General features: G+C 37.6%; 1 protein-coding gene across 2 annotated transcripts; it reads left to right on the top strand.

Moving 5' to 3' along the window:
- The first annotated feature begins 3,656 nt into the window (after positions 1-3,656).
- Positions 3,657-35,707, top strand: kcnj3a (potassium inwardly rectifying channel subfamily J member 3a). 2 transcript variants are annotated; one of them, XM_083536745.1, is made up of 4 exons: positions 3,657-3,750; positions 3,966-4,644; positions 5,350-5,566; positions 33,005-35,707. In XM_083536745.1, the coding sequence occupies exons 2-4, from the start codon at positions 3,967-3,969 to the stop codon at positions 33,595-33,597; spliced, it is 1,488 nt and encodes a 495-aa protein (XP_083392871.1). In that variant the 5' UTR covers positions 3,657-3,750; position 3,966; the 3' UTR covers positions 33,598-35,707. The 2 variants fall into 2 exon arrangements, with proteins under 2 accessions (XP_083392871.1, XP_083392870.1); XM_083536744.1 differs by lacking the exon at positions 3,657-3,750 and having other exon boundaries at positions 3,874-4,644.
- The last annotated feature ends 25,241 nt before the right edge of the window (positions 35,708-60,948 follow it).

Below are 60,948 nucleotides of genomic sequence, written 5' to 3'. Positions count from 1 at the left end.
TGTTTTACAACATTCTTTTTTTCTGCTGCATTAACTGTAAATTAAATTCCATGAACCTCTTCTGCACATATTTTATTTTTATAAGAACTTTTAAACTATTTAAACTATTGTTTAAATAGGTACCATAATCTTTTGTTTGGTTATTAGTACCATAGTGTTCTGTTCCTAACCTTTCCTTTGACAGAACTTATTAGGTCCTGTACACCAGCTTATATTTGACTTTGCCAAAATGAAATACAAACTATAAGAAGTCAATGCTAAATGTGATAACTTTGATAATGGTGGAAACATGAAGATTTCCACTATATGTGAATTGAATAAATCACAGACCACTTTGGCTATGCTTCACTGAACCCTGCGAGTCCCTGGACCCCACTTTGAGAACCACTGCCTTAAGATATTTCACTGTCTCGTTATGAACCTAAGTTTATCTGAAGTCATTCGGCTGAGTCTGCAGCAAGCAGAATGTGTTCTTTACTGCCGGCCATTAGATAAGACGCCGAAGCAAACATCAGAGCTTTGTGTCTTCATTAATGAGCATGAGAGCACCAGTAAAAGTGACCCTGTCTCACCCGACACTCATTAATCCAACAATAAGGGTTTCTCAGGACCTGACCAGCCTTCCGGGAAAATAGTATGACTTTAAACAGGAGCGAAAAAGATTGGTGAATCTGTAAGCTCTTAATTGGATGCTTCTGCAAAGGCAGTCATTTACAGCATGACCCAGTGACATGTTTTAGAAACAAGAAGACACCATTACGACTGGTTGTCTGAATTTACATCACATGTAATACAGCTCTAAACATAACAAGAACGAGCTTGTATAAAACAGTAAACAATTAGAGACAAACTAACACTTATGAGAGAATGAAGCCAAACTGCTCCGAAACTGTCAGTATTTAACATAACATTGTGTTCAGAAACAAAACATAATGTTATCAGTTATGGTATATATACAATTTGCATGCTAATGTTCATACAGAACATGATACTGTTGCATATTTCTTGTCTGAATGTCAGTCTGTTAAATCAACATTATTTTCACTTCTTAGCCAAATGCTGTTTTGTAGGTTCAGTATTCTGGTGCACTGGTGCTGTCTTATTGCCAGGGTCTTAAACTTTATTCCTCTGCACTGATTTCACTGCGCAGTGGAGAGCAAGTCTGTAGAAAGGAGATGTAGCCTCATAATGACTGAAAAGGACCTCAGGTGGGCTGTGCTCACAGCAGCAGCTGAAATGGAGAGTGATGTAAAGCTGCCTGCTGCCTCTTATTGATCTGCCCAAGGCCACGCTATGTAAACATTTGCCAGATTGGGTGGAAAATATCTTTGCCAAGTCGTATTTTCTTCATGATTTTTGTACAGATTTTATATCAGGAAAATGAAATAATCTTGTTGAAAATGCCTCTGTGTTTTATTTTTTCACCTACTACAGTGTAAACAACGGGTGTCTTCATTAATTATGCCGACATGCTACATTTTGTTTATTCATTAAATCAGTGATAGCTTCAGCAGCACATAATTATGCATTATGAATGATTAAAAAAAAATCATGGCTCGTAATTTATTTAACATTTTCTGATTTGTTTAATGGGGTTTTAGCTAAAGGTTTTTTCAGTGGACACACAAAGCACTTCTGTACCTCATGATTGATAAGGCTGCCTGCAAATGCTGAAACAGTAAATGTGGAAGGGGTAGCTCAGTGGATAAGATGTTGGCATGCTGAACGGAAGGTCAGGTTTAAATCCCAGCACCACCAAACAACCAATGCTGGGCCCCTGAGCAAGGCCCTTAACCATCATCTGCTCAGTGTATAAATGACATAATTGTAGGTCGCTCTCGATAGGGGTGCCTGCAAAATGGCGTAAAATGTAGAGGCCATAAAATACAAGGGAATCCAATAGCGTCAATTTACCGGTCATTTGCAGTGAAATATAATATTTTTATGCATTTGCTATATAGACTGCTATAGATATAGAACTATATGTACTACAGTATTTTAAGCCTATGGAGTGCTGCATTTTTCCATGCACATTAGGGCCTCTAGACCATTTCTTTTACCTATGATAAAAATGTCCAAATATACACAGTTACCAAGCGAATCATAAGAGCACTTCTTTTTAACAATAAACACAAAAGCAGGCTCTTTGTAAAACAGTAGCCAGGGAATAAACAATAAAAAGGCAGAGATCACTCTTTCTTAGTTCTTAGGCACAAAGACCTCTCACTGATTAGCTGTTAAAAATCTGCACAAGGAGGCCCCTGTGTATCGTTCAATGCTTCGGTTCTTTGGTGTCATTTTTTAAAGCAGATTTCAGGACCAGGCTACAGCATTAATTTCCTTTAACATGTCTATACTCCATGTACTATTTTTACGATAATAACACTGTCTCTTACTAGATGAGTGGGATATAGACAACATGCACATGCATCGAATGTTATTTGTTTGACAGAAGGCGCAGCTACATTGTAAGTGGCTGCAGGTTGCATTTTTGCTTTGGAAGGTCAGTCACGGACATAAATATTCCAATTATAAAGTCCATCATTATATTTTATTGTCTATCTGTTCGGCTGAGATAAGAGCCAGCAGGCTTATCCGTTTACAGAAAGAGATTCTTCAAAGTGCACTTCTCCTTCCATAGGCCTTTTGCTAAATCAGACTGTCAACACAAATCAAATTAGGCAGGTAAGGCAGGTGGCCGGCCATTCTTCTCCTTTGATGAGAAAATTGCATTTGACGTTTCCAGCCGAGCTATAAATAGACCATATATGATGGAAAACTCCCTTACAGAGTGTCATGACATATTATGTTCTAAGCACTGTAGAAAGTATGTTATTTTAAAAAAAAAGGGGGGTGCTCTTAAATATTAGATTGAACAAAATAATGCCACCGTAAAATTGTCCCCTTGTGCAGACAAATAGAAAAGCCCATTTGGTACAGGGTTGCCAGATACGCTCCATTCTGGTCAGTGGTGATGATAATTTCGTTGCTGGAAATGAGCACTTGCATGTACCTCTTTTATGTGTATATGTACAGTTAAAATTCAGAATCGATTAACGCGCACATTTGAAGGACTTATACCACGTTATTGCAAATCGCAAAATCAATCTGGCAACCCTGCAGCAGCAGCAGCGTGCGCACTTGGAGCCGCTCAAACCGCGATGACACGAGCGCAGGGAAAGAAAGAGGCGGCACTAAGACCACGAGACTGAGCGTTGGGACTTGGGCGCAAGGTAAGAATGGGAGCTTCGGAAACTTATTATTATTGAGGAGGCAGCAGCTCGGGTTAAGGATGATGCGCTTCCATCCTCACCCGCAATGAGCAAAAAAAAAAAAAAAAAAAAGAACACGCATGAAGACACAATTGAGCCGAAATCCGAGTCCCCCATCGGCGACGCATTAAATCCGCAGGAACAATTCATCAGGAGTGGAAAGCTTGCTGACGGCGCATCTGTTGAGGGATCGCAACTCTAATCTCCAACTTTAAGCATCCAGGACAAGATTGAAGCTCCTGTGAGATGTGACTGAGCAAATGAGAGCCGCGGTGATAGAAAAGGGGCGAAACTCTGTGCAACGCTTGGAGGGGGACAGATGGTCATGTCTTTCTCTCTTCTGTCTTTGTTTATTTTCAGTAAAGAAATGATGCATCGTGATCAGGCAGATCTGAGTTTCTGTTCAGTTCTCTGTAAGACTGACATGCACTAAGGACACCTGCGGAGGAAGAGGATCATATGGTCAAATATACATAAGGTTTTATTTATTTCCCATCAACAGCATGCAGCAATCCCTATCTATATATATATTTAAAAAAAATAGTAGGAATGACAACTATTTGTTTACATGTTGCTCCTTAATTTTTAATTCCTAGTCCACATTAATGATAAATGAACTCCAACAGTCCTGTAAGTTCAGCAGGCTGATGAAGAAGTGTAACCCTGAGTTTTAATGTCTCTTGAACAGGCGAGCATGTCCGCTCTTCGGAAAAAATTTGGCGACGACTACCAGATAGTGACCACTTCATCCAGCGGCTCGGGCTTCAGCCAGGCCGCCCCGGAGCGGAAACGGAAACGGCAGCGCTTCGTGGACAAGAACGGCCGCTGTAACGTCCAGCACGGGAACCTGGGCGGTGAAACCAGTCGCTACCTGTCCGACTTGTTCACCACTCTGGTGGACTTGAAATGGCGCTGGAACCTGTTCATATTCATCCTGACCTACACGGTGGCGTGGCTCTTCATGGCCTTCATGTGGTGGTTGATCGCGTACGTGCGCGGGGACCTGAGCCGAGCGCACGACGACAAGTACACACCGTGCGTGGCCAACGTGTACAACTTCCCCTCCGCGTTCCTCTTCTTCATCGAGACCGAGGCCACGATCGGCTACGGCTACAGGTACATAACGGACAAGTGTCCCGAGGGCATCATCTTGTTCCTCTTTCAGTCCATCCTCGGCTCCATCGTCGACGCGTTTTTAATAGGCTGCATGTTCATTAAGATGTCCCAGCCCAAGAAAAGGGCCGAGACGCTGATGTTCAGCGAGCACGCAGTCATCTCCATGCGGGACGGAAAACTCACCCTCATGTTCAGGGTCGGAAACCTGCGCAACAGCCACATGGTCTCCGCGCAGATTCGCTGCAAACTGCTGAAAGTAAGTGCGAGATATGAAACGGAACTTCTGCACAATACAAACGAAATATTCCTTCAGTTTAGACGTTTTACACATTGACTTTCAGAAATCGGTTTCAGGAAAGCCGTCTGAAATTCATAAAGCCTCATGAGATCACACTACGGTCATTTATTATTTCTTTAGTTCTTCTTGTTTATTTCCTCTTTATTTAATCCCAACAAATAGAAATCCTTAGTCATTAAATTCATATTTAGTCATTGATGCAGAATAGTCTATTTAGCATACAGACTCACTATACTATACTAGAATAAAGTGTTCATTATATGTTCATTCTTTCATTCATTCATTCATTCATCTGAGTTAGTCCATTGCAGGCCACTATGCTCTCATACAGTCAAATCAAAAAAATTGTAATGTTGTCACTCCATTACTGGCATGTGTTCTTGGAGGCACAAAAACCCCCTGAAAAAAACAATGGAACATGTTCAGAAATATCAGACAGAGACTATGCTGATGCTATTTCCATTACTACTCTGCCATGCTAAATAATTATTAAATTAAATTTTTTAAATTAAATTAAAGTGTTTATGTATCTTACTTTCGCGCGCTCTCTCTCTCTCTCTCTCTCTCTCTCTCTCTCTCTCTCTCTCTCTCTCTCTCTCTCTCTCTCTCTCTCTCTCTCTCTCTCTCTCTCTCTCTCTCTCTCTCTCTCTCTCTCTCTCTCAGTCTCGGCAGACCCCTGAAGGTGAGTTCCTCCCTTTAGATCAGTTGGAGCTAGATGTCGGTTTCAGCACTGGAGCAGATCAGCTCTTTTTGGTGTCTCCCCTCACCATCTGTCATGTGATCGACAGCAAAAGCCCCTTTTATGAACTCTCGCAGCGCTCCATGCAGACCGAGCAGTTTGAAATTGTGGTGATACTGGAAGGAATTGTGGAAACCACAGGTAGGCAGTTTCAGTTCTCTGGGCGAGCACCTTCTTTTTCTTGATTTACACTGACTGAATATTCTCCTGGGTTTAGTAAAAGAGTGTGAAAAAAAGTGTGAGCCTAACTTTTTCCAGAGAAAATATAGCATTAGTATTTGGTCTGTCCTAAAGCCTTCCAAGTGTGATAAAAAAGCAAACATCAACACTTACCAGTTCAACACCCTGTGTAAACCACACCATAATTCCTTGCAATATTTGTTTACATTTGACATCTCAGTGAAAATGAGAAGTCAGTTGTGTCAGTAATCGATGAGTTATTTACAGCACAGTGTATCCACGTCCACCATCTTCTTAAAGTTGACAAACTTCGTCACTGCAGGAGTTAATGGACTGAGCAGTAATTACTATTCTCACCTAATGGTAAAAAGACTGTTGTTTAATGGGTATAGCATTTTTTAAACCACTTGTGCAGTTATTACTCTGGTCTACAACATTTTTACGTTTTGATTAGATGAATTACTAAACATGTAATAAAGTTGCTAATTGGCTAAAGTCTCCAGGATATTTCACAATAAAGATTTATAATTATTTATACACTGGTGGGTATATTTGCCTACAAGGAAGGGGGTGTCTGATGATCATGATGCCTTGTAACTTCTCGACAAAGGAGAACAATGAAAATGGTACAATATGAAAGTTTATAAATTTATCATCACATTTACAACTAAAGATTTTTACCTAACTGTAACTTATTGGTCTTTTATTGGAACCTTGTCGCAATATCTGATGTTAAAGCTTGTATGCTGTAATTATATGATATTTACATTATATTTTGTAAGATTATGTAGGCGGGGAAGCTAAACAGCAATTGGACCAACCCAGCCACAATTTGGACAGTTTTTCATGAGAAAAAAAAAAAAGTTACATGAAAAAAAGAATAGAATAGAATAGAATAGAATAGAATAGAATAGAATAGAATAAAATAGAATAGAATAGAATAGAATTGCTGCATTTATTTGTCACATGTACATTACAGTTCAGTGAATCTTTTTCTTTGCATATTCCAGCAATGTTAGGACGCTGGGGTCAGAGCGCAGGGTCAGCCATGATACAGCACCCCTGGAGCACAGTGGGTTAAGGACCTTGCTCAAGGGCCCAAGAATGTCAGTTTGGCACTTGTACCTCCAACCTTCTGATCAGTAATCAAGAGCCTTAACCACAGAGTTACCACTTCCCCAAAACATTAAATAAATGGAATGTTTTTATATTGGTATCAGTAAAAATCTTTATTTTTAATGATTGGTGTGGCACCATTTTCATTGCTGTATCACATTTTGCAGAAAGCCTAAGTGCTGAAAATATATCTGTTATAAAAGCTACTTGCTTGCAAATGCTTTATGTTACATCTCATGAACAGCACCTTTATTCTTGAACAAAAGCAATGTGAATCTTTCTGGCAAACGCTCCAAACACTTAATATTGTTTCACCTGTTTGGATTTGAACTTGTATCGATTTAGGGATCGTTATCTGTTCAGTCTAAATCATTAAGGCTCTGGGATACTGATTGGAAGGTTGGGGGTTTAATCCCCAGTATCTGCCATGGGCCCTTGAGCAAGGCCCTTAACCCTTTGTGTTCCAGGGGTGCCATATCATGGCTCACACAAGCTTAATAACATCTCTGAGCTATGCAAAGAAATAATTTCCATGTGCTGTAATGTACATGTGACAAGTACTCATGCTAAGCTAGTGAATTATCTTCTTCAGTTCATGTTAGTGATAATTTTTTCAGTAATGAAGTAATGATAAACTGACGATTTGCCTATGATTAATATTAATATAGGGTCATATTTTCCAAATGTAACCTTTTGCGCTTTCATAATAGTGTAATATTCCATAGGCATTTACATAACATAAATGCATAGAGAATTTTTTTATTTGCTTGTGCATGCATAATCAGAAAATGCATATTTATAGATGTTTGCATTATCTATGAGGTTGTAGAAATGTTTTGTGGGTATTTTAACTGGATTTAAATTATTGTGATGTATTGATTTTAGATGAAAAAAATGCATGTATAATTGTTGTTCAGAGCCAGGCAAAAACAGCTGTTTAATTTTTTATTAATTATAGATTTTTTTCATCTAAAGGCTTGGATGTATAGCCATGTCTGTTTAACAGTCTAACATTTAGCAACATTTTTGTAACTTTTTTTCTGTGACATGTTTTTTGGTAATTCATTATATTATTTGTGATAACAGGTGTAAAAGTAACATAGTCATGAAAAGAAGCACATGACTTTTTTATAGAATGTGGTGTCTTCTCATTAGTGCATACAAACAAGAGCTGTGTGGCTTGTGACATATGAGCAAAATTTGCAGCAGCATAAAGTAGACCTTTTGCACATTGCTGTGCACTGGCACTGTGTCATGAACCTCTCGGGACGAATAAACCTTGTTTTGTGTGTGTGTGTGTGTGTGTGTGTGTGTGTGTGTGTGTGTGTGTGTGCGTGTGTGTGTGTGTGTGCACGCATGAGGTGCTTGCACATCTGTTAGAGCTTGATGTGTTAAAAGGACTCGGACATGTAATAATTAGAGTGCTCTTGCGGATGATTTGGCTTTTGAATGAAAAATCGCTTTGGTACATTGATTTAAATCTGACATGAGAACTATTAGCAAGTAACAAGTTTTCCTTTCTACATTTTTTACATTTTTATTGTATTTCATTTGGACAAAGTGATCATGAGTCTAATCCTAACCCTAGGTTTAAAGTCGTCCTGTTTGTCTTAAAATAACTTTCACACCAGGCATCAGATGAAGTGTTAGGCTGATGCAACACAGCTGAAAAAAACTCATTGCGTGTTTGTCGGGACGATTTCAACAAGGTGGACTGAAACTGATGCAAACCACATTTTAATCATCAGAATACAGTTTTAATACGATGCTACTTATTTTGGGTGTGCTGTTGTACAGCCCAGCCACATGCAATCACACAAACACACAAATCAGTTATTCATGGAGCGTTGTTTCACTTTATTGACCATTTTCTATAATGTGTCTTTTAACATTGTTAATTTGTTAATTAAGAAATCGAAAAATCTTGACTCTGTTTCCACGGTAACCCGCTTCCCCAACCCCGCTGTGCATTCATGAGGGTTTTGCAGTGCCAGTGAACTTCGGATTATTCCCAAACCCTAAAAGTGTGTGCGAAGCACTTTTAAAAAAAAAAAGGATTTTGCATGATCACACACTGTAGTACAGAGTGACAGTCTGTGTTTGACTAAAAATCAATTCTTTAAGTTTGAAAAATCTTGACTCTGTTTCCACGGAAACCGCTTCCCCAACCCCGCTGTGCATTCATGAGGGTTTTGCAGTGCCAGTGAACTTTGGATTATTCCCAAACCCTAAAAGTGTGTGCGAAGCACTTTTTAAAAAAAAAAGGATTTTGCATGATCACACACTGTAGTACAGAGTGACAGTCTGTGTTTGACAAAAAATAAATTCTTTAGGTTTGCTTTCCGGTTAATTGTGCGAATGAATCATTGTGTTATTGTGGCCCATTTTTCAAAATGGCATTGTTATTTAGTGTCATTTTGATGTCATTGGAGAGGAGCGATCCTTCATCCATACATTTAATAGATTAATACCTAGTTAATGGTAATATCTAGTTTTATTTAGTTTTAACACATAATGTCAGATGGATCAATACATTTGTGCCATTATTGTTTACCCTGAAGCCAGTAATTAACCACCAGATTTGCAGCATATGGTTTGGAATTTTAATGCCTGTGGACATCAGGGTCAGGTTTGGAACCACAGCTGTACCTAAAGATGCCAAAAACCTGCTGTAAAGTACTGCCTCTGGGTGAAGTGTACACATGTGGCTGAAAGTCTGCTACAGCATGATGTAGTGGTTTTCCCCCACCCCCTTTAATGAATTATGTATAAGGACATCATATACGTAGAGTCAGCTATAGGAATGAATGTTCCTTTGTGCAGAAAGTCGACACATTACTGTGCTTCTGCTGGCAGCTTATGTGCAGCGTATGAAGGCATATATTGATGCCTAAGTGGTGCACAGGGTGGAAACCAAATCAGTAAACTGTGATCATTCAGTTGATGAAACACTGTCAGCTGTGAAAACATGTAATGCAAAATTTGTGAGTCACTCTAATGAGGCTGTAATCATTTCTCATTTGGTTGGTGTCATTTTGCCCACGCTGTAACAGACCTCTGCTGCAGTGGTAGCGATGATCTTCTGCCTCGGCAGTAATGATGTCGATACATCATGTAGCATATCTCTTCCAACAGCGGGTAGACGTGAATCACATGCTTTTCAATGGCAATAATACAAACAATCCGACAGCTAGAATTGTACATTTTAGATATTTTGGAAATGCGTTGGTTGTTAACAGTCTTTCTCAGCAGCTGCAGATATTTCCCTTACTTTTGGTACATTCCCTGTGAATATGCATTGCTTTCACAGCAAATATATTGTGGTTGAAGAGCTATGACAGCATCAGCAGAAACGCAAGATGGTTATGGGACAAGCATGGCGATTTAAAAGTTTGTGATGAATGCAGTGTACTTTCAGCACGGTCTGAGATATTAACATAAACATTACACCACTACACCAACATTTTTTTTTTCTTCCAGTCATGCTGCATAAACTTAGCTAATTTACAGACTTGCATTTTTGTGCCTTATCCTGTGACTTGGTGTGACAGCTCTTTCTGAGGTAGTCACAGAATTTTTTTTAATGTTTTTGTGCAACTTAGTATAGAGAGTGAGGAATTTCAAAGTGGTGCAAAAGTACATGTTTATGCATGGCATAGTTTCTTTGAAAAGACATTGGAAAGAATTAGGGCACTAGCGGTTACAGTCATTTTGGATCATTTCGGAATGTTTTTTCAACTCTTTCGTTCCCAGCTAATTGATTGCCATGTTCATCAAGAGATAAATGCTTTTTGATCATGTAATTTTAACTTAAAACAGCATAGACAAATGATTAATATTATTGATAAATAATAATAATTTATATTCTATAGATTTATATAGTATATAGTCTTTTTTACATAACAACAAGAAGTGACTAAGTAACTAACTGAGAGAAGTAAAACATTTCATGTGTGCTGTTATAGAAAATAATACCTTTAAAAGAATCCATGTTTTACATCAGGTCACATCACACCATCCCAATCATTGATAATTTTCCTATAACAACATGCCCTGTTGTGTTTTATGAATTGCTAAAAGAGAAACATGAATGCCTTTTGGCATAATTATCGGATACATGCATATAAATAAAAGCCTACTCCCAGAGCAAGTCATTATTATTCAAGTAAAGCTTATCTAGTAAGACTTTGGCCACAAAGGCAGGAATTCAGGAATGGGAAAGGCACAAGCCTCATAAGCATTTACAGACTGCCTGCAAACGCTGTGGTGTATTGGCGTGTAAAAGGCCATAAAAGGCTGAGGGCAGGATTTTCACATTGCCTTCATATTTTCTTAATACTGAGCTCAGAGCTGCCTTGCTCATTTTCCTCTCTCACTTTATCCCTTGTTCTTTTATTTGTTTCCTCTCCCTGACTCCTGTTCTCCTGATTCACTGGCTATGTCAAAGAAAAATAGAAATCCTCTCACCCTTTTGTGTGCAGCATGTCTGTGTGTTTGCCTGCTGAGAGCTCTGTGGGTGGTGGAAAGATATATATGGCTCAGTGATGCTATAAGAGATGTGTGTGAGTGTGTGTTAATGCTAATATGTGTGTGTGTGTGTGTGTGTGTGTGTGTGTGTGTGTGTGTGTGTGTGTGTGTGTGTGTGTGTGTGTGTTTGTGTTTAACCATTTTGCCTTAATTAGGAGATTTTAAATAGTGATGCCTCAATACTATTTTCAAGGCTGTGTGTGATTACAGGGTTTTTTGTCCTCATCTATTTAGATAGTGATACTAAAATGTGTAACCTCCTGCATGACCATCTGCTTGGCGTAGTCAGCAGAGTAGGCAGCCAAATATCTACCTAAGACATTTTGTCCACTCATTAGCAATATCTAGCCAGTACACAACAGTGACCATTTAAATAAAAAAAGTAGACTAAGTCTAGTTTGAGAATTATAAGTAAATTAAACAGCCTACAATAAACAAAAAACATAGAAATAATTAATTTTTATAAAGTGCAGAACTGGTAACTTAAAAAAAAAAGAAAAGATTTGAGCAAAGTGCATTATCTAGCTACATTAGTTAGCTTGGCTTGAGTAGGGAGATATAAAGCTGTATGTAATAAAGTAAAATCTGTTCCACTGTTTTATTCCCTTTTGTGTGTGGCACAGTGACAGCAGGAATCACAGCCCAGGCTAATGGCTCACTTGTGGTATCATCTCATCAGAGGGCACTAAAATTGCCAGTGCATTTTCAATTAGGTTCTACTGATTAACACAGAGGACGCTAGGAAGCTTGTGTTCTGATTCAAATATCCTGAAAGTTTATTTCTAAATGAGGAACTACAGCATCTAGCATGTTCTATATTGCATTGTTATGTCCTGTTCGAGAGGCTAGCATTTGAATATAGCTCTAGTTGCTGCTGTGTTGCTAGCAATTATCTCTTCATATTTATACTTCTGCAATGCTTGTTTGTTAATTTTTTTTTTTTACACACAGTAAAGCATGTTAATCAACATGCTATATACAACCATGCTATGATCTGTATCAATGCATCCCTAGTTGTGAAACAGTTATTGCCTTTCCCAATAAACTAGGTTTGCCATTTGGTACAAAGAAATAGAGCACAACATTTACTGTTCGCTAATTAAAGTTATAATTGCTTTTCTCATTTTTAGTGGTTTACAGTTATTTCTAATATGGTTTATACAGCTAAAATATCCAGATGTGTGTAGAATATATTTGCAGGGTTTACTGCTCTCTCTGACAAATAAACCATGTCAGTAGAGGGTTGATCTCTTTTACAGATTCACATTCCTTTACAGCCTTTGTTTTTATTTTCTCTCTCACACTAGAGACTCCTTTGAAATATGTCTACTTTCATACAAAAGATTTAAACAATCGCATACACTTCATGTGGGAGTTGATGCAATAGAAATACATTAGAAAACATTAGAATGAGCACACTAATATTTATTGTTGATAAAATGGCACTGTTAAATCGAAGGAAATTTTATTGAAATCTTCTGACCTGTTGGGTTTGAGAACAGCACTGTGGTACCATACAAATTCATATTTTGCACTCTTATTAGAATATTTCAGTTGTACATTCTCAAATAGAAAATCGAACAAGCACAAGGTCCATCTTAGCCTACCTACTCGTAAAGTAAGAAAAAGAGAGCGAGAGAGAAATATGAATTTCAGATTTGTGTGCATAAGTAGGCATGTGTCTGAGCAGCACTCACATGAGTGTGAGTATAATTAGGGTTCCAGGAAGGCACATGCTTAAGTGAAACAGCAGCAGAGGGAGCAGCTTCAGGTACATTCAGCATTTAGGATGGAGAGGATAACGAGTCTTTCAGGTTAAACTTTTAGCATTCTTTTTAGGTTTTCACATTTTTTTTGCATTACTAGTGGTCATTATGCAGATCAGGAGAAACATTAAATTAATCCAGTTAGAATATTGAACACGTATTCAAACAAGTTAATAGATTTAGCCTTGATTGAGTTTCCAGCTTAGAATATTCATTTTGTTCAATCTTTTTCTTGTTGGCTCTAAAGATGGCTGTAGCGTTTGTGTGTTTAGCACCTCTTCTGATGCACCTGCATTAGTAACGGATGCTCACCAGTTAAGGTTCTGCTCCAGTTAACAAAAGGTTATAAGTTCAAATCCCCAGATGGACACAGAGCTATTAATAGATCGTTGCACATGTCCACACTCAACTACTTGAAAATGACTTGCATTTTAGCTTGTGCACATTTGATGCAGTAGATTGTTTGAATTGTCAGCTTTGTGAAATGGTTCCAGTTGAACATATGCTGGCTGAGTCAGGAATATAAGAAAAAGCAGGGCACTCTATTGTACAGTACAAGCCATGAAGTGTCTAATGAGAGTGGCCTGGCTACAGGCAAATGACACAGTCTGCCACGTAAGTTATTTTTTTCTGTTAAAAGAGGAAATTTTTTTTATGTGGGCACCTGATAATAATGTGCTTGCTGAGCAGCTCTATACAAGGCATGGCATTAATATGGAGCTAGTCCCCTTTTTGTTGCTATAACACTCTCCACACTTGAGTCTCCACTTATGCCACCACAAGAGCATTAGACATGGGTCCTGGTGTGCAGTGGGTACAAGAAGAGTTGGTATGTAGTAATTTATCCCAAAGGTGTTCCATGTGTTTGAGGAACTTGCTTTGTATTCAGGGGGATTTTTCTTGCTGTAAACCGTTTAGGGTTTTTAGCTCCAGTGAAAAGAAATTTTATTTATCATGCTTAAAGACATTTTAGACAATCATGTTACTAAAGTTTGTGACAAAGGTTTAGGAAAGGGTCACAAATGGGAGTCTACATGTAAATAGGAGTCTCTTAAGTGTCCAAATACTTCTGGCCATACAGTGTATTTGGCAACATAGTTTTTAATCTATTTGTTCTACTGTCTCTCTTAGGTATTCTACAATTTACTGATGTATTATATACCACAGATACAGATATTATCATAACTCTGTGTACAAACATTTGATGATGGTAATGTTTTTTTTTTCCATCAGCAGTTGTTTCTTTGGCATCTAAATAGATTAGCATGTTTTTTAAAATCATGTCATCGCAGTAGGCGTGAGTCGCCAAAACAGCATCAGCGTGACACGATGCTGATGGGCATATAGAAATTGATATTATGGTAATTTAGATGTGATTAATAGAAACAATAAACAGTAACTGACTCTCCACTAATAGTTACAGTGATGGCAAGGACTTTGACTTTTAGGTTTTGAGAGCAATTAGACTGTTTTTCTTCCATTGTGCTGCATGCCACATTGGTTTATAATCCACAGGGTTAAAATGAGCTTCCAGCTGTGAGGAGCTTCCACAGAACAGGTGACAGCAGGAATGCCAATTAAGTCTGATGTGCTGTGGGTCAGAGCGCTGCAAAACCTGCTGTAACCCTCAGCCAAGATCCCCATGCTGTTGGGGCTCTCAGTCAGCATATGCACCAGATTACAATTACTGCCAGTCACATTTGTGGCAATATGACAAGAATAAAATGTAATGATGATCTGAAACCATTAACATAATATTTTTTGGTTTAATTTTTTCCCCTAAGATTTGGAAGTTGGAACAGGTGATACCAGCAAAAATGTAGTGGCATTGTTAAAAAAAGGAAAAGAATAAATCACAGCATTTTTAAAAATCTGTTTCCAAATGTTAAAGGTACACTTTTAAACAAGGAACATTGAATATTTAACCATTCATAAACCCTGAGTAAAATATGCTAATTGCATGATGTACCAGAATTCATTGAGCACCAGCTTCATTTGGTGGGTATTATTAAGTTATTCTATTCAATTCGACTTAATTTTTATTTCCATAGCACTTTTAACAATGGACATTGTTTCAAAGCAGCTTTACACAGATAATGTGGTAAGAAAGAATGAATAAGATTGTTTTTATAAGCGTAAGCTTGTCCCCAATGAGCAAGCTGGTGGCGACTGTAGCAAGGAAAAACTCCCTGAGATGGCATAAGGAAAAAACCCTAAGAGGAACCAGACTCAAGAGGGAATTATCATCATCTGGGTGGCACCGAATGTCCATTTATTACAGCTAAATAATGTTGAGGTGTGCAGTGATGGTGATTAAATACAAACTGCCATCCTGAGTCAGTGTAGCAGAGTGTTAAAATTAAGTACAGTCCGAATCCATCCTTAAAGCTCCTGTGTTACTCCGTAATTTCATGGATCCCCAGGCCATTGATGTGAAACCATCCCCATCAGCACAGAGTGGCCTCCAATAGAAGAAAACACCATCCAGAGGCAGGTCCAGACAAAGCAGGCAGATCCGAGGAGAAGAGAGGATAGGAGCAGGTACACTTGTCACTGGAACCTCAGGAGCATGTTTAACTCGACCGAGAGAGAGGGAGGGGGGGGGGGGGGTTACAGGGAGAGAAAGATATGGATTATTAAGTATCCTTATTGTTTTATAAAAGGAAAGGACAATGTGCAGTTGGGGAAACCCGGCAAGACTCGCTATAGCAGCGTAACTAAAAGGGAGAGCCAGAAGGTAACACAAACATGAGGGATCTCTGGGATAAGAGACGGCCCTCCACACCACCGTCAACAAACCTGAGTGAACGTGTGAGAGTGAGGGAACAACAACATTCAAATATCCCAGTTTACTGAACACTTTATATTCATGATCCCTCCATCATGATCTGCTCCTTTACCTAAGAAAACTCTACTGATAAAAAGCTTGACTAAATAAATATGTTTTCAGCCTCGACATGAACACTAAGACTGTGTCTGAGTCCCGAACACTAATTGGAAGGCTGTTCCATAACTGTGGGACTTTATAAGAGAAGGATCTGCCCCCTGCTATAGTCTTCATTATATAAGGTACCAACAAATAGCCCGCACCTTTTGATCTAAGTAGGCGTGGGGGATCATAATGGTACATAAGTTCACTCAGATATTGTGGTGCAAGACCGTTAAGTGCTTTATATGTCAGTGGTAGTATTTTATAATCAATGCGAGATTTAATTGGGAGCCAGTGTAGACGGATTAAGACAGGAGCGATGTGCTCATATTTTCTAGATCTTCTAAGGACCCTTGCTGCTGTATTCTGGACTAACTGAAGCTTATTCATGCACTTACTCAAACACCCAGACAGTAAAGCGTTACAGTAGTCTAATCCAGATGTATGTATGTACTGTATTGAAAAAAAAAAAGATTATGCTTGTTTTTTTCCATGAGAGAGAAGAAATATGCTGATCTAGCAGCACTAAGAGCTTTACTATAATTCAGAAGGCTCTCCTTCTATTTTTTTTTTTAAATGCCCTCAATTTAGTGTGACACTATATACGTTCTAATTTCCGAGTGGTCTGTTTTTGGGTGTGCATATGATCATTATACCACAGTGCAATTTTTTTCCCCTGATCATTTTGGTTTGAAGGGAAGCTACATAATCTAGAGTGTAAGGGAACATTGATTCTAGGCATTCAGTGGCCCAGTCGAGCGCTGCGGGGTCAGACGGAGATCTAATTAATGTTAAAATCCCCGGAAGATTATTGAACAACTCGCTTCTGTAGTTGACGTGAATGTACGCTTAACACTGTAATGTGGCGAAGTACTTATGGTATGACTGAGGCTGGTTGAGGTAATGATCTAAAATAGTTTCAGACTGGATTTATGACTATATTTCTATATCAAATTCAAATGTTAGTATTCCACCACTATGAGTGGGTCCTTTAACATACTAATTAATTCCTACTGTTCTAGAATGGACAAAACTGCTGTTCTAAATGAGTCTTTTGTTATCAAAATAAATATCAAATTCACAAACAATTAAAGCTTTGTCTAAAGAATTAGATTTGTTGATTGATGAAATCTGCAAATTCTACGAGAAAACTAGAGTAGATCCCTGGGGATCTAAAATAATAATTATTGGAATCGACTTGCTTTTTGACGCTGAATATTTTATGTTGCTGTAAAGAACTTTCAATGTGTTACATTTGTGTTTAGTTTTTTGTGTGATGCTTAGATTATTATTATAAATAGCTGTGGCACCACCTACTCTGCCATTAAGATGTGGGCTGGTGTATGTAACTATACCCAGGAGGACTAGCTACATTTAATGCTTGATATTCGTTCGGTTTAATCAACGTGTTTGTCAAACACATTACATTAAACTCCTGTTCGGTAATAATTTAGTTTATAGTCAGCGCTTTAGAGGTGAGAGATCTAATATTTAACAATCCTATCTAGATCAGCGGTGCTGGCTGTGCATTCAGTCTTATTTAATTTAATTTTGATGTTAATCAAAATTACTTTAGCCTGTTCGTCTGCTCCCTGGCCTTGGCTCTGCATAGTCACTGGTTAACCAGTGCTGTTTTTAGACTTTGACCTATACTGCAAGAAATGAAAGCAGCACCTTCCGGAGTGGAATTGATTCCACCCAGCCCTAACAAGCCAGCTTTGCTATTAATATTGCTCCAATTATCTAGAAGTGTTTTTGAGATAATATCTCTTTGTTATTGCAAGAGTAATATATGTCTACTGATGATATGTATACAAAGTGAAATGATGTAGACAATGTGTGTAATATTTGCAGGAAAAGTAAAATGCTGCAGATAAAGTTAGAAATTGCAGTTAGATAAGCATATAGATTGCTGAATGACTTTGTATAACTAATCTTAAAGTTTCAACATTTTATTTTTGAGATTCTTCTTTCTTGACATTATAGCTACAAAAAATGTTTTGGTGAAGAGGGAAAAAGGTTACTTGCTTAATCTTAAATTGAAAATGTTCCCTATAAACAGCACCAAAATCTTTACCACCCATGGAAAGAAATGATAAAACAAAAAGCTGTTAATAAAAAGGCTTAGAAAATCTTAACACTAAACAAAAAATTCAAGAGTCAAATAAACCAGGGTGACCCAGGTGGTCCTGGCAGTCCTCCTATCATTAGTAGAACAGTAATTTATTATCTATTCTACTTTTTTCTTTCTTTTGATTTAGACCCTAAGGTGTTTTTTCTGAACTAGTCAAGGCCATGTATCAAAGCTGTGACAAACGTTTCTAAAACCTGATTTAAGACACACTTAAATCAGCCATTACAGCCACTTACACTTGCCATTAACAGACAGTAGGGGTGTACACGCATTTGTACCGGAAATGTTCGGTACAGGGCTTTCGGCTCAAATGCAATCCTTTTTACGTGCGGAACATAGTTAAATTCTGAGTTTCCTCACGGACGTATAAATTAGCGGAATGCAAGTTTGTTTAGTCTGCATCTCGCACTTTGAGAGCATTTTTAAAATTATTTTTAAACTTGAAAACATACACAACAATGCCAGGGGTATAAAAAAGAAACTAGAGTTAGCGCGGTGTCCCACTGGAAAATAACCGGAAATAACATAACTTTTGTTTTGTGCATGCATGAAAATGCTAGAGAATCAATAGCGCTAGTATTAGCCGCTAACAAGGAAGTGGCTAGCGCTAGGGATTCAAAATTTAATATTTACATTTTTATTTAATTGCAAGATGTATCCTGCACATAACTATGTGACAAATAAAATTTTTAATCTTGAATCCATAGCATTAGCCGCTAGGCACTTCCGGGTTAGCGGCTAACGCTAGCGTTATTGATTCTTTAGCGTTTTATGTCCAGCTTCAAGAATTTATCTTAAAATGAGAAAATCCTCACAATTTCACATATTCAGGGTGTGAATGAATGAAGGATGGAAGGAATAAAGACATTTGTTAAAGTATGCTAAAATTAAGCAAAAGCGTTAAATTTTTTTATATTAAATGTAATTTTTTTATGTATTTAATTTTATTTAATCAATTTAATTGATTATTCAAATTAATCAATATAATAAAAATGTATTGCATTTATTTGATTTAATTAATATAAAATATTTTATATATAATTAACCAAGCACATTGTTTTAAAAATGTACACTGTTCAAATGATGATCATAAATATTAATAATAATTAATATTAAACTGTGTTAATAAAAAATGACAAGCAATTTTACGTTTTACTTCTCTTCTCCCTAACCGTACCCAAATTAAACCGAACTGTGACTTAAAAAAAAAAAAAAAAAACAGAGGTACGTACTGAACCATGAATTTTGTGTACCCCTACACCAACTACAGTCAGCCATCATAAATGCTTATGGCCTGCTTTGTTGGTTGAGACTGGAAAACACTTAGTGTTAATAATACTTCCTACTGAGACTGAAAATCACTTAAAGTGCTGATACTGTTCTTTAGGATGTTGAGGATGAAAATCTCTCAAGGTGCTTATATTGTGTTGAATCTATGATCGCAAATGTTGAGCTATTTTATGAGTTGCTCAGTAGCTCCTAGTTTTATAACCACAAATGACTGTAAAAGACTGTAGAAAGATCTTTACTCATAATCCACATACATTCGAGTGCTCATGTTAGTTCTCACTCTCCAGTGTTCTGTATTGTTTAAAGATTTATAATCACACTCTTGATGTCACCCAAATGAGGATGGGTTCCCCTTTTGAGTCTGGTTCCTCTCAAGGTTTCCTCCTCATAACATCTAGGGGAGTTTGTCCTTGCCACAGGCTGTTCTTAAGGGATAAATGCACACCATTCACTTTAACTGTTAAATTCTGTAAAGCTGCTTTGAGACAATGTCTGTTGTGAAAAGCACTATAGAAAAAAACTTGACTTGACTTGTATTCTTTTTAGTGTAAGAACCCATCATACCAAGGGTGCCAATAATTCTGGAGTCTATATGTATGAATATCCTTTTCATGTCATGTTTATATGTAGATAAAAGTTTCATTACTAACGTTTGCCTGTACATTTAGGATTCATATATTCATGGTGAATTTTTCCCCACTTATTTTCGGTTGTCCATCTTTGCTGTGTGTTCTGCCAGGATGCAGTTCACTGTAAAATCCCATTACAGGAACAGATAAAGATCCTCGCAAAGGCAAAGTTTAAATTTGGCATCAGTGTGGTAAAGATGGATTTAAAGCATAGCTGTACACTGCTGCTTTCCAATCAGCTTGAAAAAGGGCTTTATAATGAACGCGCCAGCTTTCGGTCTTAATGCTGTTATTGTACACAATGTAATATTTATGCAGTAAACTACTGCTGTGGAACTCATATGGAACTGTAAACATCGACATTACAGTCTGGAGGTAACAAATAAATGGTATTCTAATTTTGAATTGATCCCTATGGAGTATATGGAGATATTGTATATGCAGCTATTCTGGTGTAAATCTTTGGATTAGCATTCACAACATAATTCATAACATTTACAATATTACAGATCAGTTGCATTGCAATTATGTCACCCTCTGTCTCTCAAACGATATTGCATATTTTGTTATGCATCTGAGGAACGAACTCCATATGCGGGGGGGGGGGGGGGGGGGGTGTTGATAATACTTGCGTGTAGTCGCCGTAGGTGTGTAAGCTATGTGCCTGAACAGAAAGAAGTGGCTAATTGTATCTTTAGGGATTTTGTCAGAGATGTAGTGAATGGTGATAAATCAGCAGGTAGAAGTGAGACATAGGACATATGAGGGTTTATCATTTCTAGAAACTGCCATAACACAGCAATTGACAAAGAGAGAGAGAGAGAGAGAGAGAGAGAGAGAGAGAGTGAGAGTAAATATGCTTCCTGCCCCCATGCCTGAGTCCTTTTTTTTATTTTCTGGCAAGTAACTCTTTCTTCAGATGTATAATAACAATGTAATTGGAAGAGAGAGAACGGGAGAGAGAGAGACTAAAAATGGAAATAATTGGCACAGCAGTGCAGCTGATCTCAAAGTCTATGAATGTTGTGAATTAGCCTCCTCTATATCGCGTTTTGTCTCTGTTTCTGCATCTTTTTCTCCCTCTTTTCTTCTCTCTCTCTCTCTCTCTCTCTCTCTCTCTCTCTCTCTCTCTAAATTCACTATTGTCCATATTAAGTAACATAACTTTACTTGCTAACTTACATGTTAACACAATTCAAAACACAAATGTTTGCAATACCTTATAAGATAAGTAGTAAATATTATTTAATAAAGACTTATTAAACAGATGTTTATCTCCAGATTACATTTACAGTGTTTTATTTGGATGCATTCATTGAAAGTGCAACATTCTATTCATGTAAACTTAAGTATTCATGTTACTTAAGCTAGGCAGGTTCACTGGCAGTCATGGGATTTGAACTCGCAACCTTCTGGTGATAAACACAGTACCATGAGTACTGAGGTGTCTCTGCTGCTCTTTTTAGATTGGGATTACTGGTACTATTGATCAACCATGCCTGAATGTCTCTTTAGGCCACATTAATCGATTTGGATAAACACATGGATTTTGTGTTTGCTGAAGTGGGGCTGTATTGTGAAGCTTTCCATCTTTAGATGAGTTGCTTTTTTTATCCCATTTTAAATTATACACCTCTTAAATGCTTTATTTTTTCTAAGAATGTGTTTGTTTTTTCTTTCCTCCCTCTGAATTGATGTGAATTAGTACACCAGAGACGGGTATCAGTTTTGTAATAATCAAATACAGTACATTCTACTTTAGTGGTCACATTGTCATGTGCAAATTATCATAGAAAAATAAAAGATATGACCTTTTCAATTGAACACGACTTATTATTACATACAGTCTATAAAGCAGAGGAATGGTAAACGCATGAGTAATTGTTCTCAGTTACTATACTTAATTTATTCTTTGGCATGTTTATTCCTTTAGAACTGTAATACCTATACTTTTACTTAATCACCTAATAAGAGTACTTATTACACACACAGCTCTTTTCGTCTGTTGTCCAGCCAATTACTGTAAATGGCTCAGTTTATCTACACCATAAAGGTTATCAGGCTTGAAAAAAAAAAGGAAACATTTGTGCCAATACAATATAGTTAAATCTGTAAGCATTTGTTTGTGCGGTGCCTTTCAACAGTTTGGAAACACCTAGTCTTTTATCATTTTTGAGAGTCACCTGCATGTTTCTTTTTAAGTGAAGTCAAGAAGCTTTTATTGTTATTTCATTCATATACTGTACACTGGCGATCAAAATTAGAGAACAATTTATAAACAATTGAACAATTCTGAAATAATGTCATCTTCACTGCTCAACAGTTGAGGGAGTTTTTGTCCTGTCTATACCATGCTACCAGAACACCTTTTTCACAAAATAACTAAGACATAAAAAAAAAAAACATTATTTTGCAGAAAACACACTGATCAAAATTAGAAAACACTTTCAGATACCTCCCAGTTATTGGTGTTAATCTGGCACCTGGTGCTAAATTCCTTGATTATCTGTCAACCCCTATTTAACTGGCAGCCTAACTTCCAGTTTCACTGACTCTGCAAGATGGTGGGCCGTTCTAAAGAGACTGAAAGCCCCCGGCAGCAGGTTGTCCAGATGAAGGCCAAAGGGATGACCCTATCAGCCATAGCAAGACAAGTTGGTCGTTCCAAATCTGTGATTTCAAGAATATTGAATCTTTACAACATCACAAACTCATTCGAGTCCGCCAAGAAGTCTGGTCGTCCACGGAAGACAAATACAAGAGAGGACAGGATACTGCGGAGGATCTTAACGGGCAATCGTTTCCACACTGCAGCTGGAATTGCTCACCAGTTCAGCGCTGAACAGGGTAAGGATCTGTCTCGTCATACAGTGTCTCGACATATAGGAGCATTTGGACTGAAAGCCCACTCTGCAGTGACCAAACCTCTCATTAGCAGAAAGAATCAAAAGGCTAGACTAAGCGTTGCTGAGGAGCATGTTGTGTGGACAGAGGAGAACTGGTCCAAAGTTCACTTCAGTGATGAAAGCAAGTTAAATTTATTTGGGTCCGATGGGAAACATTATGTTCGGCGACAAACTGGAGAAAGACTGAACCCAAAGTGTGTAAAGAAGTCGGTGAATAGTGGAGGAGGAAGTGTCATGGTTTGGGGCATGTTTTCTGCAGCAGGAGTTGGGCCTCTTATACAGCTACATAGCAGAGTGAATGCAAATGTTTATCAGAACAACATATGGTTCCTTCCATGCGTTCATCACCCAATCAGTCCACAGTGTTCATGCAGGACAACGCTTCATGTCACACAGCAAAACGGGTAAAGCAGTTCCTTGAAACTGAAAACATTAAAATAATGACATGGCCTGCCCAGAGTCCTGATCTCAACCCAATAGAGAACCTCTGGAAAATCCTTGGCGAAAAAGTTATGGCCAAGAAACCCACTACAGTCACCGAACTGTGGAGGAGACTGGAAAAAGAGTGGACCAAAATCACACCAGAGCAGTGTGAGAGACTGGTGCTGTCCTGTGGCTGCAGATGTGCTGAAGTCATTCAGAGCAGAGGCCTGTACACTTCCTACTAATTGCTGACTGTTGTAACCTTCAGAAAATTTTGTTGTAATCTTTTTCCATGCTACAGTCATTGTTGTTCTCTAATTTTGATCAGTGTGTTTTCTGCAAAATAATGTTTTTTTTTTTTAAATGCCTTAGTTATTTTGTGGAAAAGGTGTTCTGGTAGCATGGTATAGACAGAACAAAAACTCCTTCAACTGTTGAGCAGTGAAGATGACATTATTTCAGAATTGTTCAATTGTTTATAAATTGTTCTCTAATTTTGATCGTCAGTGTATAACTGACGCAGTACACAGTGAAGTGAGACAACGTTCTCCCAGAACCCTGGTTCTACATAAAACAACATAGAGCTACATAACAGAACACAGAGCTAATGACTTAAGTAAGTTGTCCCAGCCACATGAAGTACATCATGTGCAACTTGGTGCAAACATTGCAAACAGACAACACTTGACAGTGTAGGACAAATACATAAAACACAAAATAGCGTCACCAGTAAACCTACAGTACAGTGTGCAAAAGAGAACTGTATACAGGAGTTTACTTGTAAATAAACACAAAATGTAAACGCAAGTTTTTTTGAGTTTGAGTTCAGAGTTCCTTTTGTTTATATGCAACAACCTTGTTAACTGTGGGCTTTTGGCAGTCTGGTAACATCTTCTCTCCTGTACTTAGTCGAACATAAGTTCTTTAATTAGAGCCAAAATTGGCAAATTGTTATTAATCTGTCTACAGAACTATCTTCCAGTCATTCACTGTCTAATTCTTGTGTGGTTTTGCCTTTTACCTAGCTTGTTGCATATAAACAAAAAGAACATACATGTTTTTCCAAATGTTGGGCAATGTAACTTAAGAAATTATCTATAGTAAAATAAATCAGACATTGTTCCCACCCCTAAATACAAAAGAAGAGTAATGTTTAAGTTTTTGTTTAATGCATGTTACAACTACATGTATGCATGCTAAGATTTTTTTTTAAATTACACTGTAGTACATGACATGTACATGTAGTACATGACGCTCCGCTCACAATGCGCTCCTTCTTTCTTTATTCTGTCTTTCTTTCTTTTTCTTTCCTTTTTTCCTTTTTTCTTTCTTTCTTTCTTTCTTTCTTTCTTTCTTTCTTTCTTTCTTTCTTTCTTTCTTTCTCTCTCTCTCTCTCTCTCTCTCTCTCTCTCTCTCTCTCTCTCTCATTCTCTCTCTCTCTCTCTCTCTCTCTCTCTCTCTCTCTCTCTCTCTCTCTCTCTCTCTCTCTCTCTCTCTCTCTTTCTCTCTTTCTTTCTCTCTCTTTCTGTCCCATACCATTCCAATCTCCCAGCTATTCAATTAGTTTAAAATGTACTTTGTGCCCTGCCCATGTTTATTTACTTATTTACTTATTTACTTATATTAATATGTGATTTTTTTAAAGATACCAGGGACAGTATGAAATAAAATTTTACCTACCAATTACAGATAATTTACTGTGATAGCATACGTTTTTAAAATAACCACATTATGTAGGGTTGTGAAACATCAATTTGCTCTAGATAAAGTAGATGGCTGTGGCTATGATTGTATTATGGCAATGAGTGTTGAGTAAAACCGCCTCAATTCTGTGTGCTTGTTTGCTTTGGGGGATTAAAAAGGGCTATGATGGCAGTGTAAGGTTGCCAAGGTAGTCCTGACTATGTGTGTCATTTCAATCCCAGCACTCTTTGCTTTTGGCCACATAGGTGTCCTATTTCCCTCTGTCTGTGTGTAACGAGTGTGCTGATGATCTTACAATTATTACTTCACGCCTTTCTGTTCTCAACTCAGTGATCGACATACTCACATGATGATAATGTGACTGTTTTAAATGAGTGCGGTTTCACAGACTTGAAAATACTCAGGTCAATTTTTTTTTCAGTCTGCAAAAGCCATTTGTTTGAAGAGGGTAGATTGAAAGTGTGTGAACGGTTACATTTATACATGTCACATTCAACTGAATTACTTTTATTTGTAATGAGCCATTTTCTCTATTTTTCATGGTACATTTAATAATGCGTTTGTGCCCAGTGATTGCCTCAATCTGGTGATATATATAGCCGTAACCTGGGGCAGGGCAACAGCATAGATTAGCACTGATGCAAGTTTTCATGGAAAATAACTGTAGAGTGGCTGAGGAATTTATCATTAATGATGAATGATGTATCACACAGAGCAGACGCAAAGCAGTGTTATAATTAATTTACATACCATGCATTCTGATCCAGACAACTTTCTGTTCTTCACAATACTTTCTTATATCAGAGGATGTACTAATTTGCAGGGAATTCAAGTCTATGATTAGTCAGCAGTCATTGTTTTAGTTCACAAAAGAAGACCATTCAGTGCAGAATTTCACATCCACAATGCTGTCTGAGACTTCTGTCCTCTCTGTGTGCTTTAGGGAGGTGGAAATAAAATCAGGTGCTCTGTAATTGTAATAATAAGTGTACAAGGTGAAGCTCCAGCTCAAGGAAGAATTTTACTTTATTAATTTTCTCTCTGCTGTCATCTCAAGATCTTTCTTAGCCATTTTAACCCCAGGAGTTTGAGACAATGATCTCATAGTATAGCAAAAGAGGAAGAAAAGACAAAGACAGAAAATGGAAAAAGTATAAGGGGCTTGCAGAGTTATTAGGTTTAACATCATACACCTTGACAGATGTATTGGTTTGGCTGTAAATTACTGCAGAATTTATTAACAGCCACACACATACATTGCGCTCTGGCTCTTTGTGGGTAGGTGTAACAGACATTCTTCTTTTTTTACTGTTGGTAAAGAGCAAAAACATATACAATACAAGCAATATAGTACTACACTTGCTAATTGTGTTAGGAATACAACCTACATCCACTATACTATCATATACATTGCAAATTAGTATCCCAGCTCTATTTGGCTTCAGTTTCATCATGCTGTACTAGCATGGCCACCAGAGTTTTTTCTGGGGTTATTAATCTTAACCTTGGGGCTGCTGTATTTCTCATTGCAACCAGTATTTAGAGAATTTATCAAGTTGCAGCTTTAATCAGCTTGAGAATCTTTTAAATGGCTCTTTAATTATATTGATTCATTGTGGAATATTTAAGTCACCTGATTTGATGAATATTAGATGAACTGAGTTGGGATCAGTGGTGTCTAGTGAAAGATATTAGCTTCTCTTGCAGCCTTATTATTATGCTGTAACACATTTGGATCAGTATGGTCTGATGGTTAGCTTGGGGGCTAAGCGTCCATGCCATCTACACGGTCTTCCTTCTGCTGCAACAATGCAACAAAGGAGCTTACCTTTTTCTATAAAAAAAACGGCTAGGAAGGCTGCTGAATAATCGGCTGAATTTGCAGTAAGCCTGTGAGCTTCAGGCCTTGTTTTCAGAATTATGCCGCAGTTATCAGGTCCTTTTAGTGCTTTTCACATATACTCCTGGTCTTTAACAGTTTGGACATTGAGCATTGTCCATCATCTAACTTGATTAGTGCATGGCAGGATGAAAAGCTGAAAATCCTGCTTTGAATTACCAAAAGTTAAAATGATTATTCATCTTTTTTTTTATGTGAAATGCTGCAACATAACAAAAAAAGAAGGCCATGTATACAGTATGTTCTATGAATGATTTACTTGCCAAGGATTTTTCTTTCTTTCAGAATTTCTTACTTTTACATGAAGCTCTCCATTTTAGCCCTGAGAGCTTGTTTAAAAAAAAAAAAAAAAAAACGAGGCTGTAGCAGCTGCTTCATCTTATCTACATAAAGTTAAATCAGGTCAACATGCATGTTTATAGGCAAAGAAAGTGGTGCTTTGGTTTGCAGTGTTGGGTTTTTGGATTCTATACTCAATTCTGCCAGACTTCTTTTCTTTTGAGTGTTGCCCCTTTTTTTTATATTTTAATCATTGCAGCCCATATACCAATAGTGGGCGGTCAGGGCTAGCAAAGCCTAAACACTATCAGAAGCACTGACCAACATTTACAACCTGAATTCTAATATTTGTTCCATGAAATTGTATTAATTTATTGGTAACAGTTTATTCTCTTTATTTCGTAGCGTTTCTCTTGGCTGCACTGCTTCCAGTACGTGTACGTGGATGTTAGATTTTTTTTGTCCAAACAGATTTCAGCCTCTATGTGCTGCCATGTCAATCTAATCTGCCCAGGGCCTTCAAAGTCTATTCTGCTGGCCTTTTTTTTTTTTTTTACCATAGTCTTCTTAAGAAATAGCATTGTTTCTTTAACCAATCAGATTTCAAATTCACCTCACAGGGCCAGCTAGCTGGCCCAGAATAGCGTCAGCTTTTTTCTGTCCTCTGATTGGTTGGTCAGAGGGCAACTGTTACAGCCTGTAACTGTTAACTGTTAAGTTCGACTGGTCACGAAAATACTTAAAAATCCATTATTCAGAAAAGCTAGACAAAGTGAGGAGAGGTCGGTTAACCCAGAAGCTAGCTAGCTTGTCTCAGCCCGGGAAAGGGTTTGTTTTTCACTTCTAGACCAGTGGTACCTCTGGCCTACAGCCTCTGAGGAGCGGTGCAAATTATATGTATGCATCTCTGGTGAGTAGGTTGCATTTTATTTAAATTTTTAACTTTTTGTTATGTTATTAGACAAATTTTGACTCTGAACTGCTCCAGATGATGTTCGTGGCATAGTTGTGGTTGTAGTGTAGAGGTTTGGAGTAGTCTTAACTGGGTTTCTTGCTTTAGTTAAATGCTATTCACTCTCCATATGTAAAATGCCTCTCTCTCTGTAATGCCATGCATTGTTATATTGTGTTTTTGTATTGTATTGATGTTTTCTATATTTGCGAGTGGTGTATATAGTGGTGATAATATCACTAGGTCCAAATATTTTGAAATGTGATTTCAGTAAATAAATGTTTTGATAAAATACATCTTCAGTTATACAGATATTCTAATGAAACATCAGTCATCTTGCAGCACTTGTAACAAATAAAAAAATTGCCTATATTGTGCTTTCATTCTTAAAATAATAATTTTAAATTAGTTCCACTCCATACTAATATAAGCTATTCAGTCAGTTTAGCAGTGTTACAGTGTAAACAGTCATAATGGCCATGTCCTCTTGAGGACAAGTGCTCTCTGTGTGAGTGTTTTTGATGAAAGGCACCTTAAACCATGAGAATCAAACATCACTGATCGTATCAGCTTTACATGTGCATGTTGGTAGGTCTAGGTTTCCATAGAAACACACAGTTGTAGTCCTGATTACGAAAGTTCTTTTACCCTGTGTGAAATCAATTGATGGGGTTTTGACTCTCTTCCACCAGCTTCTGCTCACTGGCAAGTTACATACATCTGATTAATCAATTGTATAAGTGTTTGCATTATGAGATTTCAATTATAAGCTTGAAGGTTGAAAGAGGGAGAAAGACAGTTTGTGTTTGATTTTTTTCTAATTCGTTGTTTTGCTTTAATTCGTAGAACTCTGGTTTTGTGTTGTTTATGATGCATCATGAATAATAAATATAACCAAGCTGTTCTCAGTGTTGTGGTGGAAAATGCATTCAGTTTTGTATACAGTAGGTTATTAAAGTGATATCGCATCATCCAAATTTGTCATATTCATGCTTGATATTGACGGCACCCTTTCATGTACTTTTTCATTGTTTTTAGTCTTTGTTGTTTTCCTCTTGTTCTCTCCCGCTGAGCTGAGTAATGCTTTTTTTTCCTAGATGACAGGTGTTGCATATCGGAGGCAAAAGACAAATTGCCTCTGATGTGTCATATTTCACAGGCTTTGCTAAGAAAGTAATCCCTAATAATCCTTGCCTTCTCTGATAACAACCAACCAAACAGCACAAAATCTAATGGGTTCTGCGTCCAAGTGTTTAGACTCAGTTGGCATTTTTGCCTGCAGCTCCAATTAACATGGTGTCTTAGTGATTCTGGAATATTTCTGTATGCCTTACTATCGAGAAATAAGACAGAAACAAGGTACACACCCAAACGGAGCTGTGTGTTCACCCTCGCACATCTCTGGCTGTGTGCAACCAGTGTTAGCTATACACTCATCCTTTAAAATTACAGCCAGAATTTTCTAAGTTCTGCATTGTTCTTATTATTTTATGAAAGAAATCGTTCACCTGTTCCAAGGACACAGCTGCAGGAGCTTGTATATGAATATGTGCTATTTTGCAGGATATACCACAGTATTTTACAATAGCATTAAGCCTGCAACTATATATAGAGTATAAGCTATATAAGAATATGAGGGGTTATATATAAAAATAAATAAATAAATAAATAAATAAATAAATAAATAAATAAATAAATAAATAAATAAATAAATAAATAAATCTGATGGTTGTGAGAAGTAGCACGATAAATAAAAGGCAGTTGTGTTTTAAGCACTTTGTTAGCATCATGCAATGGCTCATTGTCCAATTTGTTTTGAATGAACAAATGAATGGTCTGCACAAAAACGTCTTATCGGAGCTCTGTCTCTTTCTGTCTCTCCTTGTGAAATATTACACAGTACATAGAAGAGAGGGAAGAACCATGATAGCGAAATGGCTTTTTGATGAGGATAGGGTTGCCCTCTCGGAAAGTAATTTTGTACTTTATGAAAGTGGCAGTGTTATAACACCGTACCCGTAAAAAGTCTCTAGGTATAAAGAGGCCTGTACTCTGCTGATAGCACAAGGCCTTTGCAAGTCTTTATGTGAGGAAATGATTTATGTGATCCCTTCATATTACTTTTGCTATTTATAGCATTTCTGGTGTTTTTTCCCCCTAGCCTTCTGTGTTCTTATATTGAGGTTGCCGGTAAGCAAGTGAAATCCAGCTGTAGGTTTATGTGTGTAAAACAAAAAAGGTTTAAATTAATCATATACAATTTGTGTTTGGTTAATGTTTTACTGAATGTTGGCATCTGTAAGATTTTCATTGTGTCTGTTGTGTGTGCTGTACTGTACATGTCCACAGAGGTGGGAAGTTAAATACTTTGTTATTGTATTTAAGTAAATGTTTCTGGTATCAGTCCTTTACTACTTATTTTAAATATTACTACTTAATACTTTCACTCATTACTTTTTTTTTCACACAAATATCTGTACTTTTTACTTCTTACATTTTCAAATCAGGCTCTTAGTTGAAATCTATTTGGAGAAATGATCAGTATTTTGTCTTTTTAATACGCACCATTTTCAGCCCATCAACCTATTTCTTATCATTGCACTGCTTTAAAAAATTCCACTGGTGTATCATTTCCTGGCTATCATGCACCACAGATGTAGGTTAGCCTACGGAGCTAACAAGAAGTTAGGCAGAAGGCAACAAAAAGTTAGGCAGAAGGCAACAAGAAGTATGTGGCTGATGTGAATGAGACGGAGAAAGTCAGTGATGTAAACAGGACTGAAAACAGAGACATTCCTGATTACCTCATCATCTTCATCATCATCATCATCTTTTCTCTGCTTGTGTTCTATATGGTGGTTGTTCAGCCTGGATACATCCATTAGATAACAACATTTTTAATTCTTCTGTATTAATATATTAATATGAAGTAACGTCCAGTTACCAGCATCACGCTAAAACAGGTTTTTACTTAAGTACATGTCAGAGATCAAACTTTGTTTCTTAAACTTGAGTAAAAAAAGTGTAGTCAGTACTTCAACTTTTACCAGTATTTTAAAACATGAGTATCTGTACTTCTACTTGAGTGAAGCATGTGCGTACATTTGCCATCTCTGCATGTCAAAAATATGACTGATGATGTGATCAAAATCTCATGAGAACAGCTCCCTAAGCCCTTGCCTTTCATTAGGTCTAGTGGCGGAAATCCTCTTAAGTAATTTGATTATCTTAACCTTCCGTTTGTTTTTCCATGGCAATGCCACAATGGAGCTTGGATGGCAGTTAAAGTGGAAGATTAAGAGTCAAAGATTAAGATTAAGCCAGTGCTGCCCCCGGCTCTCCATTTGCATTCATTGGTTATTGTGACCTGAGCAATTATGAGCGAGAGGTTTAAGTAATTAAATTTGTTCTTTGGTGAGAGAATGTTTGTTTTGACTATAAATGTCAGTGAAGCAGAAGACATTGTGCATGGTCTCCTACAAAATGGTACTTCTACTTTTCAGCAGTACAAACAACACAGACCTGAAGACATTACACTTCTCCCATGAATAGATGTATGGGATTTCAACAAGAAAAATATTAATCATTAGTTTGGAGTTCTAAGAGTGTGTTAATGGTGTTATTTGCCACTTTTAGAGAGAAGCCTGTATGGACTAAATGCAATATTATTATTAGATTATATATCACTCCAGCAAATTTAAGATGTATATCATAAGAATTTGTTTTTTTTTATGTTGCAACAACTGGGACGTAAACTGGCTGTTCTATGACCAGCTCCCAGTTGGATGCTGTTGCTCTGTCTGTCAGTCACTGTGCAGTTTCTTGATGCTACTGAATTGGAAAATATGGAAGGCATAAACTTTTACAAATCAGACATTGTGTCAGTGCATGAAAGACATTTTTTGTGCGTGTTTCTGTAGTCATGTATGTATTTTCCCCTGAGTTGTAACGCACTAAGTCTGTTCAAATGGAAATAAAGTTGACTTTGACTTTGAAAAGAGCATCTCTGCCTATCAGGTGTAGCGCATCATCTTATCTGTCTATGTGCCTATTTTTGTAGCATGCTGATATCCAATAACGTCTCGTGCAATATGATAGATGCCTTCTGTCTCAATGGATGTCATTCATTTTAAAATAATGAGACTTTGGGTTATGTGAAATATGGAAAAATTAAACCATGCTACCTACTCTCTCCTCTGTGCTTTTGATAGTGATGTTTTTTTAATTATTATTCTATTTTAAATACTTAATCATTTTCTGCCATTGTGCTACACCCATGTAATTACCACAGTGCATTTGTGGCTTCAGACACTTTTGAAAATATGAAATTTTCTGAAATGGGATTGAGGTAAACTCCGTTGTGTATCATGGTTGTGGGTTTGATGGCCTGAATCCTATGGCAGGTTGCCAAATGAGTAATTGGATGTGCTTTTTGACTGATTCAACTTATGCTTTAACAATCCCATGTTCTAAATGCTTTTGTCTAGCGTTAAGTTTCATGCAACATCGTAGGCATGTAGCTTTGAAGCGATTGAATGTATGCACAGTACAAATTGTGTTGCAGTAATTGATTACTTGGATGAGTGAGCCCATGTGCATGTTATGCATTTATATTCATTGGCTTCACAAAATCACTGCTGTTTCTTTGTGAATGTTTTTAAATAACCACTAAAAATGTTTTGCATGTCTGTTTGATGAATTGGTTTAGTTTTTGGTTGTGGGATGGCGGCTTCCACTAGGCTTTTAAATAATAATATTCTGCTGGGCTTTAATCAGACATTGGTTTTATTTCTGATTGATTCATCTCTGTAAATTTTATTATCCTTCCATATCTTGTCTCACAGGCATGACTTGCCAAGCGAGGACGTCATACACGGAAGACGAGGTTCTGTGGGGCCATCGGTTCTTTCCTGTCATCTCTCTGGAGGAGGGATTTTTCAAGGTGGACTACTCTCAGTTCCATGCAACGTTCGAGGTCCACACTCCACCCTACAGTGTCAAAGAGCAGGACGAGGCGCTGCTCATGTCCTCGCCACTCACTGCTCCGTCACTGTGTAACAGTGGTGAGAAAAACAACTCTCTGGACTGTCTGGAGCTTTTCGAGGATGCAGAGACAACCACCAAGATTCCAGCTAAGTTGCAGAAGATGACAGGACGTGACGGGATGCCAAGGAAGCTGCTCAGAATGAGCTCCACTACATCAGAAATGACCTACAGTTTGGGAGACTTGTCCACAAAGCTGCAGCGCATCAGCTCTGTGCCAGGCATCTCTGAAGAAAGGAATGTATCTAAGAGCTCCAAAATAAATGCAGAGCTCATCAGCCAATCTGTGGCTGATTTGCCCCCCAAGCTACAGCGAATGGCAGGGGGAGGAGGACGCATGGATGGACATTTGCCACCCAAATTACGAAAGATGAACTCAGATCGATTCACGTAGATGACAAGCACCTGCACACACATGTACTATACTTTTCCTTTATGCTTGCTAGCATGGACATAATGATACGCCTAGCGTACTTATAAACGAGGACACCTTTAATAAAGCACATTTGTGGAAATGTGTGGGTAGACATGCAGTAAGGAAGTTCTTTCAGGTTGTGATTTTTAAGCACAATCTGGCATGTTTGAAACTCTTAAGTGCATGTTAATGCAGTTTTTTGCTGCCAGGCATGTTTTATTTAGGCACGTTTATTTGAAGAGTGAATAAAATTTCAAAAGACAAGTTGGTCATCTGAACGTCAAACCATATGATTTGACAATTTCACATACACGCCTGATATTTATTCATTTTATTTGTTGTTTTGTTTTTTAGTGAAGAAGAGTTTGTTAGGTTATGTTAAAATGCATGTTTACTTGGAGAGGTAATGTACTCTAATGTTAGCCTTGAAAATTGTTACCTTCTTTCACTTTTCTTAGATTGTTCATTATTGTTTTTTAAGGTTTTAAGAGAGGGTAAGCACCATTCTTCTGGAAATAGGTTCATGGGCAGTTCATCAAAAACATTTTCTGACAGAAAAATTGAGTAAGCTAAGTGGATCTTAATGGTTGTAGATCTACCACCCGTGCATTGAAGAGAAATTTTCATGATCATTATAAATCCCTGAGCTCATTTAGAGTTTGAAAGAAAAACATAGCACTTGAATTAATGTATTATCCCCTCTGCCAAAATTAAGCAATAACTAAATGCTGTACAAACACTGACCTCTGTGTAGCTACTTATGGCTAATATGTCTGTTGTATTGACCTATAAAGCACATGAACATGGATAATTTAAACTCTGTTACATCCATGTACATGCCTTTTGTGGTGGACTGTTTAGCAAGAGCTATAATGAGTTTTTCAGCTTTACTTGTTCTTGAAATTCATTTTGATCATTTACACATATTGTAGTCTAATTATAATGAGATAGTTGTACAATTATCTAACTTGATACCATGAAAAAGGAATGATATGGTTCAATGTTTAACTTTCGAAATAAGCACATTTACTACCTAACCAAAAAGTTAATTCTCTCCCTTGCTGCTTGATTGAATGGCAAGGTGGATTCATGCATGCAAGTGCCTGATCTGCTGAAGTGGTGTCTAAATCTTGTTAATGCACCCTGACTGAGCAGCGCTCTCTCCCTTGAGCCTCTGTCTTTATCACCATGGAGATCTCGGCACCTACTGCCATTTACTGCCCCACTGTCAGCCTCATGGTGTGGAAATAATAGTGGAGATGGCCTTGTCTTATAGAATAGAAGCTTTTACTCTGCATCCAACAGAACGTACTGGCAATATCACCATACACGACCTGTAGATGGACCTACCATAGATGTTGGATATCTCACTGCTCTGCTATCTGGACTTTATTAGCATTAAGTCCCAAGGTTTTGCTTTGTAACTTTAAATTATTTCTGTCTCACTCGCTTTATGTTTGGTAAATTAAATGATAGATGATAAGAGATACTGTATAATGATTTTCATACCTTTTTTCTCTCCAAACCAGGCAGATCAATAAAAAATGGAACCAAGACAATGGCGCTAATTGCTGATATTTCCTAATGTCAGGACTGCATTTTTGTGATTATAAAGATCTGATTATAAAGAACATAGGTGTGAAAAATGTCTGTTATCTACTGAGCAAGTCAATGTCACAGTTTCCGAGATTACCCCTCAATTCTAATCATATACATCAAATATTACATTTCAGTTTATATATGTAAAGCCTTAAATATCCTGTATAAGACCTAATAAACCTTTCTACATATTTTTATTAGTAAAGCAAGGTTTCATGTGTTCTTTAAATCATCCTAAATATACTGAAGGATAAGCATAAAATAAGTTAGGATTTGTTAACATATGACATAGTTAACCTTAGGATACACATATAGAACAAATCCAATCTTTTCTGTGGTGTACTGTAACATAGGTTAATGACAGCACCCAGGTAAGGTACAATAATCTCTGATATATTATACATTTAAGGTTATCTGCTATAAGAATAGCAAAAAGAAAGTCTTAACTGTAATGATGATACCATAAATAAAACTAATTTATTCTCTGTGTGTGTGTGTGTGTGTGGGTGTGACAACTGGAATTTTCTTGCATTTAAGTGTGCATATGTAAATATTATAACATTTTGTCTGGTTTAAGCAATTATTAATCATAAAAAGCTCAAAATATCAAGAAGACAACATGCGAGAATATGTTAAGATGAGTTATTGTCAGAATTTTTGTTTGCTTCAAAAAGGACCATTTAAGTGATGTTCAAGTACTCTTTGAAGAGTTATGTGTTTAAATGTTTTAATTGATATATAAAACCATTAATGGATTCCCCACTGGAGAAACTGAAGAGTATGATGTTAAAATAGCTATAGTTTGGAAAAACTCTATTTTTAGATGTTAATGATGGGGATTCCTTTATATGATGGAGAACACATTTATAAATTTGTCATTTTAAGATTTTTTAAGATTTTATCATTTTAAGATCTTTTTTGTTTCTTTCATTCTTTTTGTTGTCTGCATAATTGATTCATTTTGCTATTAAAGCAGAATGGGAATGCGAGCAAGCTTAGACATTTTTCATACTCAACGACTGCTTTGCTTTTATAGGAAATTGCTATTATTATAATACCCTAAATACTCAATAAATTCAGATTTGAATTACCATATAATGTGGCTAAATTACCTGAAGACACAATTTAATGGCTCCCAATCGGCATCAGCTTACAGGGTTTAAATGGTCTCCCTGTTTAAACAGGATCACTATTTGTTTGCGTACTATATATATATATATATATATATATATATATATATATATATATATATATATATATATATATATATATATATAGTAATCCCCCGCTATACTGCGGTTTGAATCTCACCTCCCCGGTTTAACGCTGAATTGCATTTGCCAAATAATTCATTTGTTTAGCGGTCTCTTGCAGATAGCATGATAGACCAAAAACTTATAGGGAATTGTTTTTCTTTAGTTGTATGTTAAAATATTAAAATGTATTTATAAAAAATATAATTATCAATTATAAAATGAAGTAAAATGTTAATACACTACAGGGCTGTATACATAAAATAGCCTTTTTGCATTTTCTCGGACCCTATAATTAGTGTTGGTTCTGAAGAGCTGCTGTGTTTGCCCACTTGCTCTACTGCTGACTGATGACTAAACGGTCCTTATATGAATTCTGAAACCTTGCCACTTCAGTGGTCCAGAATAAAAAAAACATCGAATAGTCCACCTTGTTCAGGTGTGAAGGTTGGACAGTCGAGAGTTGTGGTGTCTTGCAGCTATGTTCTAATATCATGTACTGTTTCAGGGAAATCTGAAAAAGCATAGTTTGAGCAATTTGAAGTGTGAGTATGCAGTCAGATGCATATATATATATATATATATATATATATATATATATATATATATATATATATATATATATATATATATACAATCAAATTCAAGATCAGAGATGCCTTCTAAAATTGTATTCCACATATACTCCAATTAATGTGAAATAAACTTTACTCTTCTAGGTAGGATTCTCACTAGATTTTAATGCACAGCTATTAGGCTTTCTTCCCATTCAGCCACTAGAGCATAATTGTTAAGTGTTAATTGTGGTTGCGGTCAGGGCTCTGTGCAGGACAATCGTATGTTTCTTACTTGAGCATGGCAAGCCATGTCTTTCTGGACCTTGCTTTGGGGGGGGCATTGTCATGCTGGAACAGGCTACAAACTACATCATACAAAACATCCTATAGTATTGTGGGCTTTCAACTTTGTGGGAACAGTTTGAAAAAGAGCCAAACATAAGTACGATGGTCAAGAATTCACATACTTGTGGCAATATAATTTATTTAGTGAATTTATAGTGTACAAGGAGTTCCATATCCTAATGGGTAGCGGATGTTGGCTGGCTGTATGATGATGAAGAGGATGCAGATGTCAGAGTGTTTGCTCTGCTGGTGTCCTTGTCAGCAACTGTGATGTTTGTAATCTCAGCATGACTTGCTTTTTAAAATAATCCCTGTAAATGCCACAGTATTTAGTTTTGATTAATATATTAGTAGTAGTAGTAAGACTTAGTAGCATGTTATGTAATATTAAATGTATTAGTAGTAGAATGATTATCTAGGCATTAGAGTGAGCATCAAAGAGTAGAGAATTACAATACAACATACACAGCACTGTCATAATTGGCCAATAGCTGTACGAATAACATATTTGTCAATGGTAAATTTTTATATAATGGAGCAAAATATGATTTTAAAAATATTATAATTCTCAAAACTCAAACACTCTCTTGATCAAAATAGAGCACTGCGCAAATGAAGTCTCTCATTACCAAGCTGAATAAGGCTGGAGGACCTTGTATTGATCCAGATTCACTCAGAAATGTGATTACTGGCAAGCTAAAATAGGAGAAAAGTCCATCCCACCCTTTTCTCGCTTCTTTTTCACATCTAAGTTTGTATCACTTATGTTATTCCTGTAAACCCATCTGGGCTGTGTTTACTCTGTGCCTCTCGGTCTCTCTCTTTCTTGCAGAGCGATAGAGCACCTAATCATCAGTGCAGTGATGTTGATGGTATTAGTGGAGGTTTGCTCTCCATGCCAGACACATGGGGGAATATCTCATCCAAAACAGCTGCCTCTTCTTCTGAGGGGAGTGCAGATGGGGGAGCACCTGCGGCATTATAACACACACACACACACACACACACACACACACACACACACACACACACAAACACACACAAACACACACACACACACACACACACACACACACACACACACAGAGTAACATTACTTATTATGGATAAGAATTCCTTATTCTGAGGAAACTTACAGAGTATTAAACGCGTTAGTTATTTGTGTGAATTGAGCCTAATCTAAACTCTATACCATGATGTTTATTGGATGTACTCAGTCAAAACAATGTCTAAAGGCACCTAAAGCTTTTTTTCTAGTTCTAAATATTTCCTTCATTTCCCACATTTGTATATACACAGAAACCAGTTAGTATTTTCTCTCTTCTAATGTTAATGTAAATAATGTATTTTATTTGATTGCCACTTTATTCAGAATGCTCACCATATTCAAATTGATGTGATGTGTGTGAAGTTACTTAAATGTCAAAACAACACCATAACACTTCCCTGAAGTGGTGGAATCAAAAAAAGAAGAGGTAAAAACACAAGGAAAAAGATATAATTAAAAAACCAGCCAATGCCAGACAGACATATCCATGACTACCAAAGTAAAAAAGAGCCAACAAAACACTCATAACTGTGTGTGTGTGTGTGTGTGTGTGTGTGTGTGTGTGTGTGTGTGTGTGTGTGTGTGTGTGTGTGTGTGTGTGTGTGTGTGTGTGTACTACAGTAGGTATACAGAAAATGTGAATAAATATGTTTTTTCTTAAATGAAGAACACAGACCTGGTTTTATTCTTTATATATATATATATATATATATATATATATATATATATATATATATATATATATATATATATATATATATATATATATATATATATATACAAAAACTGGCAGCATTATTTATCTCATTTAGTCCATTACTGAATAAATTACATCCATAATTGACATTTATCTTCAGTCATTGTAGATACAGCCACATCGTGTGAGGTTTTTAATGGAATTGGGCTATTTATATAAGCATGACGTCAGATTATGCTCTTTTCCTGTTTTGTGCAGCTTGCTGAATGAGCATGAATTTATCATAAACTCAGCCTGAAGAAATATTCATGCTTTCCAGCCACAAAAACATGACATCACTTTTGCTCCCCCATCTGTTAGCTGTGTTTAGAGGGCAATCTCAGGAGAAGAGAGAGAGAGAGAGAGAGAGAGAGAGAGAGAGAGAGAGAGAGAGAGAGAGAGAGAGAGAGAGAGAGAGAGAGAGAGAGAGAGAGAGAGAGAGAGAGAGAGAGAGAGAGAGCATAAACAAGAGAAAACACTTTGTTGCAGCATTGTTTTAAGACCAGCAACTAAAATGAAGATTAAAATTAGCAAAGCTTCTTACCACAAGTAATTCACACTTTCTAATATTACACATCTTCCTAACACTCCTTACTAGACCCTCAATGCCAGTAAGTGGTACATTGAAATGTAATTTTTTTTATCACCCAAGAAATGGACTGTATTCATAAATGTGTTTTGTCCCTTTGCCCCCACATGTGTATGTGATGAATAAAATTTGATCATAAAATTTGAATAAAAATCTTCTTCATATATATATATATATATATATATATATATATATATGATAACCCTAAACCTATATATATTTATATACACACACGAATATACAGTCTCCTTTCCCATTGACCTTAATGTTTATACCATTAACATTGTAATATCACTTTTCCCCATCTACCGACAATCACCCTACATGTTTCAGCTCTCTGCTCTTCTGCTGGTGCTCTGCATGAACCTCCTGTGTGTAGAGTGGAAATTGGTGCTTAATGATCTGCTCTAAATACTTCAAGAGCAGGGGTTTCTGCAGTAGTTACCTAGCAACTGCAAGCTGTCACTCTACTATAACACTCCAGAGTTTTAGACCCCAGTTTGGATTTGATTAAACCACACACACACACACACACACACACACACACACACACACACACACACACACACACACACACACACACACACACACACACACACACTGTTATTCTTTATTCTGTATTACATTACGGTATGTACTTCTGGATGTATGACTTTTTCATTCTTTCCTCTAACATTTCACCAGCTTCTTTTATCTGCAAGTTCAAGCACACCTTATTGTCATTTCCCTCATCACACGCAGATGTAATTTTAGAAATCTAATAGTTTCCTCAGAATCCCAGCACTACACTTAACATAAAACAATATCAGACGAAGGAACTGTGGAAGGTGGTGAAAAATCAATAAGTACAGAGACTATAAAAGTACAGAGACTATAAAATATACTACAAACTATAAACTAAACAGTAGTATTTTTTATAGTATAATATGTAAAGTGTGCATGGACCTGTTTCTTTGGTAAAGTGACTGAGTGCAATAGGTATAGTGGGTAAGAAACCAGCGTGAAGTGATGGTAATGAAACGAGGTGAGGTGGCCATTAAGCAGATCTATTAAAAAGACTAATGACCTGTAGAAAATAACTGCTCATTGATCTGGTGGAACTGACTCAGATGCTCATCAACCTTCTTCTTCATCTAGTGTAAAATAACAGTAGTCTTAACATATATATATATACAGTGAGGAAAATAAGTATTTGAACACCCTGCTACTTTGCAAGTTCTCCCACTTAGAAATCATGGAGGGGTCTGAAATTGTCATCGTAGGTGCATGTCCACTGTGAGAGACATAATCTAAAAAAATAAATCCCGAAATCACAATGTATGATTTTTTAACTATTTATTTGTATGATACAGCTGCAAATAAGTATTTGAACACCTGAGAAAGTCAATGTTAATATTTGGTACCGTAGCCTTTGTTTGCAATTACAGAGGTCAAACGTTTCCTGTAGTTTTTCACCAGGTTTGCACACACTGCAGGAGGGATTTTGGCCACACAAATCTTCTCTAGATCAGTCAGGATTCTGGCCTGTCCCTGAGAAACACGGAGTTTGAGCTCCCTCCAAAGATTCTCTATTGGGTTTAGGTCTGGAGACTGGCTAGGCCACGCCAGAACCTTGATATGCTTCTTACAGAGCCACTCCTTGGTTATCCTGGCTGTGTGCTTTGGGTCATTGTCATGTTGGAAGACCCAGCCTCGACCCATCTTCAATGCTCTAACTGAGGGAAGGAGGTTGTTCCCCAAAATCTCGCAATACATGGCCCCAGTCATCCTCTCCTTAATACAGTGCAGTCGCCCTGTCCCATGTGCAGAAAAACACCCCCAAAGCATGATGCTACCACCCCCATGCTTCACAGTAGGGATGGTGTTCTTGGGATGGTACTCATCATTCTTCTTCCTCCAAACACGTTTAGTGGAATTATGACCCAAAAGTTCTATTTTGGTCTCATCTGACCACATGACTTTCTCCCATGACTCTTCTGGATCATCCAAATGGTCATTGGCAAACTTAAGATGTGCCTGGACATGTGCTGGTTTAAGCAGGGGAACCTTCCGTGAAATGCATGATTTCAAACCATGACGTCTTAGAGTATTACCAACAGTAACCTTGGAAACGGTGGTCCCAGCTCTTTTCAGGTCACTGACCAGCTCCTCCCTTGTAGTTCTGGGCTGATTTCTCACCTTCCTTAGGATCATTGAGACCCCACGAGGTGAGATCTTGCATGGAGCCCTAGTCCGAGGGAAATTAACAGTCATGTTTAGCTTCTTCCATTTTCTAATGATTGCTCCAACAGTGGACCTTTTTTCACCAAGCTGCTTGGCAATTTCCCCGTAGCCCTTTCCAGCCTTGTGGAGGTGTACAATTTTGTCTCTAGTGTCTTCGGACAGCTCTTTGGTCTTGGCCATGTTAGTAGTTGGATTCTTACTGATTGTATGGGGTTGGACAGGAGTCTTTATGCAGCTAACGACCTCAAACAAGTGCATCTAATTTAGGATAATAAATGTAGTGGAGGTGGACATTTTAAAGGCAGACTAACAGGTCTTTGAGGGTCAGAATTCTAGCTGATAGACAGGCGTTCAAATACTTATTTGCAGCTGTATCAAACAAATAAATAGTTTTAAAATCATATATTGTGATTTCTGGATTTTTTTTTTAGATTATGTCTCTCACAGTGGACATGCACCTACGATGACAATTTCAGACCCCTCCATGATTTCTAAGTGGGAGAACTTGCAAAATAGCAGGGTGTTCAAATACTTATTTTCCTCACTGTATGTATATATATATATATATATATATATATATATATATATATATATATATATATATATATATATATATATATATATATATACAGGGTTGGTTAAAAAAGAACGAACCGATATCATGACGCATTGCTTTAGGTCTCGTCATGGAATGAGTCAGTGACCATTTGAAAGAGGAGTTAACTAAGTTTTTGATTTTGAGTATAATACTTGTGACTTGGCTGGATAGTTTTGTATTACTTTTCTTTAATAAAATATTTTGTAATTAAATCAGTTCATTTTTTTATAACTATATATATATATATATATATATATATATATATATATATATATATATATATATATATATATATATATATATATAGACTCTATATAAAATCCTGTATATATATATATGTATGTTTTTTGTGAGGTTTGAAATCTGTAGAATTCGGAGGAAACCCACAAACACAACCCATGAAATTCCTCACAGTAATCTAAACTCAGGACTGAACCAGGGACCCTTGACCTGTGAGGAAGCAACACTCTCATCTACACCACTGTACCACCCACATTTTTCCTACAGTAAGTGATATTTGGCAGTCATTTGTACATTTTGTCATTTGTTTTTTTCACATTTAGTTTCAATTTCTGTAAGGAGTAATAATGTAATTTACCCAATTTATAAATTATGAGCATCTTTTTAATCACTGAATGTCTTCAGTAAACGTTCTTGTCTATAAGCTAAAACACAGCTGAAATGCAATGGCATGAGTTTTATTGTTAGTTTTACATTAGAACAGTTTTACTTGGTTTTAATTATTTGTGTACTTACTCTGAGCAGGTTGTAGAGCCCCTGGGTATAAATAATTCAGATCTGTCTGTGTAATGAGGTTAAGGAAACTGACCTTTAAATCACGCCACTGTAAAGACAGCTAAGGAAAATTGATATGAGCCTGCAGTTCCTTCTCTGTCTGAACTTTCCAGTTAAAAAACTACTTATTTTTTTAACAGCACTGATGTCAGGTCTCCTTTGTTTTGAATACGCTTATATGAACTAACACAGCACTGTAACTGTGATGGCCATGAGACACCCCATATTTCTGTCTGTCCTGTTTTTATATTTAGAAGGATATTTTTGCTACTTGACTGTTGCAAAAGCAGGACAGTGTCAATATTAACATTAGAGCTGCTGAGCAGGCTAACAGAGAAGTCAGATTCAGTTTCATATAATGAAATTGGAAATGATTGGTCACTTTGATATTACACTTCTTCTCTTCTTCTTCTTCTTCTTCTTCTTCTTCTTCTTCTTCTTCTTCTTCTCTTCTCTTCTTCTTCTTCTTCTTCTTCCTATTCTTCTTCTTTCGGCTGCTCCCATTTAAATTTCAACATCTTCAGTTCTGCTACCTCCAGCTCCACCTCCTGTCTTTTACTCAATGCCACTGTCTCTAAACCATACAACATTGCAGGTCTCACCACAGTCCTATAAACTTTCCCTTTCATTCTTGCAGATACTCTTCTATTACAAATCACTCCTGCCGCTCTTCTCCACCCACTCCACCCTGCCTGCACCCTTTTCTTCCCTTCTCTAACACACTCTTCATTATTTTGCACTGTTGACCTCAGGTACCTGAACTCCTCCACCTTCTACATCTCTTCTCCCTGCAACCGCACCACTCCACTGTCCTCCCTCTCATTCACACACATGAACATGTTTTACTCCTGCTGACTTTCATTCCCCTTCTTTCCAGCGTGTTACCGCCACCTCTCCAGGCTCTTCTCAACCTGCTCCCTACTCTCACCATAAATCACAATATCATCCGCAAACATCATAGTCCACAGAGACTCCTGTCTGACTTCGTCCGTCAACCTGTCCATCACCACTGCAAACAGAGAAGGGCTCATAGCCTCCATCTTGAACCAGTCTGTCATTCCTACTGCACACTTCACTGCTGTCACACTGTCCTCATACATGTCCTGCACCACCCTCACATACTTCTCTGACACACCTGCCTTCCTCATAAAATACCACAACTCCTCTCTCTGCACCATGTTGTACGCTTTCTCTAAATCCACAAAAACACTTTGATATTAAACTATATAACGAAAAAGTATATCGTTTTAATCTTATTTTTATGAAATTATAGTGTTTTTTATATACCTAACACTGGTCAAATGAACAAAATCCAGGGTTAGGCAATTTTTTCCTACACCTTATAAGATATACTAGGTGTAGTATTTCTATGGCTCTCTAATTGTTGCCTGATATCAATAATATTTCAAATATCGACAGAAAAGCTTTTTTTTTTCATTTGTTATTTAAATACAGTTTTTATTAAACAAAATAAATGCTATGTTTACCATTTTTTATGCTCTTTTGCACACCACCCTCTTTCTATGCTCCAGGTTCCTCTTTTCCTGAGTATATGTGGTTCACTTCAGGGTACAGGAAAATTAGCTGAGTTTTAATGGTGTTTCATTAGACAAGTACAACACAAGTGATAATCTTACTCAGGCAGTGCTGTGCGGCAGCAAATTAAAGCACCCGCAGGTTGCCTCCCACTGGTAATCATTCATATCAGCTGGAGTAAAGGAGCTAATTGATCTCTGGGTTTTTGTCAATGCCCTGTCTTGCACCTGCAGCCCTCACGGCTGGAGATAGTTAAATTAGAGCGTGCAAGTGCAATTATGACTGTGTGTGTGTTTGTTTGTGTGTGTGTGTGTGTGTGTGTGTGTGTGTGTGTGTGTGTGTGTGTGTGTGTGTGTGTGTGTGTGTGTTCGTGTGTGTTCGTGTGTGTGTGTGTGTTCGTGTGTGTGTGTGTGTGTGTGTGTGTGTGTGTGTGTGTGTGTGTGTGTGTGTGTGTGTGTGAGAACACAGGGAGCTAAAAGTGCAGGTGTGACTCTGTCACAGAGTATGGCATGTGTGAAAAGCAATTTTCAAGTTTGTGAATACAGAGTGTCTTACAGTAAAATTGTGTGTGACTGACAAATGAAGTAATAATGATTTGTTTCTTACTTTCTTAAATTATCATCAGTTGATTTTAGATACCTTTATTGGTCTTAAATTACCAAGCCAAATCTTATTACTTTATGGCTGAAAATCAGTTTCTTCATCTTCAGTTAACCGCTTCATCTTGTTCAAGGTCATGGTGAATCCACAGCCTATTCCAGGATCACTGAGCCTGAGGTAAGAATATACCAGGCATTTTGGGAGAAAACCAGTCTAGACACAGAGAACATGTGAAACTCGATACAAACAACAAACCAAGCTTGGGATTGATCTGATGATGTTAAAGCTGTGAAAGTCCCTCAAAAATAATCAAATTTAATTGCCATTATTCACTTTAAGCCAATCTAACATATACTGTATGTGCTTTGATCTTTGCTTTGTTTTGATTTTATTTATTATTAATCATAATTTTAGAAGTTTTAGGAAGTAATTTCATACAAATTCTTTAGCAAATCAAGTCAAGCTGTTTGAGTTTGAATCCCAATGATGCAACAGCCATCTGTGGCACACAGGTCAAGGGAGGAGAGGGTGGAAAGAATGCTATTATTTCTGTCCTTTGTCATTCACAGGAACATTAGCCATGGGTGTCTGTGAGCTCACATACATGGAGGCTGGCAGAGGCACTTTCCTCCAAGTGTGTTACAGTGTCATAACAATATGCACACTGCCCTGTAATACAGCATGAACAGCAGTGAAAATATGTGTCTACGAGAAAGCACATGTTAGCCTTCACCCCTTCCTGGATGGTGGCTGTTGTATAATGGGTAGAGCTGGCTGGTAGGTGATGAAATTGAGGAGAATAAATTAGAACTAAAGTAGAGGTACAGCTTTAAGCTAATTCAATAATGATGATAATAATAATAATAATAATAAAATGATAAGAGGAAGAAGAAAGGTCCCCTGGTGGTCTAGTGGTTAAGATGCAGCGCTCTCACCGCTGCGACCCGGGTTCGATTCCCGGTCAGGGAACCATCCCCAGCCACTCTCAGTGCCGGTCCCAAGCCCGGATAAATTGGGGAGGGTTGCGTTAGGAAGGGCATTCAGCGTAAAACATATGCCAAATCTAACGTGCGGAGGATCCGCTGTGGCGACCCCTAACGGGAGAAGCCGAAAGAAACTTAACTTTAACCCAGCCATTAGGGGGGCACAAGCCAGTGTACTCTTAGTGCCGGTCCCAAGCCCGGGTAAATGGGGAGGGTTGCGTTAGGAAGGGCATCCAGCGTAAAACATGTGCCAAATCAAATATGCGGATCACAAATGAGAATTTCATACCGGATCGGTCGAGGCCCGGGTTAACAACGACCGCCACAGGTATCGTTAGCCGACAGGGTACCGGTGGAAATTGGGCTACTGTTGGCCGAAGGAGGAGAAGGAGAGGAGGAAGGCGTCTACAGAGACGGCAGGGAAAGGAGCAGTGTAGGAGAGTAGAGGTTCGGGTTGGTACTTTAAATGTTGGTACTATGACGGGTAAAGGGAGAGAGATAGCTGATATGATGGAGAGGAGAAAGGTAGATGTGTTGTGTGTTCAGGAGACCAAGTGGAAAGGGAGTAAGGCCAGGAACATTGGAGGTGGGTTTAAACTGTTCTATCATGGTGTGGGTCGGAAGAGAAATGGTGTAGGGGTGATTCTGAAGGAAGCGTACAGTAAGAGTGTAGTGGAGGTGAAGAGAGTTTCTGATAGGGTGATGATCGTGAAGGTGGAAGTTGAAGGGATGATGATAAATGTCATCAGTGCCTATGCTCCACAAGTTGGCTGTGAGATGGAGGAGAAAGAAAGATTCTGGAGTGAATTAGATGAAGTGGTAGATGGTGTACCTAGGAAAGAACGATTGGTGATTGGGGCAGACTTTAATGGGCATGTAGGTGAAGGGAACAGAGGTGATGAGGAGGTGATGGGTAGGTATGGTTTTAAGGAGAGGAATGTGGAAGGGCAGATGGTGGTAGATTTTGCTAAAAGGATGAAAATGGCAGTGGTGAACACGTATTTTAAGAAGAAGGAGGATCATAGGGTGACGTATAAGAGTGGAGGAAGGTGCACACAGGTGGATTATCTTCTGTGTAGGAGATGCAACCTGAAGGAGATTGGAGACTGTAAGGTGTTGGCGGGGGACAGTGTAGCTAGACAGCATCGGATGGTGGTCTGTAGGATGGTTTTGGAGGCGAAGAAGAAGAGGAGGAAAGTAAGGTTTGAAAGAAGAATAAGATGGTGGAAACTGAAGGAGGAAGAGTGTAGTGTGAGGTTCAGGGAAGAGGTCAGACAGGGGCTTGGTGGTGGTGAAGAGGTGCCGGATGATTGGGCAACTACTGCAGGAGTGATGAGGGAGGCAGCTAGAAAAGTACTTGGTGTGACATCTGGAAATAGAAAGCAAGACAAGGAGACGTGGTGGTGGAATGAGGAAGTGCAGGAGAGCATTAGGGGAAAGAGGTTGGCAAAACAGAAGTGGGATCGACAGAGTGATGAGAAGAGTAGGCAGAAGTACAAGGAGATGCGGCAGCAGGTTAAAAGGGATGTGGCGAAAGCCAAGGAAAAGACATATGAGGAACTGTATAAGAGGTTGGACACTAAGGAAGGAGAAAAGGATTTATACCGATTGGCCAAGCAGAGGGACCGAGCTGGGAAGGATGTACTGCAAGTTAGAGCAATAAAGGATGGAGAGGGAAATGTGTTGACTAGTGAGGAGAGTGTGTTGAGAAGATGGAGGGAGTATTTTGAGCAGCTGATGAATGAGGAAAATCAGAGGGAGAGAAGGTTGGAGGATGTGGAGTTGGTGAAGCAGGATGTAGATAGGATTAGTAAGGAGGAAGTAAGAGCAGCGATTAAGAGGATGAAGAATGGAAAGTCGGTTGGACCAGATGACATACCGGTAGAAGCGTGGAGATGTTTAGGAGAGATGGCAGTGGAGTTTTTAACCAGATTGTTTAACAGGATTCTGGAAGGGGAGAGGATGCCTGAGGAATGGAGAAGGAGTGTGCTGGTACCGATCTTTAAGCATAAGGGAGATGTGCAGACCTGCAGTAACTACAGGGGAATTAAGTTGATCAGTCATACCATGAAGTTATGGGAAAGAGTAGTGGAAGCCAGGCTGAGAGAAGAGGTGACCATTTGTGAGCAACAGTATGGTTTCATGCCGAGGAAGAGCACCACAGATGCCTTATTTGCTTTGAGGATGTTGATGGAGAAGTATAGAGAAGGACAGAAGGAGCTGCATTGTGTATTTGTGGATTTAGAGAACGCGTACGACAGGGTGCCGAGAGAGGAGTTGTGGTATTGTATGAGGAAGTCAGGTGTGTCAGAGAAGTATGTGAGGGTGGTGCAGGACATGTATGAGGACAGTGTGACGGCAGTAAAGTGTGCAGTAGGTACGACAGACTGGTTCAGGGTGAAGGTTGGACTGCATCAAGGATCGGCCCTGAGCCCTTTCCTGTTTGCAGTGGTGATGGACAGGTTGACGGACGAGGTCAGACAGGAGTCTCCCTGGACTATGATGTTTGCAGATGATATTGTGATTTGTGGTGAGAGTAGAGAGCAGGTTGAGAAGAGACTGGAGAGGTGGAGATATGCGCTGGAGAGAAGGGGAATGAAAGTCAGTAGGAGTAAGACAGAGTACATGTGTGTGAATGAGAGGGAGGGCAGTGGAGTGGTGCGGTTGCAGGGAGAAGAGGTGGAGAAGGTGGAGGAGTTCAGGTACCTGGGGTCAACAGTGCAAAGTAATGGAGAGTGTGTTAGGGAAGTAAAGAAAAGAGTGCAGGCAGGGTGGAGTGGGTGGAGAAGAGTGACAGGAGTGATTTGTGATAGAAGAGTATCTGCAAGAATGAAAGGGAAAGTTTATAGGACTGTGGTGAGACCTGCGATGTTGTATGGATTAGAGACAGTGGCATTGAGTAAAAGACAGGAGGTGGAGCTGGAGGTAGCAGAGCTGAAGATGTTGAGGTTTTCGTTGGGAGTGACGAGGATGGACAAGATTAGAAATGAGTTTATTAGAGGGACAGCACATGTAGGATGTTTTGGTGACAAGGTGAGGGAGGCGAGATTGAGATGGTTTGGACATGTGCAGAGAAGGGACATGAATTATATTGGTAGAAAAATGCTGAAGATGGAGCCACCAGGTAGGAGGAAAAGAGGAAGGCCAAGGAGGAGGTTCATGGATGTGGTGAGGGAAGACATGCAGGTAGTTGGTGTAAAAGAGGCAGATATAGAGGACAGGGTGGTATGGAGACGGATGATCCGCTGTGGCGACCCCTAATGGGAGCAGCCGAAAGAAGAAGAAGAAGAAGAAGATAAGAGGAAGAAGAGGAAGAAGAAGAAATGCAACACGTCAGGTTCAGATGTACAAATCTGATTATTTGGTTAACCAAAATAGATCAAATCAATACCACAAAAAGCCAACTACGTTTACACACAGTCTGGTGTAAAAATAGAATTATTTCATCAGTGTTCGTTCAATGCTACTTGTGCTATTCAGAGACATGTCTGGATTCTGTACTTTGACTGGCTTGTGCAGTGTGTCTGCATCATGTGCTGCTGTGTGTGATTTAGAGATGCCATATTATGGCCGGGCACTGAGATCGCTCTCATCCATCTTCCCACTGGCGATGATGATTGCAGTAAAGCTGAGCAACTCCTGCCTCAACACAACGTGAAGTAAGGAATAGAAGTTGCTATTAAAAGTGAAGCAATGTAATTATCTCTCTCTGTAAAGTGTAATATATTGTTTTAATATTCATTGTCTAATATTATTAGGATTATTGTTTAACATGCATTTCAGTCTTCTGTTCTTTTTGTCTGTGCACATCTTTCTCAAAATTAGAAAGCTTGTATTCTCAATTTGAATTATTGAGTAAAAAGTCAGTGGTTGGCGGTCAGGGCCTTCTCGAAATTCTAATATTTGTTCCATGAAATTGTATTAGCTGTTGTATTAGTAGCGCTGCACACATGAATACATCTGAGATCGACTTTTTATATGCCTACGGAGGAAGAGAAATTGATTTGGTCTCGGACATACTTAAAAATCCATTTTCAAGAAAAGCTAGACGGCTAGAAGAGGTCAGCCATCCCCAAGTTAGCTAGCTTGTCTCTGTTTGTTTGCCACTTCCAGACGTGAATACGAGCGGTACCACTGGCTTACAGCCTCTGAAGAGCGGTGCAAATTATGAGTATGCACCTCTTGTGAGTAGGTTGTATTTTATTTTTACATTTATGTTTTTGTCATGTTATTAGACAAATATTGATTCTTAACTGCTCCAGATGATGTAGATGGCACAGTTGCGGTGGCAGTGTAGAGGTTTGGAGTTTTCTAAACTGGGATTCTTGGTATTCACTCTAAATATGTGAAATGCCTCTCTCTCTCTGTAATGCCACGTGTTGTTATATTGCGTTTTTGTATTGTATTGATGTTTTCTATAATTGCGACATGATAGTGGTGGTATTAAGAGGTGGATTAAGTTGAGTAAGTCCTCACTGAAGGCCCAGGTACCAAATGCCTGGCCCACCACTGTAAAAAGTAAAGTAAGAAGTAAAACTGCTAAACTATTAAAAGTGATTTATTACACACTTGGCCATTTAGCAAATTGGCCATCTGGCATCCTTGGCACAGGAGATCACAAAAGTATATAAAAAGACACACATTGTATATACAGTAAGAAAAATGTACCCACTAATAAGAATAATTGTCTTTTTGCTCTATTGCAACCTCAAATTTAATTATTTAAGAATGAGTATTGTCACAGCTAATTGAGACAAGAAAAAATGAATTCAGTAACAAGGCAAAGACTCCAATAAGAAACAAAAGACTAAGTACACAGGGTTGTGATGTCAAGTCAAGTCAAGAGGCTATTATTGTCATTTCTACTGTACACAGTGGTACACAGTAAAAATTAGACAACATTCCTCCAGAACCTTGGTGCTACACTAAAGAACATAGAGCTACAACACATAACACAAAACTACATAAAGCGCATCGAGTGCAACCTAGTGCAAACAGTGCAGATGAAAAACAGTACAGACAGCACAAACAGACAGACAACAGTACAGACAGACAGACAACACAAGACAATACACATAACACAAGATAGCACTGACCAGGAAACCTACTGTATATTCTAAATATACAGAACTGTGCAAAAAGAACTATAAAAACTATAACTAAGAGTATATGTAAACACACACTATGCAGTGCTAAAACAGCAGTAGCAGCAGTCAAGAGGTGCAAAAAACAGCATGTAAACAGTATAATACCGTTAAATATAAATAATTAATAAATGGTGGTGGAATGGATTGAGATGAGTAATGAGTGAGTGTTAAGTTAAGGTTGTACAGTTTCAGTAACACACAGTTGCGTGAGTGAGTGTGTGTGTGTGTGTGTGTGTGTGTGTGTGTGTGTGTGTGTGTGTGTGTGTGTGTGTGAGTTCCAGTTTTGAGACTCCGATGAGCTTCTCAGCTGTGCTCACTATCCTCTGTAGGGACTTGTGATCCAAAACGGTGCAGTTCCCATACCAGGCAGTGATGCAGCTGCTCAGGATGCTCTCAATGATCCTTAGCCTTCTCATGAAGTAGAGACGCTGCTGAGCTTTCTTGCTGATGGAGCCGGTGTTGAATGACCAGGTTATCTGCCAGATGAACACCAAGGAATTTGGTGCTCTTGACAATCTCCACTGAGGATCCATTAAAGCTTTAGGCTTTATTCCTGCAGAAACAAAGTCAGACCAATACATGGAAGTGTCCAAAGTTACAGCACAAACACAGCCTTTTTATATTTTTTTCTTATTTGTCAGTGGTTTTTATTTGACAACAGGTACGTCATCTGCCACCATTATCTCTCTTTTTAATTAACTAATGGTGGCAGAGCTCCTTCATATTTGTTTAAAAATCACCATGCATTGCACCTGCACTGGCCAAACTTATAAGGCTAGCAACAGAACTACTGACCATAAATAAGACTTATGCGTTTACCCACTTATACACACTAGGCCTTACTGTGGATATACTGAGTACACTTTCCTTTGGTTATACTGAGTGGCACAAATATCAAAAAGTAATTAATAAACAAAGAAAATAACAACGTGAATGTGAAATGTGATACAATAATAAGACTAAAATAAAAATAAACAAAATGAAATAATAAAAGATATAACAATGTAAAATGGAATAACACTACAGAAATACCATAGTATATGTGTGATTTGCAAAAATAAAATGTAATAATTTTATCTGCTTGTTGCAATAAATATATCTTACTTTGGGAGGTTTCATAGGTAAAAATCACAGATTAGATCAGTCCTGCTGGAACACCACTGATGCCCACGATGATGGCCTTTGTAAACTTTGTTTAGAGGGAAAAATAAAGAAGATAGAGAAGGTTATTCAACCATCAGCAAAGCTTTCAACTGTCTTGGGAGCATTTTGGAATCCTTTATAACAATCTGGAAAAAAGAGCAATTGTCAGAAGTGCCAACGAGTCCAGTGAAGGAGATTGTGGAATGTCCAAGGTCCAAATTTAAATTCAATTGAACATCCGTGGCATGACCTAAAAATGTCTGTCCACCAACATTCTCCAACTAAATTTGCATTTGAATGAAAGAAAATGCCAAAATCTGAATGTGCCAAGCTCATATATAAGATTCAAGAGATCTCAAACTATAATCAAATCAAATGGACAATTTATTTTGATGATATGAATACTAAGTATAAAATGAAATAGTTTTTTTGTTTTTAAGTTTTTTATTTAAAAATATCTTAAGTGTATGTGCATCTGTTGTTGGAGAATCATGACTTCATCATACCAATGTTTGAGACCAGATTTTTCCATAATGACTAATAATTTGGCACACTAGAAAGTGCAGTAGAATGAGCAACTACAGACTGGGAACAGCTTGGTTGAGGAGCTGCGTCATGCACGTGCATTCTGATGCTCTTTTGTGAAAGTGATGAGAGGGGATTTAACATTCATCAAGGCAACAGACAGCCACCCTACCATGCGTGTAATTTACTGTAAACCACTACTCTCTAAATCTGCAAATCTCAAACATTCTACAAAACTCGGACATTATTATTATAAAGGACTGTGGGGTTAACAGGAATTAAGTACAACTCAGCAGTCTTCAACTCAGTGATTCAGGGTAAGTGCTGCTCTCAAAACTTTTTTTGGCTGCCAAACAATTTCTTCTTTCATGTGCAGTTTTCTGCTGTGACAAAGCATTTAATTATTTTTTACCTGCCTAGCTTTAGGAGCAGCAGGGCATTTCATTGAAAAATATTTAGCACACCTTCCTTAAGTCATTAACAAGCCTATGTAACTATATACTGTTGCATCCATCATCTGGGCCATGAGGATTTTTGCAACTAATGAGCACTAACTCTTAATTGCAGTATCAAAAATCCCTGGTAAACAACTACATCAATTCAAGTGCCTAAATATGGAAGAAATGCAGAGTTATTACACATTCAGATGCAACGCTTCATCCCAAACATTTAATGAGCAGCATGTAGCCTGCCTAAATATTGAAGACATCACTAGAGTAGTGAATAAATTAAACCACACAAACATTGTTTTTACTAAGTCCAAGTACATATTAAGTGAACACAGAAACAAGTCTACTAACAGGGCCAAGTTGAATCAAGTCAATTCTGAAAACATAAGACTGGATTCAGGGTCTATAGACCTAGTACTGATATGTAATACAACAGAACACAGTAATAAATGCAAGCTGACTCGTTACTTCTTACTCAATGAAGCAGATCCATTACAAAGAACAATTGTGCAAATTAGTGTGACTGCAAATGCTGTATTGACTCAAATCTATTTGAAAAATGGCCTAAATATGATTTATTGGTCTCCCACAAAATTGAGAACTAATATTTTAATGATTTGGCAAGAAAAAATTACCAATGATTTAGTTTTTTCCATTTTGCTCTTTGCATTTTACTCACTTATACTCATCTCACTAGAATATGCCAACGTCTAACATCTCCAGGAACAGCCAAAATCATTTTATGGAGTATTTTTTGTTTCCTGATCAATAATAACATTCTGATTCATTCATATTATATTCAGAAATCAAACAAATAACAAATTATAGCCTTAATAAAGTATTTACTACTGCAGCATTTCTAAATGCAACATTGTCTTTAGGTGGAAAACTCTAGTTCACCTCAGTCACTGTAGACCCCATATATGGTTACTGCCCATGGGTGAACAGCAAGAGAATATAATAAACCAGGAACAAGTGCAGCTTATGAGGACCTACTGTCATAACCACTTAGATGAGTGAGCTTGTTTTCTCCCATTAATTGAATTCAGTCGAGGTTGTTACAGGGTAATTTGGCAGAGCTTGATAATGTGATAAATAATATGTGTACAGCAAACTATATAAAGTACAAATGGACATATAAGGCAAAGAAACTGCTTTGTAATTAGTCTCATGAGGACAAGAACACTTACAGTGGTCGATTACTATACCTTTGACATTAGAATTAAATCTCCATCATTTTTTTTTTCTCTCTCTCTCTACCTCAAACATACTCAATAAATCACAAAGAATCAATATCATTAATTTGTCAAAATGGTCCCAGAGCATTATGGTAATATTTTTTTTCAGACGTGGGAAGGAGGATGTTGATTTAATGATATGATACAATGTTTGATGAATCCTACCCAACTTTTCTTTCTAACCTTCTTGAGACTCCTAAATTAAAAAAAAAAAAAAAAAAAACTTTACTTTTGCCAAGAAACAACCAATAAATTTGAAAAGGTCATTTTACCACTACAGTGTAACAGTGAAAGTAAATAAACTAAAATGGGATTTTGAGAAGATTTCAGAATGGTCCCTTAAACAATTACTGGTTAGAAGTTCAAGGATATGAAATATAGACAAACACATAAAAATGTCATCACAAGTAGATCTTGTCAGCATCAAATTCACCCCATGGCTGATGGAGGGCAAAGGCTGATAACTGAAAACAGCTTTTATGCTATAACAATGTAAGATAAATCTCCAGTAACACATTCTGGCATGTTTAAAGAATTTTATTTTTACCAAATGAAATATATCTGATACTCTGCAATAATGATAATGTATTGATAAATTAAATTCAGGAATCACCAAAATCATAATACAGATGTGCTTTAAGTTAAAGCTTCAAATATCAATAACAACAGAATGCAGGTCCTGGAGAGCCCCAAGGTACTTTTTCCTTTTTGCCATGTATTTTTATATATATATATATATATATATATATATATATATATATATATATATATATATATATATATATATATATATAGATGCATGACAGAATGCTTCTGATTAATTCAGTGCTTGCAGCTGTTTCACTCAATGGAGAGTTACAAGTTGTCTGCATTTTGCATCAGATGGGAGACAACATATCTCTTACCTTAGGAAAGTCCATAAGAGGCACACAAAATCCTAGATTTTAGTAGGGTTCTAAGTTTCAGTTAAACACCAATGTGCCACAACCTTCTATTATCAATATCCTATATTATCCTGCTGTCTGGTATTAACTGGGAAGGGTATGTTACTTTCAGAAGTTGGATGAGAGGCATACAAATTTTTAAATGTATTTAATTAACTAATGCAGGAGCCACTGATCCATGATGCTCTGCACAAAGACAAAATGTAATTGCTGGTGTGATGGGAATGCAAACAGAAAAGCTATATTTCACAGGACACGAACCAATACATCACTATGCCAATATATAACTTCTCTGTGAACGAGACACAATCCCCACTGGCAATGCTGCTGGACACTGGAAGTCATAAAGCTGTCAGAGCAACAACACGTCCTGTCAGTCTGATGATTAGGTTCATCTTTAACTCTTCTAAATTTCTATCTCCTACAATATAGGCAACAATATACATCACTCATCTCCCCATCTATCTCTCTACTTTCTTTCTTCTTCTTTTTTATTCTCCCTCTCTATCTATCTCTTCTTTATGTTAACCTTTCAGCAGGCCCATCTAATCCTCCATGCTGTCGACTTCGCTTTGTGTCAGAGCTGGATTCAGCATTTACGTTTCGACTGAGAAGACATCTCCAATTAGGAAAAAAAAGGAGGAACGTCAGAGACCATTCTAGTTTCTCCATTGTTATTTTAGATGCATGGGAACAGCAAAGATTCCAAGAGGCAATTGTGATTTGTGTCACTTTACTGTAGTGGTTTTTGTACTTATGTTATTTATAGTTGTCTCAGTGTCTCACTAACATTAAGGCAAATATAAATATCAATATTGTCTTGTTCAATTTATTCAGCCATGTCAAATGACTACTTATCATAGAAATACCTTTTAACCCTAAGAAACATGAAAAGGAAAAGGCAGACATATTTTTTTGTGAGTAACTAAGAGCAAATGGCAGTAAAATACACATTCATGCCATAAGAATCTTTTACTGAAGGCCTTGTTAAACACACAGGATCCGATTATTAGCAGAGCCCGTTGCGATCCAGCAATACTGTACATTCTAGAAGTGTTGCTAGGAGACGCTGCTGCCAGCGGAGTCAGCGAGAGTTTTACTGACTCTCACACATGCTTACAAACACACAATTTCTGTCTTTACACTCACTGCAATTATACTGAATGATATCAGCCATGTCGTCATTCAAAAACATAGCTGCGATCAGGAACGCACTCTGTTTGCTGTCAAGAGAGGAATTTTAAAATGTAGGTCAATTTTGAGGTTGTTTCTGTGTCAAGCACTTGGGACTGAATTAATTTAATGCAAACCACATCTACAACTTTTGAACATATGCTCTGTAGTTTTCCTACTGACAATCCTATTCACTGGTTCAACACGTATTTTTAATTTAAAAGAGTAATCTGTATTATACGTTTGGTGTCATAGAAGGTCAAAAGCAAATGGAATATATAAAAAAAAAAAAAAAAAAGGGTAAAAAAAAAAAAAGGGTAAAAAAAAAAAGGGTAAAAAAAAAAAGCTAGGTACAGACCCAGTGAGGTCAATGATAGAAATGTAGAACACACATGCGCACATAATGGACACATGAATACATGGAGATGGGGATAGTGCCATCTGCAGTTTAAAAAAAGAAATCCAGTCAAAGCTGGGTCAGAGCTACCGTGAGCAATTGTCTTTTAGAATCACAACTTTTGTATTTGATGAACTAGGAAAATCCAAATTTTGCTCTAGGTGTTTAGGAGCTAACAATGAAAACAGGTTACATTTTATGTCTACAATGTCCTTCTGTAACAGACAAAAAAACAGCAAACAAGTTCCCAATTCTTGTTCTGGCAAACCCACTGTCCTTCACAGTTTAATGTTGTCTCTGCTCCCAACACACATAAATCAGCAAGCTTATTAACAACTCTTCTTGAGCTTACGTGAGATTAATGTTAGAACGTGGAAAAAAAATGTGCAGAATGCTTCTCAACAAAATCAGAAATATCACACTAAGTTTTCAGATCCTTCGTTTTTTATTTTTATTTATTTTATGTAATTTTTTAACACATAATTGCAGTGATTACAGTATTGAATATTCTTTAGTATACTATAAAGAGCTTTTTGTGCTTTTTTTTTTAGATTGAAAAATGGCACTTTCAGGTCATGTAAAAATGTTCGAGTGCTTTAGCCCAGATAATAAAAGGCACTTACGTACTTATCCAAAGCCATTTAAGGTTTGTTTGTGTGATTAGTATGTTAATCTTTTGCTCAATCCAGACAAGCCTTTTAAATAATTTTATTATTATTTATCAGTCATCAAGGTTTAATTTCTGAATCTCTGAATAATTTGTGATCCTTCCTTCCTAAAACCTGCACTCTAGCTATGCTTTATTATTATTATTATTATTATTATTATTATTATTATTATTATTATTATTATTATTATTATTATTATTATGTTTTTAAATGGTCCAGTCAGTACAAGCTTATAGTCATTTAAAGAGAAATGTTCATGTTTTCCACTAGGTGGAGTCAGCACTCGCAGAACACTGCCATTTTCCCCCAATTACTATTTTATTTTCTGTAATATCTAGGAATACACAGCATAATGTGTTACTGTTCATAATACAATTTAGCTTTTAGAATTTTACATTAAATGCTGCTTTATTCAGATAAGTATTATAATCTGTTAGTATGAACTCATAATTCTTATTATATATATATATATATATATATATATATATATATATATATATATATATATATATATATATATATATATATATATATATATATATATATATATATATATATATAAATTAACCTCACATGCTTCTTGATACTTATTTTACACATGCAGTCTAAAATGTTTAATTTACTTTTAAACTCAAATATTTTCTCAACATTTGGTTTGGGTCCGTCTGTCAGTGGTCTATATTTTTACTTAAATATGGACATATGTCCTTTTTCTTCTTCTTCTTCTTCTTCTTCTTCTTCTTCTTCTTTTGGCTGCTCCCAAAAGGGGTCGCCACAGCGGATCATCCGTCTCCCTACTACTCTGTCCTCTACATCGGTCTCTTTCAAACCACACTACCTGCATGTCTTCCCTTACCACATCCATAAACCTCCTCCTTGGTCTTCCTCTTTTTCTCCTTCCTGGTGGCTCCATCCTCAGCATTCTCCTACCGATATACCCCATGTCCCTCCTCTGCACATGTCCAAACCATCGCGCCTTCCTCACCTTGTCTCCAAAACGTTCTACATGCGCTGTCCCTCTAATAAACTCGGTTCTAATTCTCTGCATCCTCGTCACTCAAAATGAAAATCTCAACATCTTCAGCTCTGCTACCTCCAGCTCCGCCTTCTGTCTTTTACTCAATGCCACTGTCTCTGATCCATACAACATTGCAGGTCTCACCACAGTCCTATAAACTTTCCCTTTCACTCTTGCAGATACTCTTCTATCACAAATACAAAACTCCTGCCGCTCTTCTCCACCCACTCCACCCTGCCTGCAATCTTTTCTTCACTTCTCTAACACACTCTCCATTACTTTGCACTGTTGACCCCAGGTACCTGAACTCCTCCACCTTCTTCACCTCTTCTCCCTGCAACCACACCACTCCACTGTCCTCCCTCTTATTTACACACATGTACTCTCTCTTACTCCTACTGACTTTCATTACCCTTCTCTCCAGCGTGTACCTCCACCTCTCTAGGCTCTTCTCAACCTGCTCCCTACTCTCACCACAAATCACAATATCATCTGCAAACATCATAGTCCATGGAGTCTCCTGTCCGACCTCATCCGCCAACCTGTCCATTACCATTGCAAACAGGAAAGGGCTCAGAGCCGATCCTTGATTCAGTCCCACCTCCACCTTGAACCAGTCTTTCGTTCCTACTGCACACTTCACTGCTGTCTCACTGTCCTCATACATGTCCTGCACCACTCTCACATACTTCTCTGACACACCTGACTTCCTCATACAATACCACAGCTCCTCTCTTGGCACCCTGTCATACGCTTTCTCTAAATCCACAAACACACAATGAAACTTTAGACCTTCTCTATACCTATATCAACATTCTCAAAGCAAATATTGCATCTGTAGTGCTCTTCCTCGGCATGAAACCATATGGTTGCTCACAGATGGTCACCTCTTCCCTGGCTTCCACTATTCTTTCCCATAACTTCATGGTGTGACTGATCAACTTTATTCCCCTGTAGTTACAGCAGGTCTGCACATCTCTCTTTTTCCTAAAAATCGGTACCAGCACACCCCTTCTCCATTCCTCAGGCACCCTCTAACCTTCCAAAATCTTTTTGAACAACCTGGTTAAATACTCTCTTCATGTAACCCCTGACCGACTCAATGATGTTGAGATCAGGGCTTTGTGGGGACAAAAAATTATTCTCAAATCCTCCTGTCTCTTCATGTAACCCCTGACCGACTCAATGATGTTGAGATCAGGGCATTGTGGGGATCAAAATTATTACTTTCACAATTAATTTTGATCCCCACAAAGCCCTGATCTCAACATCATTGAGTCGGTCAGGGGTTACATGAAGAGACAGGAGGATTTGAGAAAACCTACATTTACAGAAGATCTGTGGTTAGCTCTCCAAGATGTTTGGAAACCCACCAGCTGAGTTCCTTCAAAAACTGTGTGCAAGTGTATCGCAAACAGCAAGAAGAATTGATGCTGTTTTGCACGCAAACTGTGGTCACATCAAATATTGATTTGATTTTGATTTCTCTCTGTTCATTTACTTTACATTTTGTCAATTGATAGAAATAAAATAATCTAACTAATATCACTTCTATTTTTTTAAAAGCATTCTTACATTTTTTAGCATTTCTTTTTACACTTGCCTAAATCTTTTGCACAGAACTCTACGTTTGACCATAATGGGTATTACATTTTGTTTGGCTTAATTCTTTATTAGCCTAATTATATTTTACAGGTATAAAACCCTGCATGTTGATAAAGAATTCAATTGTTGTAATACAGGGAATTTAAAAGGTTCAAATACCT

Source organism: Silurus aristotelis (genome assembly GCF_946808225.1).
Source record: "Silurus aristotelis genome assembly, chromosome: 3".
Lineage (NCBI taxonomy): Eukaryota > Metazoa > Chordata > Actinopteri > Siluriformes > Siluridae > Silurus > Silurus aristotelis.
Note: the sequence above shows the minus strand (reverse complement) of the source record. Positions and strands in the feature narration are given on the sequence as shown.

Coding starts and splice junctions, on each gene's coding strand:
- kcnj3a (XM_083536744.1), top strand. CDS start 3,946: ATGTCTCTTGAACAGGCGAGCATGTCCGCTCTTCGGAAAAAATTTGGC. Junction 4,645..5,349: donor TTCGCTGCAAACTGCTGAAA/GTAAGTGCGAGA, acceptor TCTCTCTCTCAG/TCTCGGCAGACCCCTGAAGG. Junction 5,567..33,004: donor AGGAATTGTGGAAACCACAG/GTAGGCAGTTTC, acceptor CTTGTCTCACAG/GCATGACTTGCCAAGCGAGG.